This window comes from Caretta caretta, chromosome 3 (assembly GCF_965140235.1).
Source record: "Caretta caretta isolate rCarCar2 chromosome 3, rCarCar1.hap1, whole genome shotgun sequence".
NCBI classification, from domain to species: domain Eukaryota; kingdom Metazoa; phylum Chordata; order Testudines; family Cheloniidae; genus Caretta; species Caretta caretta.
This window is the reverse complement of record NC_134208.1, coordinates 149,227,869-149,299,158: the sequence shown is the minus strand read 5'-3', so window position 1 is coordinate 149,299,158 and position 71,290 is coordinate 149,227,869. Positions and strand designations below refer to the sequence as shown.

The following is a 71,290-nucleotide window of genomic DNA, read 5'->3' as shown; positions in this document are numbered from 1 at the left end:
AAGACAAATCAGCCTCCTGAAAGGGGTCCAGTAGTCTGGAAAGGTTGAGAGCCATTGATGTAGAGTTCGATCTGCTTTGCTACCTGGTCCCAGTTCTGAGACATCTGTGGACTGCTTTGGTCATTAACATTCTTGATGTTGTAATTTGAATGAGAATGAAGGATGCACTTCAGTCTGTGGGTGTACATGAACATATGTCCCAGAGCGAGTCTGAGCATCTCGGCAGATATATGGTGTGTGATTCCATGGACGTGGAGGCAAGAAGTATTCGTACATTCAAGAACAATATCATTTGGTAGTGATCAAATAACTTGACATTTCACACAGTGAGCTCACAGGGGACAATGCAATTAGTCTGGGAAATGTTTCGACACTGGATCTTGTGATACAGCCTATTAGCAGAGTGACTAACGTTAGGTTTATAGCTGCTTTATGTCACTGAAGAGGCACAAAACAGCCAGAGTGTGTACCTGTGAATTCTGCCTTGAATTATTTAGAGTAGAAAAATCTTGGTTCTGGTTTTCTTCTTACAGGCAATTAAAACTAACAATCAATAAAAACAAAAACACTCTTTGTCCCTACTCTGCCTGAAGGAGTAATGAAATAGCTGTAATATTAATATGAGGTATATACACACACACATTTCCTTTTAATTAACATAACAAAAAACAGCTGTGTAGATTTTTGCTGCCACACTTGCACCCAGCTGCCCCCTCTTTAAAGTGCTAATCTTACTGAAAAGACTGAATTGGCAGCCCTAAATCAGTTCCTGATTCAGCATGGTGACATGAAGCAGCCCAGTTGGCTGAAGTAAGCCGCAGTTTCTCTCTGATGCATCATCTCCTGCGCTTCTCTAGAAACAACCCACCGCTTCCTCTGCAGCCAAAACTCCAGCTCTCAGTAGTGCTAGATGTAGCCGGGCTGCTTAACTACGCCAGCCTGAATAAGAAAGCACTTCAAGGCTTCTGATTCACCTCTTCAGCTGAGATTAATAACACATTATAGGAGCCTGTCTGTTTGCAACAAGGGCAGCTGGGCATTCCATTGGCTAGCAGCCCATGCTGGTCATGTGACAGGATATTGACCTTTGTGACTGGGGCCAGGTTATAAAGTTTAGTCTCTTAGCAGTGTTTACATGTGCCCCACCTTTAGAATCATAGAATATCAGGGTTGGAAGGGACCTCAGGAGGTCATCTAGTCCAACCCCCTGCTGAAAGCAGGACCAATCCCCAACTAAATCATCCCAGCCAGGGCTTTGTCAAGCCTGACCTTGAAGGAGATTCCACCACCTCCCTAGGTAACCCATTCCAGTGCTTCACCACCCTCCTCGTGAAAAAATTTTTCCTAACATCCAACCTAAACCTCCCCCACTGCACAGTCTAGATCCGTCCTCTTTGGAACCCCCTTTCAGGTAGTTGAAAGCAGCTATCAAATGCCCCCTCATTCTTCTCTTCTGCAGACTAAACAATCCCAGTTCCCTCTGCCTCTCCTTTTAAGTCATGTGTTCCAGCCCCTTAATCATTTTTGTTGCCCTCCACTGGACTCTTTCCAATTTTTCCACATCCTTCTTGTAGTGTGGGGCCCAAAACTGGACACAGTACTCCAGATGAGGCCTCACCAATGTCAAATAGAGAGAGGGGAATGATCACGTCCCTCGATCTGCTGGCAATGCCCCTACTTATACAGCCCAAAATGCCATTTGCCTTCTTGGCAACAAGGGCACACAGTTGACTCATATCCAGCTTCTCGTCCACTGTAACCCCTACGTCCTTTTCTGCAGAACTGCTGCCTAGCCATTTGGTCCCTAGTCTGTAGCAGTGCATGGGATTCTTCCGTCCTAAGTGCAGGACTCTGCACTTGTCATCAGATTTCTTTTGGCCCAATCCTCTAATTTGTCTAGGTCCCTCTGTATCCTATCCCTACCCTCCAGTGTATCTACCACTCCTCCCAGTTTAGTGTCATCTGCGAACTTGCTGAGGGTGCAGTCCATACCATCCTCCAGATCATTAATGAAGATATTGAACAAAACCAGCCCCAGGACCGACCCTTGGGGCACTCTGCTTGATACTGGCTGCCAACTAGACAAGGAGCCATTGATCACTACCCATTGAGCCTGATGATCTAGCCAGCTTTCTATCCACCTTATAGTCCATTCGTCCAGCCCATACTTCTTTAACTTGCTGGCAAGAATACTGTGGGAGACCATATCAAAAGCTTTGCTAAAGTCAAGGAATAACACGTCCACTGCTTTCCCCTCATCCACAGAGCCAGTTATCTCACCATAGAAGGCAATTAAGTTAGTCAGGCATGACTTGCCCTTGGTGAATCCATGCTGACTGTTCTGGATCCTGATCACTTTCCTCTCCTCTAGGTGTTTCATAATTGATTTCTTGAGGACCTGCTCTATGATTTTTCCAGGGGATTAGTATGTGGAATTATAGATTTTGGCTTCTTTCTCAGCTTTAAAGCCTATATAACACTGTAAATAGCTAAGATTCGGGGAGGGAGATGCAAACTTTTTTATCTCCTCTTTCCTCCTAAGCTTTCCACACACATGATCATTAAGCATTAACCCCACTGAAATCAGTGGCAGTTTTGCCCTTGACTTCCGTGGGGCCAGGATTTCACCGGTGTGTGTAGGGATTGATTGGAAAGTATCCAGATCTGTTGAGAGTTAATTGTGCCCTGCTGTGAATGCTCCTCTCCTGTAAAGAAGAAAAGGCTGTCTAATCTTCAAGGCCCTTTGTTGGAAAAAGTTAGTCAGATAGTAAATAAAACTAACCTGATGGATGTGATTCGTTTGCATTTTCAAAAGCTTTTTTATAAGACTTGTCACAAAAGGCTGTTAAGGCTAATTAATAGCCTCTGTATGAGGGGCAAAGTCTTGTTGTACATTAAAAGCTGGCAAAGTGATTAAAGAGTCCTAGTCAAAGGCTGGTCCTCAGAGCAGACAGAGCCAAACAGTCAGGTGCCCCAGAAGTCTGATGGTGCCCCAGGACTGGAGTGTGATGACGGTTATTTAAAGTTTTTATTAACGCTCTTGCGAAGGAAGGGGCAGAATCTCAAGTAGGAGCAGAGAGGTTATTGTACCTTTGGATTTGGCACTGGTGCGACTGCTGCTGGAATGCTGTGTCCCATTCTGGTGCCCACCATTCAAGAAGGATGTTGATAAATCCAAGAGGGCTGGGGGAAGAGCCACAAGAATGATTGAAAGATTAGAAAACATTATTTATAGTGATAGACTCAAGGAGCTTAAGCTATTTCACTTAACAGAGACGTTACGGGGAGACTTGATTCCATAAGAACCTACATGGGGAAAAAACATTTGATAATTGGCTCTTCGGCCTGAGCAGAAAAAGGTACAACACGCTACAATGGCTGGAAGTCAACACTCGACAAATTCAGACTAGAAATTAGATGTACATTTTTTGATAATGAGAGTAATTAACCACTGGAACTATTTACCAAGGGGTTGTGGTGGATCCTCCAGCACTGACAATCTTTAAACCAAGACTGGGTGTTTTTCTAACAGATCGGCTCTGGGAATTATTCTGGGGCCATTCTCTGGCCTGTGCTATACAGGAGGGCAGACTAGATGGTCACAATGGTCCCTTCTGGCCCGGGAATCTCTGAATCTGGGAACTTTATTGTTGGGATTCAGTGGTCTGAGCAGTTTGAAATGGACTGAAAAGCATGGGGGACAAAGCAACCTGATGCGCTTTGAAATGCACCACAGCTAGGTGCAAGGGGACATTCCCTGGCACAAAATAACCTATTTTTTTCCTATCCGTCAAAGTACAGTGAATCTCCTCTGAGGAAAAAATTGGTGCCTGCCCTGAGTATAGAGTCCATCCAAAAAACAAAGTAGGGGCTTGAGTGCATTAAAAACAGGACAGGAAATAAGCAAGAAATGTTTCTGATGGCACTAGGGTACATTGAACAACCCTCTTTTGTCCTTCAGAAAGCTCGAAGCGTGACGAAAGGCAAGACAGATGGTTAGAAGTGGAGCGAGATTACACATGAAGGGACACAACAGAAAAACTAGGATTTCATAGCCTGAAAAGGGTTGGATAGGATTTAGAGGAGGAATTTAAGAGTGTGACGGAAGCTAAGGATTGCGAACCCAAGCATTCAAAGAGCATGTACCAGGCCTCAAAATATTGTGGGCTTGGCTTAATCATAAAAGTTGGGTTTTTTGTTTTGGTTTTTGCCTCCTTGCTGCTGAGCCTCCAGGGCACCCTGTGGTCACATTGTCAAGCTTTTCTCTGCAACCATGAGGGCTACACACTCCCCCCCTCCACCTCAACATCTAAGATGTTCATCTAATCACATGACTCCAGGAGTCAAAGCTTTCAGAAGAACACCAAATAGCACGAGACTCACAGTAAAGTCATGAGAGTTGGCAACACTGGAAGCAGATTAGTGCCTGCTTTTATAAGTAGTACCATGAGTTAAGAACATGGGGTGACTCAGTGAAATCAATACCCAGGAGTGTGTCAGTGGAGAATCTGAGCGCATGTGGGACCTTTCCTTTGAGGACCAGGTCTTGCAGATTTTGACCCAAGATATGGTGTGCTGAGACTTCAAGGCAACTGCCCCGTGCGAGCTCAGAGGCTGGTAAATGTCACTGAGTGCCTGGGAGTTCAAACATTCCTGCAAAACCTAACTGGCAGTTTCCAGCTCTCAGAGCAATTTACTCAAATGATAGATCTCTCCATGAGACTGGAAGAGATTTCATAACTGCACATGGGGTGGGGTTCCTTGTGCCCCATGGCGGACAGATTATCTCACGATCGCCACACCCTGCTTCTGAGACAGTCACCCTACGCCGTCTCCTCTCAACATCACAGGTCACCTCTCTCTCCCTTCACCTGCCCTCTTATTGTTTCTTCTGCCACCGCCCTCCCTAGCCAGGCCAGAATGGACTCTCCTGAACTGTGCGTCACACAGAGGGGTTTGTCTCCCCTGACATTTCCTCCCCTCCCTCTCCCTTTCCTGTCACCCACACTTCATTCTATCCAGGAAACCGGAGTGCAAGCGTTACCCCTGGACTCACAGTGATCACGCTAGTGGAGATTGCCCTGGCAATCATGTCTCCCCTCCCACACCTGAGTCAGGCAGCAGAGCATCACCAGATCAGGGCTCAATAGCAATACTGTACAATTCCAAGGAATCACAATGTGCTTTACAAACAAAGGCCCTAATCTGGCAAGTTACAAGACCCAGGCAGCCTGCTGCTCCTTGCGTTTCCCATCCACACATGTGCATTGCAGGATCCACTTTGCCCACCACAGCCTCATACGGGGTGGAATGTGTAGACATTTGAAAGTGGAGCAGTTGAGGACTGAAAGTGCAAGCACATCCTCTCTGCAGCATGGAATTACCTGAGCTGGACTGTGGCCACGCAATGGGAATTAACTAGTGTGAAAAGTGCTGTGGCATCTTCAGTGATTACAACTGGCCAGGAGGGCATCTCTCTTGAAATATAATAAAACCAAGAATAAGCAACACAGAGCCTTTCATCGGCACATCGAAGTGCTCGACCGAGGTGAGGATTATTCTTATTTTAAGAAAAGAGCTTCCCACAGCTAACATGCTCCAGATTTATCACACCCTTTTCCTGGTGTCAGCAGGTTCCCACAACTTTTTACTTCCCGTGTGACCCTGGATTGGTGGATTCCCAGTCACTTCTGAGTTTTCAGTCAAGACTGGTTGTCTGTCTAAAAGCTATTCTGTAACTCGCCCAGAAGTGACGGGTTTGGTGCAGAGATTACTGGGGGAGGTTCTTTGACCTGTGTTATACAGTAGGCCAGATTAGACTATCACAATGATCTCTTCAGGTCTTAACACTTATGAATCTATTAAGAGTTGATGGAACCATAACGTTTGTTGACCCAGGGACCATTGCAGGGTACAGCGTACAACTACTGAGAGGAGGGAACCTCTGCGGCCTCACGCTGCCTCTCCTGAGCTGTTCTACAGGGACTGCAGCTAAGGGGGCAGGAGCCTGCCCTTTGATTTGCATGTGCACCTTACACTCACCTTTGAGTGAGTTCTGTCAGGAGTGTGGGGAACTGCACCTTTAAGGGACTTCTGTTGTGTAATGTAGAGGCAGTTGGTGCTGGGACACTGAATGAAGCAGACCTCTGTCAAACACTTTGTCTCTGAGTACTTACTGCACACTGCAGAGGGGTAAAGGCCCCAAGGGATGTTTCTGAGACAGTCCCTTTATGCTCTATCAACCAGTTTGGCTGAGTCTTTGTGATGATGCCGTCTGTGTCCATGTTTCTCAGCTGCATAGGTGCAGAGTGCCCCAGAGGCAGGATTTCAACGTGTCATCATCCATAGTCCCAGAATGTTTTAAGGAAGCCCCTGCAATGTTTTAGGTGTCTCCCAAATGGTGGGAGAGCTGAATGCTCAGTCAACATCAGGTCCTGGCACCAGTTTTATGTCACTCTCTCAGCTTGGCAAATCAAGGGACCTTTGCCAAACTGGACCTTCTGTCCTCACCAAGAGGCCCAAAGCAGGTGAGGGAACTTTTCCAGTGCACATGGAAATAGTGCCAGGAAGAGCTGGGGGAGAAAGGCTTGAAATAGCAGAGCTGAGCCCTTTCCGTGTGGTCATCAGCCCTGTGCCTCAACACCTGGTATCTGCAGTATGAAAAGCACAGGTTTTGCCATCCGCCCAACCCGGAGTGCGGTTGGAGTGCACCTTCCCCTGCACTGTATGCTGTATGCTGGGCGCGCACCTTCAGACCGAAATCCTTGAGGCGTCTGTCTATAGCTTGTTGCACCAGGCCACTTCTGGAGTTTGCGTGTGATCTGGATGCCTGAGGAGTCATTCGAATCTTGTGTTTCTGATGTCACATCCAAAAGGGCAGGGTTCACATTGTCAAAATAGACTCTTAAAGAGTTTCAACCAATAAGATTACATCATGCAGGTAGAGTTGTGTAACTCAACCCAAGAGCACAGGTACTTCATAGTAAGTCCCCATGTGATGCAGGTGTGTTATGTACCCGGAACTACATATACACCACAATCATCAATCAGAACTGAACACTTCTGCTACCACTCTGTTAGCTGTAAGTGGTAGGCTTTTATAATCCCTGGAGCAAGCCCCTAGCAGTGACATGTGCTAAGGCAGTATATTAGCCAGTTTTGCCTGCATAACCTCATAAGCAGTACAGGTATCCTTACATAGGTGGGCCGCAGCTTGAGAAGGTGTCATAGCATCCACCATGCCAATGCGTGAACCCTGCAATATTGACAAAGCATCAGAGGGGCCATTAGCACACAGCCTCAGAGTGCATGAAAATCCCTGAGGAACCTCAGTATCCACACAAAAAGAAAAGGAGTACTTGTGGCACCTTAGAGACTAACCAATATATTTGAGCATAAGCTTTCTTGAGCTACAGCTCACTTCATCGGATGCATACTGTGGAAAGTGTAGAAGATCTTTTTATATACACACAAAGCATGAAAAAATACCTCCTCCCACCCCACTCTCCTGCTGGTAATAGCTTATCTAAAGTGATCACTCTCCTTACAATGTGTATGATAATCAAGTTGGGCCATTTCCAGCACAAATCCAGGTTTTCTCACACACCCCCCTCCCAACACACACACACACAAACCCACTCTCCTGCTGGTAATAGCTTATCTAAAGTGACCACTCTCCTTACAATGTGTATGATAATCAAGGTGGGCCATTTCCAGCACAAATCCAGGGTTTAACAAGAACATCTGAGGAGGTGGGGGGTAGGAAAAAACAAGGGGAAATAGGTTACCTTGCATCATACACATTGTAAGGAGAGAGATCACTTTACATAAGCTATTACCAGCAGGAGAGTGGGGTGGGAGGAGGTATTTTTTCATGCTTTGTGTGTATATAAAAAGATCTTCTACATTTTCCACAGGATGCATCCGATGAAGTGAGCTGTAGCTCACAAAAGCTTATGCTCAAATAAATTGGTTAGTCTCTAAGGTGCCACAAGTACTCCTTTTCTTTTTGCGAATACAGACTAACACGGCTGCTACTCTGAAACCTGTCAGTATCCACACACAGTTCCTTAGTCCTACAGCATAGCATCAGATCCCGATCCATGTCCCCTCCATGGTGCAAAGCCCTCAGGACCCTCTCAGTCGAACCAAGGTCCATGCTCATTGAACAGGAAGCAAATTCTGAAGGAGGGTCATTCAAAATACTACTGCTAGGGTCACCATCACTCTGACCTCATCCTCTGCCCCTCTGAGGATCCCTCCCTCATCTCTTCACCGTTCTCTGCATCGTACACCAACTTCTTGTTCTTATCTTCTAGGCCTTTCACATTTTAGCCCATCATGTCTATTTCTCCTATTACCTTATGGTAAGGCACTGGACTGGGACACTGGGCAGGCATTCAGTCCTGAAAACTCCCTCTGTGACCTCAGGAAAATCACTCATCTCTTCACCTCAGTTCCCAATTCTTTGTCTGGCTTGTTTATTTAGACTGTAAGATCTTCAGAGCCTGGACTGTCTCTTCCTCTGGGTTTGTACAGTGCTTAGTGCAATGGGATCCTGAATTCGGGGGGAGGGTCTAGGTGCTACTCTAAGACAAATAAATAGTAATAATAAATTTATTACCATGCAGAGGGCCAGCATAACGCCTATGAACTACTTAAATCCTAATGCTTACATGGGACTGTAGTGCATAGGTCTTGTGCCTATGCACTAAATTTACCCACAGTGAATAGGAATTTGCCCATGGGCCTGATCCCTTTCTCAGCAGCACAGTGGAGGGGCAGGGATCACTTGTGCTATAACATCCATCCTAAATCTGGTAGCATGGTCCTAGCTGAGCTCGGTTCAAGGTCATCCCAATCTAACCTTTCACCAACACACCAAAGCTCTCTCCTTCCTTCCATTCATGGGTGGGCAAGCTGCCCCCAAAGCGCCAGGTGTTAGCAAAGTCTAGTAACTGTCCAGTGGTTAAAGCAGCTGCAGGGTGGTAACCAAAGGAAGATTGTGAATGAGTTTAAAACATCTCGGCATGAGCTTGATTTTTATCACAAGTCCTATGCTGGATGTGCCTTTCCTACCTTCTTCAGGTACCTCAGCTCATTTAATACTGCCGCGTAAATGAAAGGGGCGTCAAATGCATAGACGAGCTCCATGATGCTGCACAAAGGCAGCCTTTAATTTACTAGTGAGCACCATACGGAGTCCTCACGCCAAAATCCCATTGTGGGGAATGAAATATTGTACTCCTAAATTTGAGTGCAAACTCTCAAATCCAGCCTCCCAATCATAGTCTTTACTTAGGGAGTCACCTGATTGAGCTGCGTGGGATCAGGCTTGTACCGATGGGGATAAGCCATCCCAGGGAACGGGGACTTTAGCTGCCCTCCGAAGGGCGCTCTGATGGCACCATTCCCTCAGGGGTCTCTTATCTCGTGAAGGGATCATTCCTCAGCCACACTATGGCTGCGGCATAGTCTCTGAACATGTGTGCATCTGAGGCAGCGGCAAAAGTTCTTTTGCACCCAGACTCGGAGAAGACGCAAAGGAGACCTCCAATGATCAGAAAACCTTGGTGGGAAGACATGGGATCTTGCCAAACAGAGCCGGTTCGCTCAAAGAGCAGCAGGACACCAGCATTCCCTAGCTTTGTAAATGTGCTAGTTCTCCAGTCTCCTAGTGAAGTTTAACATTAGGGGCACGTTCCCATTCCCCTCCTCACCAAGCCCCGCACACAGCCAATGGCTAATGAAGAGCAGAGTGGGTAATAGTCTGGGTTTGTCATGCAGCTTCCCTAAGCAGGGCTTTGGTTCTTCATCTTGGAGAAAGCCAGTTGGGTTCCTTCATGCTGAGATTTCACTTTCCGAAGTGCCCCTAGAAGCAGCGTGGAAGCATGGCAGAGGGCACCTTCTTGGTAGCCAGGTGGGCAGTCTCTGCATCTTACACATATGGGAGCATCCACCCCATTGCTGAACGTACAAGATGCTTGTGAATGAAATCAGTGCAGCCTCCTAAAATACTTGCTCCCCTTCCCCTCCCCATCTGCAGCCCAATTTATGTTCAGTGAGCTCCGTTAATACCCTCAGTGCTAGCACGTCATGTCAAATATGCCCACACTCATGGGTGACAACCCACATCCGATACACTCACCTCCAGGACAACCAGAGGATTAAGTTCATCTGATACGCCCACCTCCATGGCTGAGGAAGAATGGAAGAAGGACGCTGGTGGTTTAGCACATTACTTGGCATGTGCTAAGTGCTTTTAATCGGTGGATACCAAAGGTGTGTCAGTATCATTCTCCCATTTTACAAAGGGATAAAGTGAGACACTGAGAGGTGCCAGAACATCACGACCATGGCTTGGCTGAGCCATTGCTGATAGTGTTGTGTTGATGTAATACAATAAAACGTTTATTAAAATGTGCACAATGATCGTCTCCCTCTCTCCTCATCTTCTTAAATAGTAAGTTCATTGAGGACCATTAGGATCACATCTGCCTCTGTGTTTCTACTCCACCAGTACAATGGGGCTTCAATCCTGATACTAGTGGCAGAGTTAGAAGTAGACTGCTGGTCTCCTGACTCCCAGTCCTGTGCTCTAACCATTTAGACAACACTCCTCTACCAGAGCCCGGAAGAGAATCCAAGAGTCCTGACCCCTAGTCTCCTTTGCTCAAACCCACCAGACAACAGTCTCCTCTTAAAGCTGGGAACAAAATCACAGAATCCAACCATTGAATCCCAGGTGCTCTCTCACCTCGAGGCAACACGAGAGGGTCTGTTTACACACTAGAAGAACAATAGGATGCAAAGCAGAAGGAGAAGCCAAAGAAAATCAAGATCAGAATTAAATTCTTTAATACAAAAAAAAGTTTGTTTATCATCGTTGTAGCTGTTTTTTAAGATATATCTGTACTTTTGTGTTGGTTTGTTTAAAAATAAATATGTACTACGGAATATCTTGAAAAAATTCACTAGACACAATATGTATTGTTAATATCTTTTTCCCCGCAATTATTACAGATAAACAGTAGCACCAATAAATAAAATGATAACAAATATTAAAATTAAAAAAGGAGAAATTCAGGATGTAGAATTTTCTATTGTTCCTTTTTTTTTTTTACATATATAAAAAAAATCGTAGCGTCTATTTAATCCGAATCACACATATACATAGACATATATATATATATACACACACACACAGCCAAATATATATATAGTATGTAGATGTATATCTAACCCTTGTCTCAATAGGAATGTGTAGGGGTGTCTGTTAGAGAAACTCAATTAAATAACTACCTAGAACATGCTACTGAGTCTGCCAACAATTGGGGAGATGGGTTGGGGCATAGAAGGGTTAAACTTATACACAATCAGTTAAAAAAAAAGGAGGTATGGTTTATAAATAGTTGAAATTAAATATTAACAAGAAATACTGAAAAATCCCTACTCTTTAATTAAATTATGTTTAATTTCTAATTTAAAAAGGGATATTAAATAAGTATATAAAACACTTTCTCTTCCCGCCTCAGAAACTTCTGTCTTGAGCACGACGCAGCGTGACTATATACATGATGGATGCAGGCACACCCGCGTGTCTTCCTCCTCCTGAAAGCCATCAGCGGGCTGGGGAATTCCTAGTGGTTAGTAGTCACTTGTGGGGAGTCTGTTTTTATACCGCCTTGTCTCTTGGGACGCTTTCATTTGGTACATTATTAGGCGTTGAAAGTTCAATTGCAGGTGGTGGCTGGCAGCATTCTAACACAAACCAAGTATCCTTTTGATTATTGTTTTTTTAATCACAGAACTGGATTATATATATCCACATAGACATACAAACACTCATTGGTGTGCGGGGGGGTGTGTGTGTGTGCGCATACTGGTGCATATTACAGATATAGAGAGAGATGGCCAAGATTTCAAAAGAGACTAGTGATTTGAGGTGATGGGTACCCAACATGAGCCTCCTTAAAGAGGCCTGGTGTTTTGAGAAGAGGTGAAAAATCAGGCCTCAGATGAAGCACCCAAAAAATGAAAGCACCCCAAATCACTAGGCACTTTTGAAAATCTTTACTGTATATATATAATAAGTACAGATAATTAGATATACAGACACACACACACACACACACACACCCCTACTGTGTATATACTTTTGATTAATATCCCTTTCCAGAAATGTTCCATCCGCATCTTGGACGCTCTTCAGTGGCAGCACTGTGCATGAGGAGAGCAGACCGTGCTGTCTGGCTATGCACGGGTCCCCATTCTTGCTTCAGCGCCCTGCAGGCCCATCTGTCGTTTTGCAGCCATCAGGGTGAGAAATCTAGTTTCTTGGGATACTTCCTCAAGGGGAACGGTTCGTGCGTCAGCTGCCCACCATCCTTAAGGCCAGGCTCTACCCTCGGCAGAGTTCCTACAGCAAGTCAAATCAACGCAAAACGTACACTGACATCCCGTGTCCCAGCAAGGCAGGTCGTGAGACGAGTAGGGGCGAAGGTTGGAGGGAAGGAGGGGGAAAAGAATCCTCAACCACGTAGAGGGCCCAGCGTGCCAATCCGTTTCCTTGACCTTTGACCCATAAAACCCCAAGGCACCGCTCTCTGGAATCCCCTGCCCCTCCTCTCTGGCTCTTCTCCTCCTCGGCACAAGGGAAGAGAAGGGGCTTTGTGGAACGGCCCACGCAACACAGAAACAGCGGCGGCCGCACGAGTCAGTCAGAGTTAAGAAGGCTACACCCAGCGCTTTCGTTAAAGTCCCGTCTCAGCTTGTTTCTTATGCCCCAAGTAGCCCGCTTGTGTCCACAGCAGTCGAGTATATCCAGTGAAGACACCAATAACATTAGCAATGTTAAAAAAATTCAGTGTGTGTACGTACACACACACACGCACACACACACATACAGATGTGGTTAAAATATATATACATATATAGATGTATGTATGTATGTATATATATATTTATACCTACATATACGTCTGTATGGGAATCCCATAAAATACACCCCTATAGTCTTCCTGGCTCTGTTATTTAGCAGCATGAAAAGAAAAAAAAAATAAAATAAAACAGGTCAAAACCCAAAGGTGAATCCTGTGCGGCGGGTGCCTCGGGGAATGTTCCTTCCGGAGTCCATCGTCCGTACTGAAAGTGCTGTGCTCTACCGATCCTTCATTTTAGGGTGCATTTGGATTAGGGTTTTTGTTTTTTTCTTTCTTTCTTTTCCCATCCAGGCAAGAAATCAAGCTCCAGAAACAGGGCTGCTCCCCCCTTCTTCTCCGCTGCTCACCGTCTCGGCTTTTCACATCTGCTGGGCAGGAGAGGGAGAAAAGAGGTTACATTTGTGTGGCAGGGAGGGCAGTGACAAGTTCAAGACCGCACTGCAGCTCTGCGGGGATAAGCCAAAGGCACCGCAGGGACCCAGGTAGTGATTCGTCCCATACTGGAAGAGGGAGAAAATCACTGAGAATATCAACCCAGCCGAATCACAGTCCCCTGGGTTCTTAGGTTGGGGGTGAGTTAGGAACAGAATTACAGCTGAAAAGCACCTTCTCCCTCCTCAGCCTTAAAACCCACCCTGCTTCCCATCTGCCCCTTCTCACACTCCCACACCAACTCATGTGCACAGAGACTGGCCGACCCATGCAGAGACACTCCCCACAGCCCAGCTCCCAACTTCGCCTGTGGTTCCCGTTGGAAGCAGTGCAGCCAAAACAGCCTCATGCAGGCAAGAAGATGAAAGGAAAGCGCGTCTCATTCCACTAGCTGCTGCGAGCAGGGGTTAGTGCCAGAGAACAGTGGCAGCCACTTGTGGAAGCAGCAGGAGAAACGAGAGCTGGCCCTGCCCCGTAGGGCCCAACTTCAGAAACTCCAGCGGGGAGAGAGGGAGGAACTTCAGCTTAACCAGCTTTAAATCCGGAAACAGCTAAATCACCCGCTCCCATGGCTCCATCCTGCGCTCCCGGCCAATGCACTGGCTCTGGAAACCTCTAACCATGCCACTCACCCCACCACAGGGAGGGCTTGGCAAGAAAGACTAATAATCCCTCAAGCCAGGAAGGGTTTTTTGTTTTGTTTTTTTCACTTGGGAATATTTCCCACCCTTGAATTCTGAGGGGATGATTTCCAGCTGCTCCTGGGAGGGGGAGAGAGGTGGTGGGAGATAAAGGTCAAGGGCAGGGAGCTGTCTGGTCTCACTCTCTGTAACTCAAGAAGAGCTGGCTCAGCTCTGCCCATAGCACCAGTCACTCTCCCGCTCAGGTTACACCTCCCCCCTCAAAAAAAAATTTCCTCTGCATTCACAAGCCCTGGCAGCACCAGAAGCCTGGGCTTCCCGGGGTTTGGCACAAAGCAGGATGGCACGATGGTTTCGGGGTGTAAGCACCTCACTCCCAGGGATGGCTGTAATACACGGACGCTGGTCAACCACAAAACTACCACCAGGCAGGGGACAAGATGCCTCAGCTTCCAGCCTCTAGCCACACAGGACCCTCGTTTTCATAGCCCCTTGCCCTCTTCACCCCCAACAGAAACAGCCTGACACCCTCTTATGGGAACCGAATCTTTGTGAATCGAGGCTGGAGTTTATAGCCACAGGCTGGTCCTTAGCAGTTCCTTTTACACATCTATACAAAGATTCTCTCACACACACCAGCAGGATCCTCAGCTGGTGTCAATCAGCATCGCTCCACTGAAGTCAATGAGGCGACACTGATTTGCACCAGCTGAGGATCTGGCCCACAGTTTCTATGCAGGTCTGTCTCCAGCTATAGCTATGACTGATAGAGAAGACGTAAGTAGGCTGAAGACACGCACGCAGCATAGACAGCTGGATGGACCCAGACCACACTGTCTCTCTGTAGTCCTATCATACATGCAGCCAGAAACAGTGACCCTGCCTTGTGTACACTATAGACAGGTACTCCTTTTCTTTTTGCAACTATAGACAGACACACCCACAGACACACCATGTCTCGTGGCACAGCCTCACATGCTCTCATCTCATTGTTAGGGCAGGTAGGGAGCTGTATGCACACCACAGGCCAAGAGTTCTCTCCCTGGCATTTAGGAGCATGAGGGTCAGGAGAACTGCCGGCTCTAGGGGTGCGTGGGGGAGGGCTCAGGGGAAGGGAGGACTTCCTGGACTGTTTCCAGTCTCTCCAGAGGGGTGTGAAAGAGTCACCCTCCAGATATACCAAGGGATACATTGTCTATGCAAAAGGGGGAGTCTAATCAAAGTGCGAAAGAGGAGCCATGTGCCTTCCCTAAACCAACCAATGGGCAGTATGTACACTGGGATGTATGTGGGGTTACAGGCTCGTTCTCTGCTTAACACAGCAACACAAAATCCACCAGGGTGTCCTGCTAGTGGGTACGCTGGCCCCAAACGCCCCGTCTGTGGGAGCGTCCCATCCGATCCCTGCCAGCACATTCGAAGCTCACAGCAGGCCTGTGACGAACGGTAAACGCTGTCCCCTTTCCATTGCAAGGTGGCCCTTAGTACAGAGGAAAGGAGTGATCACAGAGCATTGGTGCCAGAAGCCAGCAGGAAGCAAGCTCCCTCTCTCTCTCTTTCTCTCTCTTTGGGTGTTTCTCTTTCATCCTTCAGGACACAAACCTGCAAGTGCGCTCGTTTAACTCAAGCTGCCTCGACTTGCAACGTGAGTCTGTGAATTTGCAGGAACATTTACAGGTCTGGGGATCTTGTACAAACAAGTGCTTTCTCCTCTCTGAGCAAGGCTCACAGTGACTGCAAAAAGGCAAAAGGAAAGAAGTCTAAGCTACAGCGCTTCAGCAGGAAGAAAATACACATGCAACACCCTACACATCCAAGCAATCCCCTGCCCCCTCCCCGCAGCTCCCACACGGCCCCATTGGAGCGTCGCTGGCTGACGGATTCGCACGGCAGCGCTCTGACAGGCCCGGAACCTAGTTGCGACAACACCCACTTGCGTTAGTGTAAAGAGACAGAAAACAGGCTCTCAGCACGGTATTCACCAATCCCGCATTGGGTCCAATCCGCACGGGGGACAGGGAGGTGAGAGAACCTCCCTGACCACGGCTGTGTTAGCAACGGGCCCCTGAAATGGAATGTCCATGCTACAAAGAGGCCAGCAGCTAGTCGGTTAAACCCCTGTGGTCTCTCCTCCCCTGGAGAGGCAGGCAGGGCTCAACTGTGCAGTGAGGGGAGAGAAGACCCCAGCCCCTTGCTGCTACAGTCGAGTTTTGTCTTGTCCTTCCTTGGGGACTGGGGGATTTAATTCATTCTTTAAGCCCCCAGCCCACTCCAGACCTGCCACCTGAGAGACTATCAAGAGAAAGGGTGTGAATTTACAATGCAGAATTGTGTGAATCAGAGTGAGAGAGAGAGAGCAAGAGAGAGAGAGAAGCCACCAAATCCAGCAGATGCAGAGAGCCCCCCTAAGTTACCCAGTGCTTCCACTGCTCCCCTAGGCTTGTGTTTTCATCAGACACACACGCACATGCACACACGCATGCACAGCTGAGGCCAGTCTCCTGTTGCCCGCCTTGCCGCAGGGACTGGCGGAGGACAGAAGCCAAGGTGGGAAGGGGGATCACACAGGCGCATTATAAGAAGCGATTGCAGTGCAACGAGCCCGCCCAGCCACCACGTTCCTGTGCCCTCGGAAACGACCACAGCTGCTCGTCAAAGAGAGGAGGTGCCAAGCAAGCAAAAGCCACCTGCCCTGAGCTGTGCTACCCCTGCCCAGTGCCACCACCAGCGCTTCCCTGCAGGACTAGGAGCCCACCAGTGATTCGGAGGGGAAGGGGGGAGATTTTGAGTGTGCTGCAAGCGGGCTGATTGGTTTGGGACAGAGTCTACGAGCACATGACACAAACGTACAAGCTGAGCGGTTTGTACCGGCTTTTCTTGCGCTTTCTCTTTTGCCCCTTCCCCATTCCTCGCTTTGATTTTCTGGAAGAAAAACCAAAAAAAAAAAAAAAACCAGAAGAGAGAGAGAGAGAGAGAGAGAGAGAGAACGGAAGAAAACCGAAAGGAAAAAATACAGCCATGTGTGTCCATTGGGGGGAGGGGGAAACACCCAGGGCAGGGCCGGAGAACTGGTCTCTGGGATGATGTGCTCCTCACACCACTCGCACTGGCTTTCTCACGCTCCCCACCACAACCACAGGGGCAAAGAGCCCTTCAAATCAAAGGCAGCCTGGACCAGTCCCAGCATCCTATTGCCCTGCTGCTACCGCCTCAAGGGTAGGAGGGCTTTCCGGGCGGAGGAGGGGCACAGAGAGACTCAGTAAGTGTGGCCCAAACTTTGGGAGGGCCGGCAACAGAGCGTCCATCACTGACTGACAAGAAGAAATCAGAACAGAGCAACTCCCCTCCTCCTTGATAAACTAAAGCGCTGGGTCCAGACATGCCCAGATGTGCAGGGCAAGCTGCAACACCAGCATCGCCAGTATTCCAAAGGGAACGTCGGTGCGGCAGAGAATTCCACCGCGGTGACCAGCCGGGTCAGGGTTAATACGTGCTGGGACAGGGTGCGGAAGCTGCCCCGTGAGGGCAGGGGGGTTTCCCTGAGGGAAGGGGCCCTGTGTTAAAGCTTTGCCATGCGAGCCTCGCTACTGAGGGGTAACGAGTTGGAAGTGTTTGGTCAAAGCTCTCCCAGCCCTTCGCCCCGCACCCACTGCCCTCATGGCAGCCAGGGGCAGCCTGGCATAGGCAGTAGCCTGCTTACTTGCGGGGGCAGGACCCTGCAGCACTAAGCACGTCGGGCACCCAACCCGTTTCCCTTTGCTGCGGCAGCTGCATGGGCAGATCGAGTGCGTGATTCCTGCAGGCAGGTGAGCAGCGGGGCAGGAGGAGTCAGAACCTGAGTCACTCACTTGCTCATCCTTGCTGCTGGCTGGCTCCTGACTGTCAGCCCATGGCTGGGAGCTCCAGGGCTCCCACCCACTGGCAGCTTCCTACCGGCTCTGCATGAAGGAGGAAGAGGCCTACCCTAGTTCTGACACCTGGGAGGGGAAAGAGACCTCTCTTTGCCAGCCAAGCAGTTTCCAAACCTCCCCCTCCCCATTTCACCTGGCGCTGCCCAAGAGAGGAGCGGACGGAGCCAAGAGACTGACTCATTTTACACCTTCTTCTTCCAAATCCATCCATCACTTGTGGTTGGCAGGCGGGTCTGGGAGGAGCCGGCACCGATCGGGCTGCCGACGGCAGAGCAGGGGGACAGCCTGCTCTGCCCCTCCAGCTGCACTAGCACCAGTGCAAGGGACACATGTGACACGGAGACACTAGACAAAGTCCCAGGGTTTGTCAGTCGAGTGAGTCCATGCACCGAAGCCCTCCTCCTCCCCAGCTCTGCCTCCTCCCTCCCTTCCCCAGCTCAGTCCACCTTGGCTGGGTGGAGAAGGGCGAGGAGAGGGGGTGGGAGGACCCTGAGGGTAACTGGCAGGGCGTTTCTTGGGCCCTGTTCAAGCCTGTTTGCTGGCACCAGCAACTGAGTGTTCATTTCCTTCCAAACTCTCTCCTAGCTGCGAGCAAAGAGAGCGTCCCAGGAACACAAGGAGAGTCGTGGGGTGGGGTGGGGGGGGGGGGGGAGGGAAATGTCCTTTGGGGGAGATTTCCATGCCTTGCAGACTACAGAGAGACATTAAGGACAAATGTACTCGGGGGGTGGGGGGAGGGATGGAAGCATCAAGCACAACAGAGACTTCAGTCCGATCCAAACCAAACTGTCGCTAGCATGCAGGAATGGCATAGAGAAGGGGAGGTGCTGCGGGTCAGGTTAGCGGAGAGGGAACGCTGCACAAACACAGGGGAGCAGGCCGGCTGCTTCGCCCACCCCGTACGGCACCAGCGCTCACACGGCCCCAGCTCTCTCACACCTTCAAAGCACAAAGTCACTCGGACTGAACCACCACTGCACACACTAGTCCAGAGAGAAGGAACCTCGGGAACGTCGGCCCGATGGAACCATGAGCCGAACTCCAGGGAAGGAGGGAAGCAACTCTGGCTGCACAGCTGACCAGGAGGGTGTTCTCTCTCGTTCTCTCTCTTTCTGCCTCACCTCCCCAAGCCCCAGCTCCATCACTTCCCTCGCTGGTACTGTGCAGAGCTGCTACCCCAGCCACGTGCAGTCCAGCTCTCCCGCTCCCAGGGAGGGGTCGTGCTTTCCTCTTTATGTATTGATTTGTGCTGGGTGAGCGCAGGATCGTTCATTCCTCCCTGTCTGTTATCGTCGCTGAGAGCAGACGGCGTCAGGGTAATTTTCGTGACCGTTTTTGGAAAGGTTCTACCCTGACCCCTTCTGTGCAAATCACCTGCCCAAGCAAATCCATAAGTTTGACCGAGATTCTACCTCTCGCTAAAGCCTCTGCCAGGAACATTCCCACATGCTGCTAGGCAAGCTAAAGTGGCTCCTTTCCTTCTCCCACCCGCCTTTCAATGAGCAGTGTCCAACCCCATATAGTGTTCGCCTTCCCTCCACCAGGCCTCGAGTGCAATCTCTTCCTGAGGCCAAGCGCAGCTCTTGTTCAGAGAGAGAGAGAGGCCCTGCCAGGAACCAAAGCTGAGATGGATAGTCTGGCTGCTGAAAGAGTCTCTATGCAAGCTGATGCGAAAGAAGCCAGCAAGCTCTCACCAAAACAGCGGGAAAAAGAAAGGCAGCGATTGCCAGTGACCACAGCAACACCCGGGTGCTGCACCAGAATCCATTCCTGAATGGCACTTAACTCCATTCCAGGATTTCTCTGATGCTCTATGTAATGTGTCAGGGAGCCACTGTCATGGGGGGTCAGGCAAGGAGCAGACTCCTGCAGTCTAGAATAAGGAAGAACCACCACAACTGGATTTCTGTGCCCTCCTGGAATGGATTCAGGGTACAACCCCCTAACAGCACCACTTGTTTATTAAAGAAACAGTGCCTAAATCTGAGCATCTCCTGCTGTCAAAGGAGCAAAGAGGGGGAAATAAACCACCAGCCAACCACCAAAAAAGAAAAAGGAGGAAAAGGCTCGTCACTTACTTTTCTTGTTTAGCTTTGACGTCTTTCTTTGGTCTGCAGGGCAAGAGAGAACAAATGCTGGCTTAGAAGGGAGCCAGTGGCAGGCCCTTACTGTACTGTCCTCCCCTTCACCATCCCAGCCCCGCCTTATCCCCCCAAGGACAGCAGTCCCACCACTGTGCCCTCGGCACATAGGCCCCATCTATCCTGACTGGCTGAGTGGCCTCCCTGGAGGGGTTTGTCCTCCATTTGCAACCCGTTGGCAGCCACGGGGCTCCATGGGACACGGGTGAGTTCAATCCTTGAGGGGGCCATTTAGGGATTGGGGGCAAAAATTGAGGATTGGTCCTGCTTCGAGCAGGGGGTTGGACAAGATGATCTCCTGAGGTCCCTTCCAACCCTGATATTCTATGATGATGATGGCTATTATCAGCCCTCCCCCGTACTCTCCTCCAGCCCCCAGCAGTCTCTAGAAAGGTGGTGACATCATTAGCGAAGGACCCTTTCCTCCCCAGCCCAGCTGCCCCTCTGCGAACCAGCTTGGAGCAGACCTGCAGCCCCAGGCCAGTAAAAAAGAAAGGCCGGCTCCCCGCGGGCAGGTGCATTCTGAGGGCAGCTGGTGCTCTGGAGATCCCCAGCGTGGCTCCATCCTCACCTGCATTCACATTTACCGTGCTGTAAGAAGGTCATGTGCACTATGTGCTGACTCTGATGGGGTTTAATTCTCATTATCTGGAAGGAAAGACACAGAGAGTCACAATCATGGGGCCAATCGAGGCGGATCGGCATCTCTGCCAGAAGAAACATTCCCAGCCCCCCCCCCCCCCCCCCGCTGTCTCTCTGAGGAGGGCACCAGAGCTCCTAGTGGTGCTTCCAGGCGCATCCCCCTGGTCAGTGGAGCCCTTTGCTTGCCTGGCAGGAAGCAGCACCAAGCTCAGCCTAGGGCTTTATTTTTTCAGATGTGAAGTGGAGCTGGAGCTGGTGCTGGTGAAAAGTGCAGAGTGACAGCCCTGGATGCTGGTACAGGAGCAAGGGCAGCTGTGCAAGCTTCCCCCATGCTGCCCTGTCCATAGATTTCTCCCCTAGTGACACTTCTAAAGGCCGACACTTGCTTTGTCAGTACCAGGCCCCTCTAAGACCGACAAGAAAACAGCCGATTTCACAGCAGCCACAAAACTGCCCTCAGCTGGAGACAAACTTCAGTCCCTACCAACAAGAGAGGCATTTAAACCAAGATGCCACAGCCCACTCCTGAGCTCCTGCCCCATCCTGGATTCAAACTGGTGCCTTCCAGGTGTAAGGCCCTGGGAGCAAACTCTTGATCCCCTGAGTCGCCCACTCCACCCAGGCTGCTCGCGCAGAATAAAAGCCACTGCGTATCAAGACGTGAACCATTCAGTGCTGCAGAGCCAGGATTCCTGCACTCAGCACTAGAATCATCCCTGCAGGGCCAGCTTTTGAGCTGGTGTCAATCAGTGCAGCTCCAGCGAAGTCACTTAAGCCACGGATCTGACCCTCTGTATTTATACTGCACTCATCATGGTGGTATCTGAGCCCAGAACCCAGCTGGGACGCTAGCACTGGTGCTTCCGGCAGAGATCTGCTGATGTGCTCCTGCCCTCAATGCATGTGCACATCGGTCAGCTCTGGTGAGTCCAGTGTGAAGGGGCAGGAAGAAACATGCATCCCTATTTACAGCACCCAGCATAACGGGTCATCGATCCCGACTGGAGCCTGAGCTGCTGCGCCAATATAAATAATAATGCAAGGTTCTCAACACACAATGTCAAATTTGGCTCAGGTCATGAGCATAATGAGTGTGTTTGGTGTCAACATAGTCCCGTGTGGTCTCTTGTCCATACCACAAAGCCACTGCAATATTTACAGTCTCTGCTTGAGGGGTCCAGGGCTGGAACGGGGGTGGGGGAAGGCTGCAGGTCAGGAGTGAGGAGCTGTGTATGGGGAGCCCAGGACTGGAAGAGCAGAGGCAGTGCTGGTCAGGCTCAGGGCCTCAGCGTTGCTGCGGGGGGGAGAGGCGGGAACCCGGCCAGTGCGGAGCTGCAGTGGCTGATCGATATGGGGAATGCTTTCACAGAGAGCTTCCTGCCGGTACGCCTGGCCTTCACCCACACGGCCAGCCTCTGACCTTCCTGAGCACTAAATTCAGCAGCTTCAGAACAAAAGCACAGAGACTTTTCCACTTGACACTGCATCAGTATTTCTTAGAGCCCCTTCCCACCCCTGCTGGGCCATTGGCGCTAACGGCCCAAATCCCCAGCTCCTTGGGTAAAGGCTGGCCTGACACACTCTCCAGGGGAGAGAGATCAGAGAGGGCATCCTCTTTCACACTACACGCAGCTGCCTTATGAGCAAGTGCTGCCTGATACAAATACCAAAGCAAGAGTTAATGTGACACAAGGGGCTGGGAAGATTCCCTACCCGGCCTCCGAGATCACACCAGGAAGTCATTCGAAGCGCTCCCTTTATAATGCAGCTTCTCTGTCTGTGGCTAGCAAGTTAACTCCACTGACCCAGAAAATGGATTCTCCCCTTAACCTTAAATGGAAGCAACTCCTGTTAAATCTGCTTGGTGCGGCCATGGGAGATCAGACCCCCGAAGCAATGTCTCATCACACCAGCCTTTGGCTAAAAGTGAGACTGACCACCCCCCTTTCCCCTCCCCAAGACTCCAGGGGAGGCCCATCTGCCTTCTTTGTAGAGGCCTCCCTCCCAGACAAGGCTTCTCCTCCTCGGCTGCCTCAGAGCGAGCAAGTTACAGTGACTCAGGGGATGCCCAAGGGCAGGAGGCGTCCTCCCCTCTGCTACCCCCATTCTCCAGCCATGCCCTCACCTCCATGGTGACGTTGTGCACTTCCACGGGGACACATTCTAGGCCCTCATCACCACAGCAGCCCGCACACCTCAGCAGGGGTACGCAGGACGGCTTGAAGATGTACTCCACCTCATCAGGGTACTCCTGGAAAATGTCCACCAGGGTCTCAATTGTCCTGCAGAAGCTGCGCTCATAGACCTCCAGGAACTTGATAACTATGAGGCGGGAGGGAGGGAAGGAGAGAGAGAGAGAGAGGGAATGAATTAACAGCAGCTCGGCCTGGGAACACTCACACCTTCCCCTTAAAATGAGACAAGCAGTTGCAATTACTGATCCCTCTGCCCTTTGCTGGGGCCCCTGCTGCCCTGATCTGCCTCTGCAGTACAGAGTCCCTCATCTTCACCCCACCAAGCTGAGGGGGCCCCACACTGGTGCAAATTAACTTCCCAGATAACCTGTTAACTCAGTAGGGGAAGGGGGGCTCTTGCCTGAATTAGACACTGCTTCTGAGTAGAAGTGGGAAGATAACTGTCTAGGCTGATCTAAGTCACCTGGCCCCGATGCCTCCTCTACCTGCCTCCCCCGTTATCTGACACACTCCATCGGACGCCCTGCCACTAAATGCCTTAGCTCAGCCAAAAAGCATCTGACGCTGAAACAGATGGTTTTGGGTAGGGGTGAGTCATTGGTAGGATTTATCTTTCACCCCGTTCAAAGTGTCAAATTCTCATCCAATGGACACTGGGAATGCCATAAGCTAACGTGGGAAGTGACTCCCAAAAGGTCAGAAGAGAGGGGACAGACTCCACCCCTGACGATCTTTGGGAACAGAAGCTCCCTTGGGGTGAAGGAGAATGGGTGTGAATCATTAAAAGTGCATTCCCACTCCTCCGTGCTGTCCCTCCCCCAGTCTACCCTCCTGTCCACCCACCCAGAGTGTGCCTGTCAGATCCAGAGCATCCGTTCCAATATGCCACCTTCTGCAGCACTACACTGCCTGTTAACGACATTTGCCAGAGTGTCAGTCCCTAATTCCCCGGAACCTCTCAGCAATGCCACAGTTTCTCAGTCCAGGAAATCCAGGGTCGGCCGTGGAGTGGAGGAATCAATGACTCTCAGCATCCAGGGTAATAACTGGGCCACATACCAGAATGAGGTGGAGTGTGGTGCAGATCTGCCTTTACTTCCTCCCTTTCACTCTCAGTACCCAAGCGAACTAATCATCAGGTGCTGGGACCCTCTCTGATTTCACAAGTGTTTCCCAGTGCTCCCCTATCGGGTGCCAAAGACTGATCTCATCGCTTGGTCAAGGAGTGGAGAGATTTAAAGAGATGATAGATGAATACACGTACAAAGCCCTGTTCTGCGGATAGCAAATGCACGGCACCCTATAGTCCAGCATGCATTCTAGAGAGGAAGTTTCAAAGAGCAGAGGGAGAGTGTATGCATAGGAAGACAGTGGCTGGCCTGTGCTGTTCTCCATTAGAATGATACGCCTGCACTGTATGCACACAGTCCTGTAATGGTGAGGTCAATAACCCCATGTGATAAGCACAAACTGCTTGCATCATGGAAAAAATGGTCTCTACTAAGCATTTCTGGAGTGGCCTGAACCTGTGACAAACTAGCATAAAGGTTATTTTGCCACAAAAATATAAAAGCTGCAGGGCTCTGAGCTCAGGGCCCACAGTTAATTGTTGAAAGTTAATTCTAGGTCATGCAGAGCTGAGAGTGTCACAGTACTGCTGGCAGCGGGTGCGAGTGGGAGGAGTATCTGTTTAGGAATTGAACATGTCAGAGAGCACAAGCACCTATTAAAAGGGAAAGTGGCTCAGGGAAGGGAAATGTGACCGGCAAGACAGGGACTGGTTGCTAGCATTCTTCCTCCAGAAGAGTCATTTCCCCCTCTCCTTGGCAAGCCTGCCTCTCATCTCCTTCCCTGTCTTGTCTCTGTCACTTCCTTCTTCTTGTTCCCTTTCAGGGTGACCTTAACCTTAAAAAGAGACTACCTCTATATGGTAGGTTTAAACAATTTAGCCCCTGGGAAATTACGCAGGCCCAGAGACAGGCATGGAGGCGCACTGCTGATTATTCACACCCTCCGAACGTTAAGGATCTGGGAACTGTCGCAATACAAATAAGTCCAGGATAAAAATGCGGATGGATCCGTGCGGGGGTGGGGGAGGGATTGGCTACATGTGCCAACCAAACACTACTGCATGTGCTAGTCTAGTCATGACAGGCAGAAACTGAAACTGACTGGAAACTAAAGTGAAACTGACCAGCCTGCTTCCATTGTCCAAACTGAGTGTGTCAGAAGGGAAAACCAACAGCATAAATGGTGAAAAAATACACTTGGCTTTTAAAAATTCATTTGGTTTTTTTATAACCTAAGGGGTTATTAGCAACATAAGGAAGGCGATTCCATTTCTAAGGCCAGGTTTATTGGTGGACTCCAAATACACTGCTTTGCCAGAACAGCACCAAGCAGCTGGATCATGCCAGTGACTGTGGTCTATAATTTGGTTTCAGAACTGCATGTGTAGTTTCCTTTGCAGAGTCTTTTGTTTCATTTGTAAAGTCTCCAGTCCTTACATGTTCAGCAGTGCCCTGACCATAGTGCTGGGGATTCAGGGTGCTGCCAAACCCAGAATGTTCGCAGAAGAAATCTCCAATAGAAGCCGCAGCCTTTACTTGCTGCTGTTTTGGGTATTTGAATATGAAAGATTATTTTCAGGAGCATGTGTCAGCTTCTGAAGAGGGGGAGGGGAATCTGTACCCAAATTTAAATCAGAATATCCTGCCCACAAAGGGGCTGATCTCGCTAGATGCATTGATTTATTTGAGTTTAAGGTGCTCAATACTTAGCAGGATCAAGCCCAAATTTGGAGCTGAGTGGTGGAGAGAAACATGCTAAAAAGAGGGTGGTGCTCAAAGAATGGGTCTATGATTGGTTCACTGCTGTGCCCATCGCTGGCTGAGCAGCTATATATACACATACTGTTCTTTTAAAAATAAAAAGCGCAGCCACAAGAGCTGGTGGCTTCCTTTATTTATACCAGAAAAATCTTTTCTCGTGGAGCAAACAAAGAGTGTTTGTCTGGCTTCTCTACAATGGCCTGTGCCACAAAATCATGTGGAAGGATAGCGGAGCAGCAGAGGGCTAGGTCTACCATTACGGATAGTCCCCAAATTGGATCAGGTCCCCAGATGTAATCCTGGCTGAAGTGGGTGGGTCAGTGAAGAAGCCAAAGAAACAAAATGACCTTTCGTCCCAGGACCTTTATGAAATATGAAGCTGTATGACTCCCCTTGTAGAGTAGCTGAGTATTATCACCCCATTGCACAGAGGGGGAAACAGAGGCACAAGGAGGGAGCAAGGGGGAAGGAATGGGAACTGACTTCCCAAGGTGTCGGAGCAAATCAGAAGCAGAGCTAGGAAGATAACATACGACTCATGATTTCTAGTACCCTGAGCTAACCATAGACATATTTGCATCACAGAACTAGGAATAGAACCTATGAGTCCTGATTCCTAGTCCCCCTGCTCCAATCAATAGACCAATCTCTCTTCCCTTCCCATCACCATTCTTGTGATGTGGAACCAGGAGTGGGTGGAAAGTAAGAACCCTCCAGGACAACAGGCACCGTTGAACTCCTCCTCTCACCAGTAAGATGGATGGGAGCACAAAGGGGGCACAGACCAGGGTATTAGCTGCCACTCATTTCTACTACTAGCAGAGGGTCTGGGTACGAAAATGAGCCTTGCAGTGGGCTCAATCCTGCTTCCTCTGAAGTCAATGAGCCTTTCACTGTTCACGGGGCAGTCTGCCAGCAAACCAGAAATGGATGACAATGCAAAATGGACACCTTGTGCCAAATCCAGCCTGCTGGAAATCTCTGGCAACTCTCCTATGGCTTGTCATGCCAATAAAGTTATTGAAATTGAAACTGAGTGTGGCAGGGAGGGGTTCAGTCCCTAGGTGCACTGCTAGAGCCCCCTGCTGCCCTTCTGTGGGAATAACACCAAGGGTCACAACCTGCCAGGCCATGCCAATCAAGATGAGGATAAAGACAAACTAGGGCCGTGGATGACCATTGCCAGCGTGACAGTGGCTTTCTCCAGCATGAAGGTGGAAAAGAATGGTAACCCTGTCTGAGATGTGGCACAGAAGGTCACCTCACCCTACTGCTCCAAAGTCCACAGCACTGTAATCCCCAGTCTGAATCAAGAACTACAGAGAGAAAGCTGAGCCATTAAAATATAAGGGGTCCCACAAGTCAGAAGTGGGCTACCAAAGCTTGCCATCTGATAGCTTGGTGCCTACTGCAGTTCTAGTCTATACCCAGATTTATTCAGCCCTCCGTCCAAACACCTGATTTACTGCCCATTATAGTCTTCGAGCAGCTGGAGTTATCTGAGATAGCAATGACTTGAGAAGCACCAAGGTCTCACTTCCTTTTATCTAGTACCCCCACAGGTACTAGACTGCTAGCAATGAACCCAATTGAATTAACTGGGCTATGGTACCACTAATACACTCTCTAGGCCTGCTAGCTCAAACAGAGCAAAAGGGAATGTGTTTTAGGTTTGTCACTATATAGTGCAACCCTCTCCTCCTTCCAAGAGATCTGGCTGAGAGTCTGGAAAATTAGCCCTCGCTTCTTCTTCTTCTTTTTTAAGATGAGCTATCTTACTGGCTCAGGAAGATCCAGGTGCTGATTGGTCCTTTGTCTGATGATCAGATCTTATCACTGAGCAGGGCACAGTGAGTGCGCATGGGAAAGAGAAGAGGGAGACAGGCAGCAAAGATGACAAACTCCTTCCTGTGACATTAGGGAACTATTCATAGCCACTCAGCTTTTGGTAAATTGTGGTTTTTTTGTTTGTTTGTTTGTTTGTTTTTTTGGGGGCATTCTGGGAAATTTGCAACGGGTTCATAAGGATCTCCGCAATATGTTCCATTGGACTGATACAGCCAGTGTCCCTCTATGTCTCCAGAAAAGATGAAGGAAGGGAAAAGTCTGCTCTTCAGACAGGCCCACCTGTTTCGCAAAAGGGCTTTCCAAATTAAAGAGCAGTTCTGACTAGTATGAAGCCACAAAAGGGTTAAATCTGGTGTCTCACATTTCAAGTCCTATTCTCTCCCCCCCCCCCCATATGCACACGTTGCTCCTGCTTTCCAGAAGGTGGCAGTATTGGTCCTCAGGATCTTCCCAGCAGCTTGGCTCAATGTCTCCCCCAAAGCACCCCATTCCCCACCTCCCAGAGCTTCTGCTCTTCCTAATTGCTTGTAAGCCCTGTAGCTGTTGAGAAGAAAGAGGCAAGCCACTTACCTTCATTGGGTTTCCTCTCCCCATCCCCAAGGGTCGGAGCGGCCTGCGACAACTGCAAAGATAATAGAAAATTAGTCAAAACCCAAAGTAATTATCCTGTCCCCAGGGGCGGTTAGGGAGCTGAACCGCTTCCCAGGGTTCTACCCTCCAGCTCCAGAATGATGCGGTAACAATGCCACTGGAAGCAACAGTGTTTCGGAGCATTAGTGTAGCCTTTGGATGCATTCCAGCCCCCCTAGTTCCATCCCAACCCTCTTCTCCCCTCGGAAAATAAAGCAGCCACAAAGGAGCATGTCTGACTTCCCTGTTACAACCTTACAGGGAGAAGTGTTGCATGCGGAGAGAAGTTATTAGTAAAGGCTTTTGCCGGCTTTGAGGGGAAGTGTTCCCCCCCTCCCCCCACCCCATGTGACCGCAAGACAAGCACAGAGAAACCTTTGTCTTCTCTTTCCTCCAGAGCAGAAGAAAATGAAATAAAAATAACACCTTGGGCCTGGGCTTAAAAAGGAGTGTGGGGGGCAGAGACACAGCATCCAGGCAAAGGCAATTCACCCCAGCATGTGTATGCGTGAGAAAGCCAGAGAGGGCACTTGGGAGTGGAGTGGGTGGAGATCTGGTTTAGTGCAACATCACTTTAAAAAAGAACACAGAGAAATTAACTGCTCAAAGGCATTTCGAATTATTAAGGTCAAAAAACAGAGCGGGAATCTGGGCGGGGGAGAAAAACAACATTGGTGACCTTCTAACGCTGACATGACAAATACGCTAGGAGATTTGTCCACGTTCATGTTCCAAGGAAAGTTAGTGGAAGGTATTTCAAAAAGGGGCCTAGGTTACAAAGCAGGCTAGCAAGTGCAGACGGATTGGGTACTGCTTTTAAAGGGACAACAGCCCTATTTTTTCTACCTCCCCTCTCGCTCCTAAATTAGTCTCTGTTATAAAGGTAAATCATTTGAGCTGGCATTATGTGGCGGGGAGAACGAGGGTGAGAAAAGTCTCATGGTTTGAAAGGTCATCTCTGCTCTTACCATGTTTGCCGCTGAGTGGTGGCGATGGTTGGCTGTCGATATTTGGCTTTCTGCCAGAGTGATTAACTGTTACATCACTCTCTCACATAGTAACTGCCCAAAACTACCCTTGCGCACTCCCACTCCCGCTGGCATGAAGGACATTGCGCACCACAGCACAGTGGGGCCACAGATCTGGGCCATAGCCTCCGTGCTACAGAACCAAGACTAGGCCCCTGAGCTCCCTCTGTCACATTTTCCTAATCAAAAAAACCCCCCTCCTACTGTTTTTGTAGTGACAAGAGACACTTCTGAGTAGCTGACACAGGCACTAATGGAATTAACTAACCTGCCCCCCAACCAGAGGGAGAGCTGGAGAGAAAGCATTACAGTGTTTTATTAGAAAATCGTTTTACATTTCAGGTGAGACCTTAAAAACCCAGCTCCTGTCTGCTCCGTGTGAGCATTATAACTCTGATGGCATTTTCCATAAGGCAGACTTCACCCTGCTGTCCTTGACCAAAAACACCCACTCACTCACTATTTGTGCAATGTGCTGCCATCTACATGTCCTCCACTCCAGAGACAGCTGCATTTCAGTGGAGCTGTATTAAAGTGCTTTGGGATGAGTGGTGGTATAGAAACGCAATATATTATTTATCACTGATCGTATTAGGCTTTTAAAAAAAATAATCACTGTCATCTCACAAATGACCAGGTACGGGACTGGAGCCAGCCAGCCCAGGACAATGTCAGGCCTGCCAAACAGATCAGCTACCTATATGCTTCCACACAGACCCACACACAACCTAGCACCACCAGCTTTAAGAGGAGGGAAGAGATGGAGCTTCCAAAGCAGGAGAAGAAGCCCCTCTGCCAATTATTCCCTAGGGCCTATGTATAGTTCCCTCTAGCTAAGGTTCTGCTGATCTGCCTCCCAACGCCATTGAAGCACATAAGCTCCTGGCCCTAGGTATAATATGCAAATCCAGCCTTCAGTCATCCAGTTAAGGGTCTATTCCCCACTGGGGAAGAGACGCTATCTGCCCTCGCTCGGTGTTAGGGCTGTGATATCAGCTTTAAAAGAGGACTCCCAGGAACACTGTCATTCCTGAAGGGTGAAGGTCACTGCAACAGTACAAACAAAATGGAGGAGGCAGAGGCTGCAGCAGCCCTCCAGAACCAGCCCATGCCTGAAGACCAAGGGCCAAAAGGGACAGAAAAGCATCAGCTGTGCCCTAGCAAAGGAAGGAAATCACCAGCCAGATCAGTCTGTTCAATCTACAAGGCACAGAAGTACTGTTAGGGTAGGGTTTGGAGTCAGGCAGAACATGACCATTGGCTGCTACTGAGAACTGCCTTGGAAACACCTTTACAGCTCAGCTGTGCCTACTCGCTTTCTGGGGCCACTGGCTTCCCCTGCCACATGCCCCCCACGTCACTGGCAGGTGTCAGGAAACAGGTGTAAGCAGCACATTTTCACTCTTCACCTGCAACACAGCCCACAGCTCGTTCTTCAGCAGAACCCACCATCCCACAACCAGCACCTGGAGCAGCAGCTATTCTACCCATTCTAGGAAGTAACCAAACTCTAACCCATGATTTTACTGTGATCAAGGTGTGGGAGCGCATGTGCAAACTGCTAGCTAACGAAGTCTGCAAGCATGTTAAAAGTCATACAACAGTCTGGGAATTCACCTGAACTGGATTGCTGTGCCTGCCTGAAATCAACCCCAGATGCCACTCCTGACTACCAACTGGCCCGGAAAGAAGGTGATTTCACAGCAGGCCCTCCACTCCTTGCCTTTGGATCAAGGAGGGCTTCTGGAATTATTAATAATACAATGTCTCCCTAGAGGCCCTGCTCCACTCTCACGTATTTCTCTCACTCCTTTTCCCTTTCCAATCACTGCTACCCATGGAGACTGTCTGTTGAGGCAACATTGCTTGGATGGAAGGCAGCTTGCCTCATATTAGACCAGGTGGCTATGTATCACAGAAGGGGCAACTGGAAAACAAAAGCAGAAGAGCCCTTCAGGGGACAACAAGGCCCAGTGCCCTTCGGTGGGAGCCTGAAGGTCATGCTGCCTGGGCTCTCTCTCCTCTACTGGCTTTTGGAACTACTCATCATTTCCGTAATATGATTGCTTTCCATGTTTTTCTGTGGCATGGATGCAGTCCCTGAGTTAGTGGCAGGTATATCGCCTTGAGGTAGGGGTTGTATAAGAAGAAGCTTCTTTTGTGCCCTGTGCTATTTGCAGGTTGTTGAGAACTTGTGGTCTGAAATCAGAGAAACACTCCCCAACACAGAGTCAGCTCCTGACTCACCCTGTCTGTATTTGCACCTTCTCTGTCTCCTGTCTGCTTTGCTGAGGGATCCAGTTCTAATGCGAAGCAAGTTATTCTCTTGAGGAAGAGAAAAGGTTAATTCAATCGTTCCCCCCACCACAACCCTTTCTCTTCCTTCCCCTCCCCCTAATCTCTGCAGGCTCATTAAAAGAGCTTTGTAACTGTTTGGGGCTGGAACAAACAATCCAGCCACTTTGGGAGGGACTCTGGGACGGGAGTTAAGGCACTTTCAGTCTTAGGCGCTAGAAATTCTTCTCAGAGGTTTCTACGCAAGGGGGAGGCTTTACTGCAACCTTTCCCCATTGTACATGCAGAGAGAGGTCAGTAATCCTGCAAGCTGCCGGCAGACAGCATGAGGACCTCTGAAACAGAGCAGAATGGGGCAAGAGAATCTGGGTTTGTCCAAGAATTAGAGATCCGCTGGGATGGCAGTGCGGAATCCCCCTTTTTGCTCCCAAGACTTGCTCCTGTTAGTTTGTTCTCAGAGCAAGAGCGAAAAGCAGCTTTGGGGAAGATGACCCGCTGTGGCCCGTCTACTCAGGGTGGAAGGGGCTGGGGAAGTTAGTTCTCCTGGTGTTTCCAGTGTGGCCTGGCTCATAGACACACCAAAAGCAGGAGCCTGGTCAGTGTGAGATCATTAACAGTCTAGTCACAGGCTCTCTTTCCCTCCCTCCCTCAGTGTCTGATCACTGCCGGACCCCTATGGCAACACAGCTGGTGTACCCAAGGCTCTCCACATTCCAGGACAGGAAGGGAAGAGCTCGGGCTCCCAGGATATTCTCTCCCTGGGGTCACTCCTAGGAGGCTGCAGTTTAGAATCAAACCCATCGAACAAAGAAATGATGGGGCCGGTCTGTGCTTCCCTGTTTTCAAGGGGAAAGGGGCTGTGGGGAAGTCAGTGTACCCTCTCCCCAAACCCACTGGCCACACCTGACCCTGAGAGCAGTGGGGACAGGGTGGCAGGGACAGGGCTGGCTAACGTTTGAGGAGGGTGGTATTCTAACTGCATTCCCCCTCCCCCCCCCCCCACCGTCATTACAAAGGATACTCCCCGCAAGTAAAGCAGGACACCTGCAGCAGCACCGCCCATCCCAAGCCACCAACTCACAATTTCCCACTGTCCCAGCCTCCCTGCAAGTCGTGATAATATTACTAACAGCCTCAAGAATGAGTAATTATAACTCTGCCTTTACTAAAGCAGCACTGGAATACCAGCCTCTCTCCTCTGCATTTATTAAAGCAGCACTGCATTACCTGTACCTTGCTTTTCCTGGGAGCCGGGGCCAAGGCTTTATTTAATTCTCCCCAGCATGCCTGGCTAGGTAGATAAGTTTATTCAGCACCACTGCCTGATAAACAGTGGAGATAAAATATTATCATCAAAGCGCGAACCTCGGGTCCTGACACAGAGTAATGCTTTATGCCAGGCCCACGATCATCGCAATGCTGCCTACGTGAGATCTGCCTAGCACCAGTATTTCTAATGTTCCCACCACCGTAGTATGTAGGCGACCGACATACAAATAAGGGCAGAACTCACATCTGTCTGCAGGAACCTGGCGGTCTGTCTGTCTAGGCACTTATCTGGCTCCCACGTCTGTGCTATCACAGGAGCATCTCACAATCTTTAATGCCTTAATCCTCACAACACTCCGTGAGGCAGGGATGCCTCTTCCCTGCCACTCTGCTATTCCTCCTTATTTGTTCCCACCTTTCCCCTCTGTCTCTTTCGTTCCTTGTCATTATTCTCCTCTGGTGAGGGGAGACTTTTGCGGAAGGCTTTTCGCACTGTGTTCTGAAAATGGCCAGACTTGGGTTCTGTCTGATCTGCCGGCCTCAAAGTTTTTTTGGTTTTGTTTTTTTTTAAAACCAGCTTAACATGAGACTAGCCAAGGACAGGACGGTGATATCACCATAACTTAGCACATGACACTCTCCAATAGGAGGGAAGCCTGGTTTCCTATCAAGTGCAGGCTAATCTGCTGCTGTCACCTAGAAAGTAGCACTATAACAGGCTAGCAACAAAGCATGTGATGCCTGCCAGACTTCAGTTACATCTGAAATGGCTTCTAATTGAGGAGTTACCTTCTAGTGCCAGTGCTGAGCAAACAATGTGAACAGCAGGTTAGTTTACAAATGGTATTTCTTCTCACACTGGAGGGCCTGGCCCTCAGTGAGGGCCTCCCCAAATTCCTGAAGACAAATGGTAGAAGAAAACTAACTTCTTCTTATCCCTCCAATTATAATATATGCCTACCTAGCCAACCTATACCATATCACCTGGAGGCTCAATCTAACCCGTTTAAAAACTTGGCAACACATCCCACTTGACTCCCTTAAAAAGAGACAGGGTTTGTACAAAGAGGTGTATTTTTTTTAAGGAGGCCAAACCGATTTCTGATCCTTGGGAATGCCATGGAGGCTGGGGTAAAAGTAGGGAGAGAAGGGGGAAATCGGAGTTTTGAAATCTCAACGGGGACATGTATTTTGCAAATCAGTCTGGATGAAATACAGAATCCATTCTGTCCCCTTTGATCTCTATTTGTTTTTCCAGCAGCGAGGTGTTCTCGGAGCGCCGGGCAGTAACATGCCCGAGAGATCTAACTAAAGACAAATAGGGCAAAACAGCCTTTTGCAATGTCAGGAGACAGAGGACGAGGCTTACAGCCCAGGCACGGTGCTTCCAGAAGCTGATGCAAGAAGTCAGCGTGCCGCTTACATGCCCGGGGAGGGATGACGGGGCCAAGCACGGGGATCATGTCCGCCTGTGAATTTCAAATAAAGCTCCCAACTTCTACGAAACTCCACAGGCAACAAATCCGTCCCATTCCCAGGAGGAAGAGGAGAGTGGGCACGGGCTGAGCAGCGAGTGGGAACCGGGACTCCTTCAGGAACTCATAAAATCCCGGACCTCCCCCCGCAAGTACAAGGGTGCCTGATGGCCACTACACTCAAAGTGCATGTGTGTGTTCACGGTAGCTCACACACCTTTCTCTAAAAAAAGAAAAGGAGGACTTGTGGCACCTTAGAGACTAACAAATGTATTTGAGCATAAGCTCTCCTGAGCTACAGCTCACTTCATCGGATGCCTGTCTGTCTGTGTCTGAGGGCGTGCGGCGTCTAGGGATACTTCTGCAGGAGACACACGGCACTGCACACACACTCGTGCCCTTGCACACGCACGCGGAGACAGCTGCACACGTGAATTCCATACACCTAGCCTGGGCGCGGAGCAGGCGAGGGGTGCTCGCTCTGCCACCGGCATCCCTGAGTTCCCAGCCTCGAGGCACGGTCGGTGGCAGCCGCAGGCGGGGGGAAAGACCACGCCGGGCAGGGGGAAGGCGCCCCCTACACACACACAAAGCCCCCCACTCACCCCCCCTTACCTTGGCGTTGTGGAGATAGAGCAGCGCCGCCAGCCCCCAGTGGATCCAAGTGAGCAGAAAGTTCATGATTCCTGGAGCAGGTCGGGGGAGGGGGGTGGCTTGCTGAGCTTTTGCTGTGTCTCTCTCTGGCCTCCTGTCTCCTTCCCTTTCTCTCTACCCCTCCGTGCCCTCGTCCTCCCTCTCCTGGAGCCGCTCTCCTGGGTGATTTCTGCAAAGCTTGCGGCCAGGGGGAACTCTTCAGTCTCGGGTTTCACCCCTCCATGAGCCCGGCTCTCTAACCGCCAAAGAAACAGACACCCTCCCCGCTTTTTTTTTTTCCTCTCTCTCTCTCTCTCGTTCCCTGCACAAAGCTCAGCCTCCTCCGTCCGGCCCGGTTCCGATCCGACCCCCGGAGGGACAATCCAAGCTCCAAACGGCACCGATTTGTAACAGATTTCCCCTCGGAGAGGTAAGAAAAACCCACGCGCGCGCACACAAAAAAAGTTTGCCCGAAAGTTTTCAATGCATTTTCCAGTCTTCGGGTTGGTTTCCTGCGGCTGCTCCCAAGCTGGAGTTTCCTTTCAGGGGAGGGGGGCTGATCCCCGCTTTGGATCCCTGGCTCGGCCCGGTTCGGTTCTCCCTGCAACTGGGAGGGATCGGGGGGTGGGGATTGGATCCCTTTCCTTCTTTCCACCGCTTTCAAAATCCAAAGTGGCCGGGGAGTGGAGGGAAAATCCAAGCCGGTAAGAGTGGGGGCGGGGGGAATAAATTAATGAGTGGGTAAAAATAATAATTAATACCAATAGCAAATCCCAGCGCACAGGGAGAGCTGCTCCTCCTAGTCTGCTCTGCTCCCTCCTGTGCTGATCTGGCTCGCTCGCTCTCCTTTCTTGGCGGAGAGTCTGGCTGCACTTTGCTGTCGCTCGCTCGTGAACGTCAGGCAAGAGCCACAGCCCAGCGCTCTCTTTCTCTCCCTGCCTCGCTTCGCCCTCCCTCTGCAACTGGAACTGCACTGCTCGGCTAGCTCCGCTCCTGACTCAGAAGAGCTTACTAAGCCCCGCCCAGCTCCACCCTCCTCCCCTCCCTCCTCGGCCAGGGGGCCCAATTCTGCAGCCGGGGGGGAGGACAACGTTGCGATTGGCACACATCCTGCTCCTTCCGAAAGCCCGCTGCAGAGTCGTGTGGTGCTGGCAATCGCTTGCAGCCAGAGGAACTGGGGATCCGTTCCAGGGCCCCCAGCCGCTTTCATTTTCCCTCCCCCCCGAGCCCCAAGTCACGATTGCGTTCCCCCTTTTGTCAGCCCCTGTGGGAACGTGTTCAAAAAATCAGAATTCACCTTGTGAACGGGGCTTGCTCCAAACCAAAGCCAAATGCATGGGGGCGTGGGGGGGGCGCTATCTCCTCCTTGCTAATCCCCAAAGGGCCTCTGACCCCAACATCCTATGATCTCTTAGCACCTAGGTAAGGGAGCATTCTCTCCTCGCCGGTAGGTTTGACTTCCCTCCGGCCTGTGTGATTTCGTGTCAGCTCAAAGGACCTGTGGGTGCACACTGGTGTGCTGTGGGGACCCTTCTGACAGACAAACCTCAATCTGCTTCCTGGGGGTTAAAAATCTGTGTAGACTAAATGTGGACACCACACACATTCCCCAGTCAAGATCCTTCACTCCTGCCACCCACAATATTTCATCCTTTGGAGAATACTGTTTTTATCCTTCCTTTTTCTTGCAACAATTTGCATGTGTTAAACTATAGAGAGCTAGATCTCCTGCCTCCTGGCACTGGGGTAGATTGCATGTTCAACCTGGGCAAATTCCTTGACTTCACCACAGAGTGCAGAAAGGGGAAGGGGGTGGAAATCGGGAAGGACATATTAGAAAGCAGTTTATTTCCAGCACTGTGCCACTAGGCCTGCAATGATACAGAGAAGCATTGACTCTATAGAGGCACCTGCTGGTGGAGGAAAACACACACAAAAAATCATTTTATTTCCCTTTGTGGTTCTTCGATTTACACACACACAAAAATCATTTTATTTCCCTTTGTAGTTCTTCGATTTGCTCTTCCTTTTGTTGTTTTATCTTGGAATCCCTTTTGTGTTGCTGTCTCATGCAGCATTCACCAATTGGGGGCTCAGTCTTGCTGATCCGGTCTAAGACTTGTCTGAGTAAGGACTGACTCACCTCTAGCAACTGCAGTGGTGGGCTCCTTGTGTGCACTGCAGGATTTGCAGCAGAGGGGGAGAGGTCAGAGCTCTGTAGAAGCCTGAGGAGGGTCCGTGGTCCTGCTTGCAACAGGGCGGGAGGGTTGTTCAAACATTGCAAAAGACTCCCTCCTTTTTTCTAATTGTTACAAAGACCCCTTCCGAGTCAGCAAATTGCTAATGACTGGACTTTCCCTTAAATGTCGCTGCCAAAAATTGCCTCAGGGAGCACAGAGGCTGACAAGCCCACAGGAAGGGGGTAGGATATTTCTCTAAATAAAGCTAAAATGAAAGGTCCCGCATTCTGGACCTTTTCCAACAATGTTTTGTGCAGATTCCTATATGCAGTCCCATCCTCCTGTCCTGGCCCCTGCATCGCTCTTCATGGACATCAGACAGCTGGGCCTATGGGGAGGGAGACCTGCACAGTTTTCCTTATTCTGTGTAAAGTTCAACAGACTTTTTTTAATTAGCTTTTTTATGGATGAATGTTGTTGTGAATCAAACAATCCATAACTTTAACAATCCTGGGTTTGGGTGAAATTGACAAAGCCTATGCATCACAGTAATCTATCAAAATAATTTTCAATCCACCAATGGGTCATATCCCCATAAAGCTACAATGTACTGTAAATAATGTACAGCATCCTCACTTCTAAAATTATCCCTATAACATTGCTCACCTGGTCTTACATTTCACCTGGATTTTTATACTGGCCAACATCCTTTTACCAAAAAAGCAGCCAAATTGAAATCTGACTAAATGTTCATGTATCTGCATGAATTCAGGCACAAGCGAGAAGACTCACGTGCCTTCCCATGTTAAGGTTCTACTGCAACTAATGTGAGGCAATAGCTGTAAGGATTTCTATGGTGCCTAGAATGTTTATTAGAGGTGCCATACATCAACAAAGAAACTAAACAAACGTTCATGCCATATTTCCTGTATGGTTCTTATTCTTTTACTCATGATAACAAGTCATACGTAGCTAGAGGATGGGAGGAAGAAATTAATGGCCAAGATGTTAAATAATGGATACCTAAAAATCCTAAATCCATATTTAGGCTCTTAAGTTAGTGGCCTGGTTTTTAAAATGGCTGAGCCGTGACTTATTTGGTAGCTGCTAGGTGCTGAGTACTTTTATAACCAGGCCATTTAGGACTTATTCTTGCACCATTGAAGTCAATGGGAGATTTGCTCTTGACTTCAATGGGCACAAAATCAAGCCCATAGGTGCTTAAATATTAATTTAAAGTGGTCTGAAAAAACAGGGGTGTCTATCATAATCTGGGAGCAGGAGGTTCGCTAAGACAGTGATCCCTCAGTGATCTGGCACAAATTTTAAATATTTATTTTTGCCAGATCTGCGACTCCCTCCTTCACACACACACACACATACTGTAAGCATAACTTTGGGCCTCCATGCTAGTATTCCCTTCAGTTAATCACTCGATTAACCCTGAAAACATGCAGAAATATCAAGCCATTTTCAGTTGCATTTCACATTGCACTGATGTGTTTGGAAGAGCTGGCAGTTTGTAGGCTGGAAAGTCAGGTTTCCAAGAACTGCATTCTCATTGTCGTGTCCGTCCCCCCCGTCCCCCCGCTTTCTAATTCCTGAAGGAACAAACGGAACAATTCTAAGGGATCCCTAAGCAAATTTAAAAATGGAATGGGAAGTCTGAGAAAAGTGGACATTAAAAAACAAACAAAAGAGTGTTTTCTTAGAATTCCATCTCATGGGCAAGTCTGATGGAATCTGGATTTGGATAATCTAAATTGGGAGAGAAGTCAGGGAAACAAAGAATAATTTTAAACATTTTAGTGCCAGAGCTATTTCTTAATACACAAATCATTCTCTGATTTCATGTGAAGTCCCCCAATGCCAAGCCTGGAGCATAGCACCAGAAAAAGAAGTCCGTTGGTCAGTTCTCCCAGCAGGTCTGAAAAAAGAGCCAAAAAACAGTATTGTACCATACTGGGAAAAGCTGTGAATTGACAGTTCTGAATCCTAATGATTCAAATATGTTTCAGTTGATCATTTTTCCTAAAGAAATCACAGCTATGCAATATATAGTATCTTAACTATGGTATAGTCAATTGCTAAACAGTGCGTGGGTGGATAGATAGATCAGTAAATCATTCAATCCTTTTTTTTTTTTTTTTTTAATTTCTTCACTTGCACGAACAGAAGCAACTCTAGGTGTAACAAAAGGTTTTCTCTCTGTGATGCTTTGCCAACGCTCCCTCTGGTGTGGTATAAATAGAATACATGCAGCGGGCAACGTTAATACAGTTTGTATTTGCAGTCATTAGAGATGCCCATGCACCACCCACTGGCAGCTTCACTTGCCTCTGCCATTCAGGAATGTATGTGGAAATGCTCAGTTTCTGGAAATAAAAAATGCAGGGTACACTGTGCACCATAGAATCATAGAATATCAGGGTTGGAAGGGACCCCAAAAGGTCATCTAGTCCAACCCCCTGCTCGAAGCAGGACCGATCCCCAGTTAAATCATCCCAGCCAGGGCTTTGTCAAGCCTGACATTCTGTCACTATATATTACTTCTACATCTCAGGTGGCTTCTTCCACTGTCAGATGCTAAATCAGGCACATCTGGAGACCTGAAGAAGAGCTCTGAGTAGCTCAAAAGCTTGTCTCGCCGATAGACATGGATCCAAAGAAAGTTATGACCTCACCTGCCTTGTCTCTCTTGTGCACTGGGACCAACACGGCTGCAGCAACACTGCAAACAACATTTACAGATGTCAGCTTTAAGGTTCTTAGGGCTTTTAACCACAGAATACTGCACACACTCCAACGAGTATCTTAGTGAAACTATGTTTAGGACTGTTTAAATCTAGGGAGCTTTCTTAATGATGCCTTCTCCATGTGAACTTGATGGGTGCTCATACACACATGCATATACACAGCCACACTGTAAAACCCTCCGATTAGGAATTAAATGTTGGGATGCTTCCCAGTTAATAAAAACAAAAGATACAAGCAGAAAAAAGGAAAAATGAGACACATAAGGTAACAGGGGGTTGTCAACTATTCAGCTCTCAGCATCTTCTGGACAGGCACTGACTTTTGTTTTTACTGGTGGATGCTCCTTTCCACCTCTTCCCCCCTTACGAGTAGTGGGCAGGGCCTCAAGGAGAAAAGGCTGAGCGGGGGTGGGGCTTTGGGCCTCAGGAAAACCCCAGGTGGGGGCGGGGCCTCAGAGCAGAGCACAGGCAGAGTGGGGGGCGAGGCCCACAAAAGATTAATCTGGGCCTGCGGGTGCTGAGCACCCCCTTTTTTTTCCCGGTGGGCGCTTGAGCCCTGGAACACTCATGGAGTCACTGCCTATGGTCTTCTGGACTCTCAGGGTACGTCTACACAGCAATTAAACACGTGTGACTAGCCCATGCCGGTTAACTTGGGCTTGCCCATCGCGGGCTGTGTGGCTGTGAAACTGCTGTGTAGAGGTTCGGACTCAGGCTGCAGCCCGAGCTCTGGAACCCTGCAAGGAGGGAGGGTCCCAGAGCCCAGGCTCCAGCCCAAGCCTACACTGCTATTTTTAACCCTGCATCCCAAGCCCTGGGAACCCGAGTCAGCTGACAACGGCCAGCCGTGGCCATGCCACAGGGCTTTTATTCCAGGATAGACATACCCTCATAAAGTAGCAGCCTGAAATTGTCGTCAACATGGTTTTCTGCTGCCACAGTGGAACTTTAGTGGAACTTCAGGTGCAAGGAGAAACTGATCAAAGGCTGGCGTAGCCTGTTTGTTGATGTTGTGACTTCCTCTTCCCGCGGCGGCCGGACTTGGAGATTCTGGAAGGTCAGTCTTCCCTCAGATGGCTCATTGACCCAAAAGCTGAGCTTCTGGGCCTTTCTGATGATCCTTATAGTATGCATATTCCAATCACTCTGTCTTTTAGCTCCTCTCTTCAATGTCTTCAGATTAATGAGGTTCAAATGAGGTCATCTTTAGCTAGCATCAGTTCTGGAAAAGTCCACTTTAAATCAGTAATTCAAAAGGATATTTGGGCGTTTGCCTGCCGGCTGCCACAAAAGCTGAAAGTCCAAGTCTCATAAAAAAAAAAAAAATGCAGACATGCCACTTTTGAGGAAGTTGGCATAGTCTTCTCTGGGGAAAATATTTTAAGATGTCATGCCACCAGTTTTACAGGAAGGTCAATGTAAAGAAACGCTATAAAAACAGCTGAATGAAAAAACCATCCAGGCAACAGCTATTCACCCAACAGTCATCTATCAGCAACATTAAAAATAAATTCAGACTTATGATCCAGTTCATCTTTTCCCTTTGTTTTCTACTAGTCTAAAAATAGAGTAATCTTCTTTCTGGAACTAGGCTATAGGTCAAACAGCTTTACCTTCCAAAATCTACATCTTGATAGAGAAAACTTACTTTAAAGCTTACCCGGTGAACACCCATTTAAAAATATAAAATGTTATATTTATATCAGGTCTGTATTCCCATATACACAGTATTTCACACACAGAGACTACAATGACTCTTCCAAAACTAGAAGGATAAGAGGAAAGGGACCATAGAGTTACAAGGGACCACAAGGATCATCTTGTCTAACCCCCTGCCGCGATGCAGGATTTGTTGTGTTCACAGTGTGTACATCATGTTAAATTCTACCTGGGAATAAAAATGAATGAAGTTTTGCCCTGTTCCCTTGCTGCACGTTTCATGATGGTTACAGTGTGGGTGAGCTAACATTTTAACTACCCAAATCCCATATATAGTGCAGTGTGTAAATGCACATGCACACAGAGATTCTGGTGGCAATCAAGATCCCCTGAGAGAGCAATGGCAATGGCCTGTTGTTGTTGTTATTATTTATTGTGCTAGTCACCCAAATGGGCTACGTGCTTTCCAACCACAGAGGAGGACACAGTCCCTGCCCTAAAGAATCAATCACATTCTGACAGAATATTTCAATAAACATCTGTCTGTCTGCTTCACTCTCTAGTGAGTTGTACACTACACTTCCACTGACGCATGTTATGCCTCTGATTGTTTGCCTTCCTCCCCAGGAGAGTTTATCCAGTTTGTAAATGCAACAGAGAGAACATTGGGTAAGATGTAATGAACCTGCCTTCACAATTTTGAAATGAAAGTGCCCAATTTTCATTGAATCATAAACACCATTCTGCCCTCTTTCACACAAAACAGTTTTCAAAGGTGCTCAACATACCATCTCAACCAGAGTTTAGGTTCGTAGGCTACTCCGCCACTTAATGTTCTTAAACTTGAAGATTTGGATCCTGAAGTCTATTCCTGTCCCTTTAAACGTCATTACTCTGTTTTATGCTTTGTTAAAGTTTCACTAGTCGCAGAATGATTTTTGCTGGTGGTGTTGATGCTGGGATAATACAGAATTCTAGATGTAGGCTCTGAGTTTGTCCCTATTATTGGGTGAATCAGATTTTCACAAAGAAGTTAACTTGGTTTTTCTGCAAAATCACATCTTAAAATCATAGGGACTTGTCTGCCAAAAAAAGCTGTATTTTACCTTATGGAAAGGGGAATAAGCTACACTGGTATAAGGCAGGTTTGAACCAGTTTAATTGTGCCCACACTATGGGTTGTATCAGTATAACTATATTGGTAGAAGATCAGCCCCCAACTGAAATAGTTAAATTGATACAAAAACCATGGTGTAGACCAGATATAAGATTCCCTTTTATTTTAATCCCTTTCAAATGTTTGGCTCTGTGCTGTGGTGTACTCCCCACACCAGCCTTGAAAGCCATGAATTAGGCTAGGTGGGCCCAGTCAACCAATTAAGCTACAAATGGAGGAGATTTAGGCACTAATTAGGAGGAAGCTAGGGTTGCCAGGCATCCAGTTTTTGACCATTAAAAGTCCAGTTGGCGGCGCAGCGGGGGTCCGGGGCTAAGGCAGGCTCCCTATCTGCCCTGGCTCCACGCTGCTCCTGGAAGTGGCCCCCAGGTCCCTGCAGCCCCTAGGTACCACCCCCACCCCAAGTACCGGCTCTGCACCTCCCATTGGCTAGGAACTGCGACCAGTGGGAGCTACAAGGGGTGATGCCTGCAGGTGCGAAGGCAGCATGCACCAAGCAGAGCTGCCTGGCTGTGCCTCCGGATAGAGGCCGCAGGGACCTGGCAGCTGCTTCCTCGCAGCCGTGGTAAGCGCTACTGGGACCCCGCATTCCCCCTTCCCGCACTCCAATTCCTTGGCTCAGCCCAGAGTCCGCTCCTGCACCCCAAACCCCTTATCCCCAGCCCCACCCCAGAGCGTGCATCCCCAGCCCAGAGCCCTCACCCTGCCACACCCCAACCCCCTACCCCAGCCCAGAGCCCATACTCCATCCTGCACCCCAACCCCCTGCCCCAGCCTGATGAAAGTGAGTGAGGGTGGGGAAGAGTGAGCAACGGAGGGAGGGGGTAATGGAGCAAGTGGGGGTGGGGCCTTGGAGAAGGGGCAGGGCATGGGCAGGGTAGGGGTGTTCAGTTTTGTGCTATTAGAAAGTTGGCAAACCTAGAGGAAGTTCACCTGTGAGGGAACAGGCAGGGGCTGGCAACAGAGTGGGAGGCTGCAGGAAGGAAGTCTGCAGTATCTCTCCCTGAGGTAAGGGAGAAGGAAGGGGGGAGAGGAAGAGTTTACCTAGTAGGCCCAGGAGAGAGGGGCTGTCTAGGAAAGCTGGAGAATGAAAAGCTTGGAGCAGCATGGTAGGAAGTAGTCCAGGGATGAGAGCAGTAAGGTTGGTGTAGCCACAGCCCTTAACTGCTCAGTACAGAGCCCTGGACTGGAACCCACAGGGTAGGCCTGGGTTCCCTTGTCATCCACTGCACAGTGCTATTGCATGGAGCAGCGAATGGGAAGACAGCCTGAGTCACTGCGGGAGTGACATAGTCAGGGCAGTGGGCATGAGGACTGCCTGACCCTGCTTGTGGAGAGAGACCTTGAAAGACTCCCCTGGAAGGTGAAATCACAGTGGGACCTGACCAGAGGGCCGAGTCACAAAGTGGCCGTACTGTGACTACATGAGCAGGAGGTGGAAGAGAAGAAAGAGGGTGCTGAACTGGGTGGAGCTAATCACCAGAAGGAGGCACCACCCAGCAGTGAGTAGAGCATTGCACGATGGGCTCATATTCATGCATGTCCCCAGTTTAGTCTCCACTGACTAAAATAGTAGCAATCAAATATGGGCTGAAGTGGGGGGTTGCCAACCTTCCAGGATTGTCCTGAAGTCTCTAGGAATTAAAGATTAATGTTTAATTAAAGATTATGTCATGTGATGAAACCTCCAGGAATACGTCCAACCTATACTGGCAACCCTAGAGTTGGGGCAGGATCATTTTCTCCGCCCCACCGTCGAGATTTATGTCATTGATTTGTATTGGGCTTATTTTTATGTGTCTCAGTTGCAAGGCATTACACCCTGCTCCGGCCTGGACAGCATTGCCATAGGAACAGTCTAGAGTCAGAGGCAGGACCAAAACGCTCCTAGAGAACATTGTGTGCTCGTTTCAACTGCTAGGTACCATCAGATACACGACTTTCACCTCACACATGATGGGCACAGTGGCAAAATAATCCAGGCAGGCTTTTGTTCCCGGCTAAAGTGAATTTCACAATCTAGTGCTATCTAAAAAAAACCTGAAGCCAGCCTTGTGTCTCTCATTGCACGTACCTGTGAGTGTATGTCACATAGAGGCATCCTCATATCAATCACATTGCATAGGGGATTGGGAAGCCTACTCAGTCTGCACCACGAGGTACTGTTTCTAATTCCCTGTTAACATGTCAGGCTGCCTGTACTTTCCCTGCTGTTTTGCCTTACCACTCTCTGGAGATTTCTCTCCTGGCTCTGGGTGGATGGATATTGTGACAGCTGCAACGGACAAAAGCCTCTCCTGAGATGGAGTTTTTCTTTATGTTTTTTAAAAAACAGATTTAAGAGCAGCCTCTAATTTTGGAGGTCAGCATTAATTGTCTGGAAGGAAAACATCTTTGTGGTGACTGGGAGGTTTATTTTGTACCTTATCAGTTCATTTATTGGTTACCATATAGCTAGGTCTCTCTCCAACAGTCCCTGCTGGGTTAATGTTCATGTACTGTGTAGCACCAGATCTGCCCTGGGTAATTATGGGTATACCATGGGGACAGAGCTACCAGTCAGCTTGAGTGTGTAGCGTTTCACTCTGCCACATCACGCCAGTGACCCTTGGAAGCCACTGAGTGCTGAGTGGATTCTGCTGTGCAGGTGCTTTTGACTGATATTTGAACCATACAGACTCTCTGTGGTATTTTTGAAAGGCCTACCTAGCACTGAAGGGACCCTCTGAAGAGCAGGGTGTATTCCTGGAAGATTTGGGGGCCTTTACGGGCTCTCCCTTGTTTAGTGACGTATGCTAGGTCCAAGAGGAACCGCTAAAGTGCATGCAGTTTGCAGTTCTGCTTTGTTGTTGGATTGCATCCTCCGGTACATGGAAGTTGGGACTAGTGGCACGTTTATTCCTTCCTGCAGGGTTTCGCTTGAGGAAGCTGCCTTTTATTTCTTTATGGAGTGGGTGGTAAGACTGGAGTTGACAAGACTCTGGGATGCAAGTTATTTGGGCCTGCTGACAAAGGGACTGTCAACTGGTAAGCAAAGAAACACAAAGTATATGATGCTTATTCCTGGCTGCTCCAGTGTCTCTCAGCTGCAGTCAAACAAAACCAGAGAAGAAGAAAGAACTCAAAGGAGAAGGGGTCTAACAGCGTACAATCCCTTTCCCCAAAACTCAACAGCATGCAAACAAGCCAAGCCAAAGTCCATCCAACCAGGAAAAAGCAGACCCTTCTGCCAGCGCTGCTGATAAAATGAGATTCTTAACACCAGCATTTGCAGCAGACCCATAGACTTCCTGACATCCGCAATACTTCAGCACTGAGATACCCTTCTCTACAGAGCAGCAGGTTATATGACAGGAGGAGTGTTGCTGCTGCATATTGTACTTTGACTTGCTTTGGCAACACCTAGGTTGAGCTAGAAGTAAATGCCACAACAGTTATTACATCACAGTTGCAAAAACGTGTGGCATGCAGGCCTCGTCAGAAAGGGGTGATGAGGGGATACAATGAGTGCACAGTCTCAGTGTCCCAGGAGAGGCAGCTCTCGCAGCAGAAATCTATTCTATAGTAGACCTCATCTTGGCAGATAGAGGAATTGGTCACAGAACTAAAAATTAGTGATTGCTTAGGTGCAAAGGCTCAACCTGGGTGTTGCCAAAGCAAGTCACAGTACTTATATATAGACTTTATTCTATATAGATATAGATGACATTTGGTGCTTTAAAAAGGCCAATTGCACAAAGCTGAAAACAAGCCTGAGCCAAATCAGGGGGAAGAAAGATAGAATAGAACAAAATAGAAAAATGTGACTGATATTTGGGAACTGTTTAAAATCACTTTACTAGATGTTCAAAAAGCCATAATCTCAAAATTTGAGAAAGAACTGCACACTCATAAAAAAAATAGTCTGGCTTAGAGGGGAAGCAAAAGGAGTTAGAAAGAAAATGGGGAAAGGGGAAAGTTTAATAGCAATGAATATAAATTAGAAGCTAGGAATTTTAGAAAGTTTGTAAGGAAAGCAAAAGGACACATGGAGAAACCCATAGCCAATAGAGTTAAGGACAATTGGAAGGAGGGTTTTTTGAGCATATTAGGAACAGAAGGAATCCTAACAATGGTATTGGTCCATTCTGAGATGGAAATGTTAGAATTGTCAATAATAATGCAGAAAAGGCAAAAGTGTTCAATAAATATTTCTATACTGTCTTCGGGAAAAAGTCAGATGAGGTATTTATATCATATGATGATGAAATACTTTCTATTCCTACAGGAACTAAGGAGAATGTTAAATAGTAGCTACTAAAGTCAGACATTTTTAAATCAGCAGGCCCAGATAACTTGCATCCCAAAGTTTTAAAAGAGCTGGCTGAGCAGCTTTCCAGACCATTGATATTGTGTTTTCAATAAGACTTAGAACACTGGGGAAGTTACAGAGGACTGGAAGAAAGCTAATGTGGTGCCACTATTTAAAAAGGGTGAACAGGCTATGAGCCAGGTAGTTGTAACCCTGACAGCTTGACATCGATCCTGGGCAAAATAACAAAACAGTTCATTTGGGACTTGATTAATAGAGAATTAAAACGAGGATAAAAAAATAATGCAAATCAACATGGGTTTATGGAAAATTGATCTTGTCAAACTAACTTGATATCTTTTTTTTATGGGATTACAAGTTTGGATGATAAAAGTAATAGTGTTGATATAAAATAGTAAGACTTCTGTAAGGTATTTGAATTGGTACCGCATGGCATTTTGATTAAGAAACAAGAACAATACAGAATCCCCATGTGCATATTAAATTGATTAAAAATTGGCTAAGTGATAGGTCTCAAAATATAACTGCAAATGGGAAATCATCATCAAGGGTATGTGTTTCTAGGGGTGTCCCATAGGGATCACTTCTTGGCCCTACACTATTTATCAGTAATTTTATGTATCCTTCCAGGTCATTAATAAACATGTTAAAGTTTGCAGATGACACAAAGATTGGGAGAATGGTAAACAATGAAGAGGGCAGGTCACTGATGCAGAGTGAGGTGGATCTCTTAGTAAGCAGTGTGTTTTAATAGGGCCAAATATGAACTTATACATCAAGAAACAAAGAATGTAGGCCATACTTACAGGATGGGTGAGTCTGTTCTGGGAAGCAGTGATTATGAAGGACAAACCAATGTCTTCAGCCCAATGCTTATCCATCTTATGTATATCGAAGGTACTGATCACCTTCATAAAGTATACTTAGCCAATGTTCCCCGTCCAGTGCAACAAACTACTGGTTGGGGTGGGTATGGGATTTCAATAGGGAAATCAGACTTCAGTATTAGGGTTTTTATTAACTATAGGTACAAAAAAGTATTGGTAAGTGGAACAGGATACCATCCTAAAGGAGCTTTAACTGCCATTCCGACTGACACAAACTAACAGCAGGCAGAGAATCCAAAGTTGGGGCTGAAACTGATTCATCTCACAATGACACTGTGAAGCATAGCATGCTGCTCTGATAGTGAATTCCCTGGCTGGTCTCAGGCTGTGTGACAGCCTTAGCGGATTTTTGTGCCCATGGTGTGATAGGAATTCTCATAATTCTATCTAGGTACTTATATCCTCCCTCCTCCCCCATCATCCCCTCCTTGCAATAGTATTTGAGTACCTCACGGTCTTTAAGATAGGGAAGTACTACTATCCCCATGTTATAGATAGGAATCAGAGGCACAAAGAAAGTAAATGACTTTCCCAAGGGAACCTGTGGCAGAATAGGGAATTAAACCCAGATCTCAGTCTCCTAAGTCCCAGACTAGTATTCAGACCACTGGAGCACCTCTTGACTATGGTGCTAGCTCACACTTTCATGCTGTCTATATTTCCTTCCGCCAGGGGAGCAGAGGTTGAGACAAGAGATACTCAACATATGATCATATCTACACTAGGGCATTCCCCATGGGACTATCCATTTGTGATTCTGTTAGTTTTTCTCGTTATCTTTATTTATAGAAGCTAGATATGGAAAAGGCCCATGAGATCAGCTGACACCCCTTCCCACCCCCAAGACTGCAGGAGTAAAATAGCCTTCACACCCACAGTTAGACTGAGTGTGAATTTCAGCCTTGATGAGGATAACTATTAGGATTGGCTGCTTGTTTGGTCAATGCCGTGAGAAAATAGGGACTCTTTGAACATTGCCTTCCAAACCATGTAAGCTGCTGCCTGAAAACTCAATCATAAGACAGGCCCAATGGGCAGAGAACTATACCATCTACCTGCTTCTCGCAACAGGGTAGCTATAGAATGCCATCAAGTAGGGATGTAGACTGGAAATGTCATTAACTTACTGGGAATCAGGGATGTGAGCAATGTTCCCTCTAATTTTTGACAGGTTGTGTGCACAAAAAATATCTTGTGTGCAAATTGTGGTGGTTCTGTGCAAATTTTCGTGCATGCGGTGTTTCGCCTTGTGCGCGGGGTTTAGGATCTGTGTCCACGTGCACACGTGCACAGCTTAGAGGGAACAGTGGATGTGAGTGTTCTTTGGAATGTTTACTCACACTTTGCAATGGCACGTGTCTGGAAGACGGGTGTGATTCCATGACTCGAGTGCCCTGATACCATGCTGATGGGTGCTGCAGAAATGCATCAAGAAGAAGCCAAATCCTGACATTCTTACCTGAAGTCGAAGGGAGTTGTTTGCTTGAAATATGGACTGAGAACAAATGAGTGAGGATTTCAGGATCTGGGAGAGTTATTAAAACTTCATACTTAAGGGCATGTTATTTGACTTTTCAAGGGAGTGTGTACTAGCTGCTGTGGATGGAAACACGCCCATGTGAAATGTACCTCATATTTCCTATACCCCCCAAATCACACTGTGCGACCTGTTCTGTTAAAACCTGTATAGGGCCTTATCCAAAGCCCAGGGTAGTCAATGGGATCATTCACATTAACTTCAAGGGGCTTTGGATTAAGCTTATACAGGGCTGCTAAGCACCCTATCAGAAAAAAGGTACCACTCCCTCAATTCCTGTCGTAGACAGCAGGGAACATAATAAGTCTGAAAACGCTCTTGAATCCCATATCTTTAATGCAGTACTTTGTGCCAAAACAACCCTGCCATGTATGGCTAAACTCCCCACACCTCTGCTCTCTCTTTCAGCAGAACTTGGTACAATTGCCTCAGTAGCATTCTCAGCCTTTCATCCAGAAGTGTCCCACAGTGCTTCAAAAACTGTATATACTGTGAGAAATCCAGCACCCACTACTGACATCCTCTGGGGTGGAGCTGCACTTCTGTCACACTCAGCCAGCAATGCCACACAAACAGAGGAGGCAAAGTGCAACAACCTACAACTGAGAGTTTGACATGTTTATATACAAATAATAAAAAAGGCAGGGACTTTCGCTATCGTTGTTTACTATTGTGTATGCTACAGGTATATCTATAGATAATGTAAGCAAAATAGGGGAGGTCATACAGGCATACAGATTCGGGGGTATTTATATGGGAAGAGATAGTGCAGTGAGGAAGGATAGATAAGGCAGTGTAGGAGGAAAAGAGACAGAGGAATTTTGAGCAGTATATTTGAGAAGACCTTAGGATTGAAGTTAGAACCTTTCAAGACAATATTTTAAATAGCCCTGAAAATGAGAACAGATTTTTCTGCCGATCAGTTGTCTTTTTTTTTCCATGTAAACATAGACAAAGAAAGGATAAATTGACAAAAACTCAATCACATTAACAAATACAGATATCAAGCCAACAAATCCTAACTGAACATCACATTCCAGACCCTCTCTGCAGCCCTCAACAGCCTGAAATGCACAGGGGTAAAGAGAGTAAAGAGCCACTAGTAATTCCAAAACCCAGTCGCCTGTGATTACCGGCCAACCTTTAAACAAAATACCTTCACACACTGTCAACCGTAACTGTAATTCCATTGTCTTTACATTCTGGCCAATGAGCTCCCAGTTGAGAGAACAGTCAAGCAGAACACAGTGTGTAATACAGAAATCGAGAGGACACAAAGAGAAAGTCCATCAGGGAAAGATAAATATTGTTCAGTACAGATCACCAAGCAAAATCTACACAAATTCCAGAAGATAAGAATTGTTAATAATTTCCTCCTCTGAGTGGTCGGCCCTGGCCCCTTCTGCAACCTCTTGTTCCCATGAAGATAACATTTTTGAATTAAAAAAATCTTGGCACCATTCATGTATATCCATATCTATATGACATAAACTAATGCAGAGTTCCCCTGGATAAAACACTAGAACATTTCTGTCCCTTTGCTAGAAATTTTTGACTTTAGACAATCGAATCTCTGTTCTCTCTGATGGATTGTATGGGACGTTTGAGGAAATACGGACATGTCTGAAAAGTTAAACTTTCTGCATTTTCTTTCAAGCAAACTCCAAGCTCTGTCTCCAACAGACATACATACAGTACTAAGTGTTCTTGGGATCAGAAAGTGAACCATTAACGCCACCACACAGCGAACACCTGCAGCTGCTCCTGTAATCCAAAATACTGGTTAAGGTCCATCACGTTTTTTTCTTTTGCTTTTCTAAATCAAGCCCTAAAATACTATCTGGATCTTCCAGAGCATTCTATGTCATTTAAACTTTTTGCACATTCCACTACTCAAAGGTTTGTAGTCCCAGTGTTATTTTCCAGTGTTTCCAAGATTGTGTGTGTTTTGGTTTTGGTAACAATGTATTTTCTTAAATAAATTGCTTTTCAGGGACTGGTTTGTGGCTCTCCACCTCTGACTGCAATGTCCTGGATCTGTACTCACTGTTTGTAGACTTTTCGATGCACAGTTCAACAAATCATCCTTCATGTGCTCAGTAATCCTGGAGTAAAAGCATCCGTTCCACTTTTGTCAATTCTTTCCATGGCCTGGTGCCGGAAGTCTCATCCTCAGAGACAGCCCCTAGCCAAATCGCCAATTTCAGAAGTGGACTTGCCTGATATGAAGGAATATGGTAAACAGCTTGCATCTCCAGATATGGGAAATGTGACCAATACAATGTACAGAATAATATCATAATTACACAGAGTGTTTGGCTTGTGGGTTGCAAAGTAACTGTAAAAATGGGCATTTCTTCCTGTGCAGCTCTGGTCCCTTTGCATATTTAGACTCATAGATACTTTACTAACTAAAACACATGTGTATTGCTTTTTGCCTGAGTTAGTTGTCCAAGAGCCATACAACTCTGAGAGAGCAAGCTGGAGTCTGTTCACAAAATCATCAACTTCATTCCAGCTTTATTACTGACTGTCATGAATCATAAAGAATCCAGCTTGACAATCAGATCCCAGACTGAGATTGCGGGGCTGACACTTACTGTAAATAAACCATTGTTTCACTTGTAAACGGAGCAAATTTCATCTGGAGTCAATGGTAACATGGTGTCCCATGGTACCATTTTTACAGGCACCTTTAAAAAGCAATATAAACAGCTTATCCTCTCTTGGAAGGGAAATAGGAAAAGAACATAATCATCATAACTTTGCATATCTACAGCTCCTTCAATTCCAGGATCTTTACAAATATTAATGAATTAAGCTTTATAAGCACCCTCTATAAAAGGTATCATTATCTTCATTTTGCAGATAGGGAAACTCAAGAATATAGAGAAATGATTTTCCTAAAGTCATCCACAGAGTTTGTCACAGGGCTGAGAGCAGAACACCGATCTTCTTGCTCCAAGTCATTTGGTTTTTAACTGTAAGAGCATCCTTCCTCTCATATTTTATACTGTATTTTATAATTCATATATAAAACATATAGCTAGAACAATTCTTTCTCTCTGTCTGTCTATCTATCACATTTATATTGTTTCTCCTTACAATAGCTGAATAGCTAATTACTGCAGCAAAAATCAATAAGAAATATATGGCTATATATAAGCAGTCTCTAGTGATGTTCTGTTTGGGGCAAGTGCCACTAAAACTAAAGTTTGAAGAGGTGAAAAGAATGTGGTATCTGTGTGATGGCAGAACAGAGGAAGGTGAGGTTGTGGGGAAAAAAGGAATAAAAAATTTTTAAAGTACTCAGAAAGCACATAAGAAAGCCAAATCTCTCATGGAGTAATAGCACATGGCTCCTTTATTGGTATGAGCTGACAAAGGAAGTGTGTTCTTTGCTTGCACACCACCTAGTACTGTCTCTATCTAGGAATGCCATTTGTTCATAAATCCCAAGCCTCTAGCCCCTTGGCCATGTTTATTCTAGAGGATTTTGCTTCTCTTGTGTGTTTATTCTAGAGGATTTTGCTTCTCTTGTGAATGAGGAGAGAGAGTCTTCACTGGAGCCATGATTTGCTTTTCTTTTGGAATGCCATGTTATTTTCTTCTTATTATTTTTGACAGCATCCAAAAGTATGCTAGGTACGTCACACGTAACAGTTCGTGCTGTAGTTTCAGAAAACTGGAATTTTTAAGTACATAATGTGGTGAACTAATTTGCATATGATTCTTTAGAGACAATAAAAAAAACCTCCACCTTAGATGCAACAAGCCATTTGTGCAAAATTATACAACTGAGGCACAGTGGATTTCATTCCTGATCCCCACATACACGATCAGTTTAAGCCTTGAAACATGAGGATGATAATCTGTGCCCCTGAGAGAGAAACACATATAACTTTTATATGAAATATCACCTCACCACATTGCTGATAAATGCCTACAATGATCATCATAAGTGTGTTATTGTCACCTACCTCATATATATATATATTGTGTGTACACCCACACACACCCATTCACCCGGGAAGTACTGTATGCTATGCTTTGTACCTCCCTCCCTCTCCCATGAGAAGGAAACCCAAGACTTACTCCTAACACATTGGACCAGATCCAATCTTTCCATTGACCTCAGTGGAGCTGAGTAGCAGAAGGAGGATGGTTTCACAGAAATCTCACCTTAATAGGAAATATCACACTTTTTAAAAAGGTTGCTTCTGATTGTTCTTTACATGACAAATCTAGGTCTGCTCTTGTCTTGTCTGGCACTCTATGGATGGCTGTAAATCTACTGGCATTATTACCTCACAAGAAAGTGAAAAATGCAGAGAGAGTAGGGATCTTTTTAGTCACAGTGTTTAAAATTTTTTGGGTTTTGTTTGTTTTTGTTAACACCTAGAGACAGTAAAAAAAAAAAGCCCTAATAAACACTTGGGGGAAAGGCCTGAGATCCCCACTTCAGTTAAGGCATAAGAAAACTCACAAAACACAACTGAGACATCAATGAGGTTTTCCTCCAAGGAAGACCAGACTTGAAATCCCTGCTATTTCTAAGGTCAGAAACAAGCCTCAAACACTTCTGCCTCCTGTTTTGTTTTTTTGTTTTTGTTTTTTTAAGCCCAATTTTCAGGCCTTTTTTATGCAACAAAAACAAACAAAAAGGCTACAAACCCAATTTTATTTTTCCTTTGCAGGGTACCTGTAACATGTTTGTTATTACACCTATGTACAGTATACATACAAACCCCATGTCATGGAGCACTTCTGGGAGTTCATTGGGTCATGGGGAATTCGTAGTCAAATTTGTTGCTCTTTTTTTTATTCCCTGCAGTTTGATGACATCTTTCTGATATCAGGATGCCCAAAGCTGTACACAATATTCTAGACCTCATCTTCCAAGTGCTTCTGAGGGTGCTATGCTGCCAGGGAGATCATTGCAGAGGGGAAGGCTCTCCCTGTGGAGGCTGAGGGAGCAGTGAGCTGAGGGGCAAAGTTTCCCGCAGATCCGCAGTCTACATGAGTTTAAGTGCTCACATGTCTCTTACATGGCCCCCAGTGTTCTCTGCCCCATGAGGGGAGAATTTGAGGAGACTTTGTATGATAAATGTCATAGAGTTTCCTGGAACCCATGGGAGAATTCAGAATGGCCTTTTGTAATCTGAGCATTGTCTAGAAGGATGTGTTCTTTATAACGCCCCCCATGCTGCTTACACTGAAGAGTCCTGTCTGTGGTAGCATAATTCCTGATGACTGAGAAAGGGTGCAGCTGAACCTCCTCTGAACACAGCCGAATTGCAAGAGCAGCCCAAGATGAACCATGTTCAGTACTGTTTCAGGAACCACAGCTATCCTTTTGCTGCAGGATAGCACTTTGTTCTCATTATTCCAGTTGGAAGCATAGGCCAGATTTTTTTTTGACTCAAGCAAAACTTCTCTCTTTTCTTGCTACCTGTTCAAAGCTCTAACAAGCCCTGCTGGTTTGGTACCTCGTTTAACTAGAGACTGTTTCATCCAGACATTTGCCTGTTACTGCAGAAAGCTCTGATGCTCCATGAATCCCAAACCTCTCGGCACCTTCCCTACATCCATTCGTTGGTCTCTGTCATGTACTTCTAGTACACTCTAGGTTGCAGGGCTGCTAATAGCAGGTCATGCTCTTGTACCAGATATGTACTGGCTACAGATATTCCTTTATAGAGAGAGATACTAGAGATTTGTCCCTGAGATCTTTTAATGCACTGCTAGGAATAGCTGCTGTGTGCTTAAGTATACTATAATAGTATAATATATTATAATTAACAATATAGTACAGTTTAACATTTTATTACATCTCCCTCATTACATTTTAAATTCCTAGCATTTACAAAAATTGACACTATCATGCTATCTTTAAAGTTCAGTACAGATCAGTCTGCTAAGTGTCTCTGAATCACACTGGTTTTCTAATCACCCAAAGCAGCCCAAATATGTAACAGCTTGGTCATCTAGCTGTCCATTAGTTGCAACCACTGCCTGTAGTCAGTTTCAAATCTTTGAGTCTTTGTCTTCTTCTGCACCAGCCATCTGTAGTGTTTGCTCTGTTGATTGTTCTTTCTGAGGAAAAAAATGTAGGTATTGATGGTTTCTGTGAACTCTCCACTGTCAGTCTTGATCACATATGATCTGGGCACTGAATTATTTTTCTTTATGACAGCTGGCATTCTCCATCCCTTTTCCCCATCCAGTTTGACACAAACATGGTCACCAGGTTCTAGACCCTGAACTATATTCAGTAGCTGTTAGTGTTAATCTGTAGTTCAGAAGAGCAAGGAAAGGAACTTCCTGCTGTAGGATTTTCTTGGCTGTCTGTACAACTCTCTCAGCCTCTCCATTTACTTGTGGGTAATGTAAGCTGCTAGTAACATGATCAAAATCATATTTTGTTCAGAATGATTTAAATTCTGCTGCAGTGAATTGTGGTCCGTTTTCCATCACTAGTTGTTCTGGAATACCAAGATGAGCAAAATAACACTTCAGTTTCTCAATAATACTGCAAAATGTTATGTCTTTCAAGTACCTTACTTCTATATACACAGAAAAATAGTCCACTATGATCCGGGCATGATGTCCTCTGAATTTGCATAAATCTGCAGCTAGTCTCTTCCAAGGTCTGTCTTGTATGGTTCATCATTGTCTCTTGATGATCTCTTGTACTAGATCTCCTTTCAAAAGTCCAATGTCACCAAATTCTCCATGGAGTTCTTCCATTTTTCTCACTAGGCCCATCATGGCTTCCATGCTGCAGCTGAGAAGGATGTTGGCATTTGAGCTTTTGATCACATGTACTCTGAATGCAAAGCTTTTGTCTTTGTAAATTGTTTCTGTGGTGAACTGGTCCATACAGATCAGAATACCCCCAGGGCTAACCAGGGCTGTGTCAGGTGATTTCACTTCTGGGAGGGTTGAAGGTAATTGTCAATCCCTCCTGAGATGACTGTCATTTTTGTTCCTGAGTCAATTTTAAAGACAACAATCTTTCCATGAATACTCAGTTTCACTCTCCTGGCAGGCGCTGTGTCATTATATGTGATAGATACCAGAAACAATGGCCCTTGATTGTCTGTAATATTTGTCAACTTCCTGACTGCCTTGATATGGCAAACAGCTGCAAAATGTCCATATTTTGTGCATTTATTACACCTTGTGCCTTTGGCTAAATATTCATCTGTTGGGCTATGAATTTTTCCACATCTTGTATATTTAGAATTGAAGGCTTTGTAATTTGCCTTGGACTCCCTCACGGATTCAGGGCTTTTATGGTAATGACTTTTAGCTCTCATGCTGTGTCTATTTACAACTTCTAAGTTAGTTTCAGGTTTTTCAAGCTGCTCCTGTCTTTTGTTCTGCTGTTTGACTAGTTCAGACTGCTTTCCTATCTGTATAGTTGTGAGCAGATGTAAGTTTGTCTTTAATTGTAGTTGCTGTTGGAGGTTCTTGTCTGATAACCCAATAACCACTCTATCTCTAACATTTTCACTTTTTGCAGAGCAAAAATCACAGTTTTCAGCCAATGTATGCAGAGCTCTTACAAAAGATTAAACATTTTCTCTTGGTTCTTAAATTCTCTGATGAAACCATTCTCTTTCATAAACCACATTTCTCTGAGGTATAAAGTGTGCATCAAACATAGCCAGAACCCTTTCATAGTCATCTTTGTGACTGTCTTCAGTAACGGCAAAAGATTTAAAGACATGTTCTACCTGCTTCCCCATAACACAAATTAAAGAAGTTACCTGAATATCTCCAGTTTCAAGGTGCGAGTTTTGTAACAATGTAAAATCTTGCAAAATACTTCTTCCAGTCTGTCCATTCTGAAGGTGTATCAAAGCTGAAGTTCTCTAGGGCATTGAAGAGTGGCATGTTGATGAGATCTGCATCCTTTGTTACTTTGTTCCTGCTGTTCCTGCTCTCCATTGGCAACAGTTAGGTTGCCCTTACTTCTGACACCATGTCATGTACTCCTTGTACACAGTAGGTTCCATGGCTGCTGCTAGCAGACATGGACTAGCTACAGAGCTTCTTTCCCAGAGAGAGCTATACCAGATGTCTTCAGTCTAAGATCCTTGAATGCACTGCCAAGAATGCATTTGTTGATGGAAGGATCTCAGACAGTATCCCTTGCAGTCCATCTCCAATTCTCTTCCCAGGTCTTTGATTTTATCCCTTCACCCATTCCCCTGAATCTGTACCTCTGGCCTTGGCTCCTAGGAAACATCATACAATCCTCTTTGGATTACAGGGTATCTCTCTTCTGTAGAATGGTTGGCTTGGTTGGGTCAGCATAAAGAGGCTTCTTTGGAGTAGAATGTAGAGAGGGCTTTTATTAGTGGAAAAGTGGGTGTGGACAGATCAGCATAGGCTGTGCACTTGTGGCTTGGCTAATGTGGTGTATCAAGAGACAGAGCAAGAGTTATGCCCCTGGAAAGTGGCATGTGGTTTCATCACAGAAAGCAGCACCATTAGAATATCACTCTGAACTCATTTTTTTACACAATCACAATGCTTCCCCTAAACCCAGTGTTCCTGTTGTGTGCTTATGAGCACAAATCTATTACTTCCTCTTCCTTAGACTATTATGTAAGCATGAATAATCATTTTCAGAAGTTACAGTTGAGCACATCATTACTGAGAGACTGAATCAGACAGGGCCCAAATTAACTTCAATCACGTCTTCAGCTTCCACACGTGCACAACCACATTCTCTCTCTTCCTCCATTCTCTCCACCTCCCATCTCTCCCTCCTCCTTGCTTTCCCTCTCAGCCTTCTCCTCTCTCTCTTTCGCAGTTTCTCTTCAGATCCCATTTCATTTTCTGCCCTATTCTATGTCCCTCAACTCTTACCAGCCTCTCCCCTATCAGGCTCAGCAGTTCAGGGCATTGTCACTCTTCCCTCCACTGATTTTTAAATATACCTGAACAACAGAAAAGAACGAGGAGTCCTTGTGGCACCTTAGAGACTAACAAATTTATTTGAGCTTAAGCTTTCGTAGGCTAAAACCCACTTCATCGGATGCATGCAGTGGAAAATACAGTAGGAAGATATATATATATACACAGAAAACATGAAACAATGGGTGTTATCATACACACTGTAATGAGAGTGATCAGTTAAGGTGAGCTATTACCAGCAGGAGAGAAAAAAAACCTTTTGTAGTGATAATCAAGATGCGCCATTTCCAGCAGTTGACAAGAACGTGTGAGGAACAGTGGGGGGGAATAAACATGAGGAAATAGTTTTACTTTGTGTAAAGAAAAGGAATACTTGTGGCACCTTAATTTATTTGAGCATAAGCTTTCGTGAGCTATAGCTCACTTCATCAGATGCATTACTTTGTGTAATGACACATCCACTCCCAGTCTTTATTCAACAACACCTTGTCTAAATCATACCAGAGCTACAGTAGAGACAGCGGGGGTTGCTCAGGGGAAAGAAATGGCCGCACAAACTCAAAAGCCACTACAATAGATCCTGAAGCCCTACTCTCTTTGATGGGTGAAAACCAAGCAAGGACCTCAGGATTTACCTCAAAAGGCCTGTAGCTCGCTGATAGAGAAACTGAACCTGTGCCATTGAGCAAGCTAAACTAGGACTGTTAAGTGGGACATTTTCCTATCAATCTACCATGTAAAACCCTCCTTCTAAGTTTGTGGGTGACCTTGAAGTAGATTGTTAGAGTTCCCTTTGGAGAATAAGAGGATCAGCTGGGTCAGGGGAGGGCAGGGAAGACCCGTAGCTGGTGGCTCCTTGTTTGCCTGCCTCACTGAGCTTTGTGATGACCACTTTAATCACAGCTGCACTGACCCAAGTGTCTGGTTCATCAAAAGAAACCCGAGCTCAGTGTCTATTCTGGGAAATTCAGTGAGAAGGGAAGGGGGTGGAGGTGGGGTGGGGGGTGGGAGTTTGATAGGAAGATACCGTTTCCATGGTTTCAGGCCTCTTTCTTTCTCAGTGCTCCCTCCCTCTTCTTCAGCAGCTAATTCCTCCTGCCCAGGGCTCAGGCCCAGCTCTCTGCCTCCTCACTGGGATTCACCTTTCCAGGCTAGGCACTGGCTCACAACACGATTCATCAAATCCTTCACTGTTGGAACAAGGGGGCAAATTCATCCCTGGCATTGACGTCAATTCATTTGCATTTGCTTACACCATGGCTGATTGTGACCCCGCCCCCTCCCGGTGTCTATTATTTGTTGTTCTTCCCACTGAGCTTTCAGGTTGTGCTGCCTGCTGCCAGCCTCCTCTTTCCCTCCAAATTGTGCTGCCCTCTCACATGGGTGAGGCCTGGCTAGATACACAAATTCACTGTTCAGAGACTTGCAAGAACACGGGGGAAAACCACTCCGTCACTAGCAAGGACAAAGCCTTCTCTCTCCTGTTCTTTCTCTTGGGGCAGGGAGTTCTCCAAGTTCACTCCATTTCCCTCTCTGAGCTCCCCCTTCAAAGCCCCCCTCCCCAACCCCCACTGCAGCAACCTTCTATCTGTTTTGGAGGAGAAGTGGACATGGACCCAGCTCTGCTCCAGGTCAGACGCAGAACGGGGTCACTGTGGTGGAAATTCCTTCCCAAGGGACTGAACACAGTCACAGCAGAGCTCCCAGCCCCTGTCAGCCTGGAGAGCAAGCGGCCAGGTGCAGGTCATTCTCTCTCACTCTCTTTCTCTCCTTCCCTAACTCGTTCCCCCCCCCGCCCTCCCCCCAGCTCCCATTCCAAGCAGGCCCTTTCCACAGAACACAAGAAGCAGCAGAATTCCCGGCCGGAGTCTGTTACGGCAAAGAGTCCATTCAGAGGTCTAGCCTCTTTTCACTGGGAACACCCCGGCCCCTTTTCCCGTGAAGGAGTGAGCGCAGCAGAGCTTAGAAACAGGCTCATGGATACAAGTCCCAACACAAGAGAGGGGGAAATGGGCCTGTAAAGCAGGCTACCCTGTCATTAAAATATGAAAAGGATTAAGCTTATCATCTGCTTAGGAAACAGAGGAGAAGTGGGAAGTGGCAGTGTAAGGGGCCTAAAGCTTAGCTAGCTTTGTTTGCTTTTTATCCCTGGCGGGGAGAACTAAGCAGTGTTTACAAATATGCTGACAGCCCAGCACGGATCATGCTCCAAAAACACAACATCTCTGCTCCAGGCCTGTCTTCAAGCCTCGGCATCGCCTCCCTACAGCCAGCAAGGACTAATAAATAAGAGCAGCGATCCAAAACATGACACAACTTTTGAGTGACAGTTTGCTGTGCCTGGTGGCACAGAGCGGGCTGGTGTCCACACATCCCACTGGCAATTGCTCTGGTAAAAAAATATTATTGTCTGTTCTGCAGTGGGATATTAAAGACCGCAAGGCACTTTGTGTAACAGTTGGGATTTAGCCAGAGCTCTGTGTTCCCCGTCTCTAAATGCTGTGATGCAATAGCTCTGCCATGGCCTGGGCACCCATTAGCTCCCATCCAGTAGGTATTTAGACCCTGTAAATGAGCATGATGCATGAGCTGGCCCCTCTGCACAGGAATGAATTACACCCAGAGAGCGTTTTGAAGTCCTTTGGGATGAAAGGCGCTATATAAAGAATTACAATTTGTTATGATTAAAGATAACCTTGCCCTCTCCTCTCCTTCCCATGTACTCAGCCTGACTCGTACTTACTGGAAATTCACTCCTCCCACTGCCACTAGTTCCTAAGACCTGTTTATTTTGATCTCTAGAGGGTGCTAGAGAGCAATGTTTAACTTCCCTGACTAACAGACTATTTACTTGTGGTCCCTGTTGAGCGTCTTTGTTAAACTAAGAAGTACCTTGGGGTAAGGGTCCCATTACACAGGTGGCTCTCCCATTCCTCATCACTCTCAAACTGAACACAAGTGGGGATTAGCCAGGGGCAGAGAGAGTGCTAGGGTACTCTTTGCCAGTCAGAGGCTATGGGGATCTGGGATGAGAGTGGAGGGGCCTTAGCACGGACACCTGTCAGCAACATCCACACTCTACATGCTGCTAGTCGACCCTTTAGTATTGCCCACTTCAATACCTCTGCAACACATATGCCTGGAAATTAGGTGCTCAGGTGCCAGGATGATGGGCATAGTATAAGAACCAGAATACAACAGCGGACAAGAAACTATTTTCTGTAATTGTGTTCTTCCAAGCCTTGGAGCAATGAACTGCTGTATCCAGTCAGGCAGGGTAGCACGGAGTGAGCCTTCGGCTACATCTACACTGGGACCTGGGGGTGCAATTCCCAGCGAATGTAGACATATCTGTACTCACTCTCATTGAGCTAAGGTGCTGAAAATAGTAGTGTAGTTGCAGTAGCATGGGCAGCAGTGAGCAGCAGCATGGTCGAGCCACCCCAAGAGGAAACTCACCTGGATCCCATGGGCGGCTAGCCGGTGCCACCACTCACCACTGCCCATGCTACCATGGCTATGCTACTGTTTTTAGCCTGCTAGCTCAACGGCTACATGAGCTGGGAGTCACACCCCCAGCTCCAAGTGTAGATGTAGCCCTAGCATGAACACGCGCGCACACACACACACACACACACACACACACAGCCTGTAATCTTTTCCAAAAATTGGATCATCCTGAACCTACCCAACTAGGAATTTATGCAAACTTCAGGCACTCTGCATGTTCAAACATAAAAGAAACATTTTTGCCCTTTACGCTTCCCCCGGGATGAGAATGAACAGCTGAGACCAGGCAGAAATGCCGGCCAGATTGATTATCTGAAAAATGACCAGCCCTGGTGGTGTTCGTTCTCCTTTCTGTGTCAGGACCCAGGTAGAGTCGTGAAGCTTAGGAAAACCCTTCTGCTTCCAGCGAGAGGTGTTCCTCATTTTATTCCTTGACACGTTTTTCCTGAAGGTCACGGGTGCCCAATATTGTCAATGCTAAGGGGATGCGTTGGCATTTTGCCAAGTCTTCGAGGCCTGCATATTAACTAATATAAATGTACATAAGGTTTTAATCAGAGCTAAATGTTCATAGTTATTATTTTTTCTTTGGACAGTAAAAGCACACTGCCCCTTCCAAAATACAGAGGAGAACAAACTTTGAGAATGGCAAGGGAAGTAACAAGAGAAACTGGCCCAGCTTCTTTGCAACCAGCTTCATCCCCACTTTCACCTTGGGTGTGGTGACATGCACTATGCACTTCACAGTCAGTCAGGTAGACAGGAAAAGGCCCGCGAACTTTTGAATTTCAATTTCCTGTTTGGCCAGGGTGGCAAGCTGCAGGTGACCATGCAGAGCTCATCAGCAGAGGTGATCATGCAGAGCTCATCAGCAGAGGTGACCATGATGGAGTCCCAGAATTGCAAAAGAGCTCCAGCATGGACCAAACGGGAGGTACGGGATCTGATCGCTGTATGGGGAGATGAATCCGTGCTTTCAGAACTCCATTCCAGTTTTCGAAATGCCAAAACATTTGTCAAAATCTCCCAGGGCATGAAGGACAGAGGCCATAACAGGGACCCGAAGCAGTGCCGCGTGAAACTTAAGGAGCTGAGGCAAGCCTACCAGAAAACCAGAGGTGAACAGCCGTTCCGGGTCAGAGCCCAAAATATGCCACTTCTATGATGAGCTGCATGCCATTTTAGGGTGTTCAGCCACCACTACCCCAGCCAGGTTGTTTGACTCCTTCAATGGAGATAGAAGCAACACAGAAGCAGGTTTTGGGGATGAGGAAGATGATGATGATGGGATTGTAGATAGCTCACAGCAAGGAAGCGGAGAAACTGGTTTTCCCAACAGCCAGGAACTGTTTCTCACCCTGGACCTGGAGCCAGTACCCTCCAAACCCACCCAAGGCTGCCTCCCGGACCCACCAGGCGAAGAAGGAACCTCTGGTAGTGGACCTTTTAAAATACTATACATGGTTTAAAAGCAAGCATGTTTAATGATTAATTTGCCCTGGCATTCGCGGCTCTCCTGGATGTACTCCCGAAGCCTTTGCAAAAGGGGAGGGCAGCCTTATTCCATCCACCATCATAGGACACTTTACCACTCCAGGCCAGTAGCACGTACTCGGGAATCACTGTAGAACAAAGCATTGCAGTGTATGATTGCTGGCGTTCAAACAACATCCGTTCTTTATGTCTCTGTGTTATCCTCAGGAGAGTGATATCATTCATGGTCACCTGGTTGAAATAGGGTGCTTTTCTTAAGGGGACATTCAGAGGTGCCCATTCCTGCTGGGCTGTTTGCCTGTAGCTGAACAGAAATGTTCCCCGCTGTTAGCCATGGGGAGGGGGAAGGGTGGAGGAGCTAGCCACGCGCTGGGGGGGAGGCAAAATGAGACCTTGGAACGAAAGCACATGTGCTATGTATGTAATGTTAACAGTAAGGTTTACCGTGAAAGAGTGTACCCATTGTTCTATAAAATGTGTCTTTTTAAATACCACTGTCCCTTTTTTATTTCTCCACCAGCTGCATGTGTTTCAGGGATCACAGGATCTTCTCCTTCCCAGAGGCTAGCGAAGATTAGAAGGCAAAGAAAATGCACTCGCGAAGAAAATGCACTTGCGGTGAAATGTTCTCTGAGCTCATGCTGTCCTCCCACACTGAAAGAGCACAGACGAATGCATGGAGGCAGACAATGTCAGAGTTCAGAAAAGCACAAAATGACTGGGAGGATAGGTGGTGGGCTGAAGAGAGTAAGTGGTGGGCTGAAGAAAGGGCTGAAGCTGAAAGGTGGCGGCAGCATGATGAGAGGAGGCAGGATTCAATGCTGAGGCTGCTGGAGGATTAAACTAATAAGCTCCAGCCTATGGTTGAGCTGCAGGAAAGGCAGCAGGAGCACAGACCGCCGCTACAGCCACTGTGTAACCAACCACCCTCCTCCCCAAGTTCCATAGCCTCCTCACCCAGATGCCTGAGAACACGGTGCGGGGGCCTCCAGCCACCCAGCTCAGCCACTCCACTCCAGAGGGTTGCCCAAGCAACAGAAGGCTGGCATTCAATAAGTTTTAAAGTTTTAAACTTTTAAAGTGCTGTGTAGCCTTTTCCTTCTCTCCTCCACCACCCCTCCTGGGCTACCTTGGTAGTTATCCCCCTATTTGTGTGATGAATTAATAAAGAATGCATGAATGTGAGGCAACAATGACTTTATTGCCTCTGCAAGCGGTGATCGAAGGGAGGAGGGGAGGGTGGTTAGCTTACAGGGAAGTAGAGTGAACCAAGGGGCGGAGGGGGGGGTTTCATCAAGGAGAAACAAACAGAACTTTCACACCGTACCCTGTCCAGTCATGAAACTGCTTTTCAAAGCTTCTCTGATGCGCACCGCACTCTCCTGTGCTCTTCTAACTGCCCTGCTGTCTGGCTGTGAGTAACCAGCAGCCAGGCGATTTGCCTCAACCTCCCACCCCGCCATAAACGTCTCCCCCTTACTCTCACAGATATTGTGGAGCGCACAGCAAGCAGTAATAACAGTGGGAATACTGGTTTCGCTGAGGTCTAACCGAGTCAGTAAACTGCACCAGCGCACTTTTAAATGTCCAAATGCACATTCTACCACCATTCTGCACTTGCTCAGCCTGTAGTTAAACAGCTCCTGACTACTGTCCAGGCTGCCTGTGTATGGCTTCATAAGCCATGGCATTAACGGGTAGGCTGGGTCCCCAAGGATAACTATAGGCATTTCAACATTTTATTTATTTTCGGTTATTTTCTGGTCTGGGAATAAAGTCCCTTCCTGCAGCTCTTGAAACAGACCAGAGTTCCTGAAGATGCGAGCGTCATGTACCTTTCCCGGCCATCCCACACTGATGTTGGTGAAACATCCCTTGTGATCCACCAGTGCTTGCAGCACTATTAAAAAGTACCCCTTGTGGTTTATGTACTCGCCAGCTTGGTGCTCCAGTGCCAAGATAGGGATATGGGTTCCGTCTGTGGCCCCACCACAGTTAGGGAATCCCATTGCAGCAAAGCCATCCATTATGACCTCCACATTTCCCAGGGTCACTACCCTTGATAGCAGCAGATCTTTGATTGCGTGGGCTACTTGCATCACAGCAGCCCCCACAGTAGATTTGCCCACTCCAAATTGATTCCCAACTGACTGGTAGCTGTCTGGCATTGCAAGCTTCCACAGGACTATTGCCACTTACTTCTCAACTGTGAGGGCTGCTCTCATCTTGCTATTCTTGCACCTCAGGGCAGGGGAAAGCAAGTCACAAAGTTCCTTGAAAGTGCCCTTACGCATGCGAAAGTTTCACAGCCACTGGGAATTGTCTCAGACCTGCAACACTATGCGGTCCCACCAGTCTGTGCTTGTTTCCCGAGCCCAGAATCAGCGTTCCACCACATGAACCTGCCCCATTAGCACCATGATGCCCACATTGCCAGGGCCCATGCTTTGAGAGAAGTCTGTGTCCATGTCCTCATCACTCTCGTCACCACGCTGACGTAGCCTACTCGCCTGGTTTCGCTTTGCCAGGTTCTGGTGCTGCATATATTGCTGGATAATGCGTATGGTGTTTAATGTGCTCCTAATTGCCAAAGTGATCTGAGCGGGCTCCATGCTTGCCGTGGTATGGCGTCTGCACAGAAAAAAGGCACGGAACAATTGTCTGCCGTTGCCCTGACAGAGGGAGGGGCGACTGACGACATGGCTTACAGGGTTGGCTTACAGGGAATTAAAATCAACAAAGGGGGTGGCTTAGCAAGAAACAGAATGGCCCCCTCAAGGTTAGAACTCAAAACTGGGTTTAGCAGGCTGTTGGGAGGAGAAAATGAATACAAGACAAATCTGGTCTATTTCTTGTTTTGATCCACTTCATCTATCTTTATACATCTTGCTGGCAGCAGACTGTGCAGTATGACCGCTAGCCATCGTCATCTCCTGGGTGCTCGGCAGAAGACGGTGTAGTATGACTGCTGGCCATCATCTTCTGCTGGCTGCTGATTAAAAGACAGTGCACTGCCAGTAGGACTGAATCGTCATGAGACAAAACTTGAAAGGGAAATGACCTGGCTGAGTCACTCCCATGTTTGCCCAGGTGCCCCTGACCTCATCAAGGTCAGTTAAAAGAGCACCCAGGACTACGTCGACGACAGCTACCAGTCATACTGCACTGTCTGCTGCCAAAAGGCAATAAACTGCTGCTGTGCAGCAATGCAGTACCGCGTCTGCCAGCACCCAGGAGACATACAGTGATGGTTAGCTGAGCGGGCTCCATGGTTACCGTGGTATGGCGTCTGCACAGGTAACTCAAGAAAAAAGGCGCAAAATGCTTGTCTGCCCTTGCTTTCATGGAAGGAGGGAGGGAAGGGGGGCCTGACGACATGTACCCAGAACCACCCGCGACAATGTTTTAGCCCCATCAGGCACTGGGATTTCTACCCAGAATTCAAATGGGCGGCGGAGACTGCGGGAACTGTGGGTTAGCTACCAACAGTGCAACGCTCCGGAAGTCGATGGTTGCCTCAGTACTGTGGACACACTCCGCCGACTATATGCACTTAGAGCATTTGTGTGGGGACACACACAATCGACTGTATAAAAACGCTTTCTACAAAACCGACTTCTATAAATTTGACCTAATTTCATAGTATAGACATACCCTCAATTCATCATTGGGTAACTTTATTCAGGGCAACAGTTTTTACTTAGTCCTGGTCTACACTACGTGTTTAGGTCAAATTTAGCAGCATTAGGTCGATTTAACCCTGCACCCGTCCACATGACCAAGTCTGTTTTGTCAACTTAAAGGGCTCTTAAAATCGATTTCTGTACTTCTCCCCGGCAAGGGAAGTAGCACTAAAATTGACCTCACTGAGTCGAATTTGGGGTAGTGTGGACGCAATTCAATGGTATTGGCCTCCGGGAGCTATCCCAGAGTGCTCCATTGTGACCGCTTTGGACAGCACTCTCAGCTCGGATGCACTGGCCAGGTAGACAGAAAAAGCCCTGGGAACTTTTGAATTTCATTTCCTGTTTGGCCAGCGTGGTGAGCTGATCAGCATAGGTGACTATGCAGAGCTCATCAGCACAGGTGACCATGGAGTCCCAGAATTGCAAAAGAGCTCCAGCATGGACCGAACGGGAGGTACTGGATCTGATCGCTGTATGGGGAGAAGAATCCGTGCAGGCAGAACTCCATTCCAAAAGATGAAATGCCAATATATTTGCCAAAATCTCCAAGGGCATGATGGACAGAGGCTACAACAGGGACACACAGCAGTGCCATGTGAAAGTTAAGGAGCTGAGGCAAGCCTACCAAAAAACAAAGGATGCAAACAGTCGATCCAGGTCAGAGCCCCATACATGCCACTTCTATGATGAGCTGCATGCAATTCTAGGGGGAGCCCCACCACGGTCCGTGGACACCTGCAAGGGGGGAGTCTCACGCAACAGGGATGAGGATTTTGTGGATGAGGAAGATGATGAGGAGGAGGAGGTTGAGGATAGCACACAGCAGGCAAGTGGGGAATCCCTTCTCCCCGGCAGCCAGGAACTATTCATCGCCCTGGAGCCAATACCCTCCCAACCCTCCCAAGGCAGGCTCCTGGACCACGAAGCCGGAGAAGGCACCTCTGGTGATTGTACCTTTGTAAATATAATACAGGGGTTTAAAGCAAGCGTATTTAATGATTAATTTGCCCTGAAGACTTGGGATGCATTCGCGGCCAGTATAGTTACTGGAAAAGTCTGTTAATGTGTCTGGGGATGGAGCAGAAATCCTCCAGGGACATCTCCATGAAGCTGTCCTGGAGGTACTTTCTGTGTTAGCCTCAGGAGAGTGATATCATTCATGGTCACCTGGTTGAAATATGGGAAATTTGTTTAAGGGGACATTCAGAGATGCCCGTTCCTGCTGGGCTGTTTGCCTTTGGGTGAAAAGAAATCATCCCCGCTGTTAGCCACGTGGGGGGAGGCCCATTCATGCTGAGCTGTTCACATTTGGCTGACAGGGATCTTCCCTGATACTAGCCACATGGTGAGGGGCGGGGTGAAGCGATCATCCCAGAGAATTGAGTGGGGGGGGATTTGGGTTCTGCTGCACATTCACCCTAGAACCACAGCCCCTCCTTTTAAATGGCCAACCCAACGGGCTTTGCTTGGTATGGGAAAGGAAGGTGCTGCTGTTTGAAACCATTCCTACATATTATGAAGGTTGAAGAAGCTGAAACCCTTTGCCTGACCATGGCTGCCTGCAACCTGAATTCTCTTGCCCAGCCGAGTGTGCATGATGTCTCACACCAAACTGACAGGCACTCAATATAAGAGGCAAAATGCGACCTTGTACCCAAAGTACATGTGCTATATAATGTGAATCGCTTGATTCAGTGTGAAATAGTCTTTCCTTTGTTCTCTAAAATGTATCTTTTTAAATACTACTCTCCCTTTTTTTCCTCCTGCAGCTGAAAATGTTTCTACACTCCCCCTATCATCTCCATCACAGAGGCTAGCGCAGATTAGAAGGCGAAAAAAACACACTTGTAATGAAATGTTCTCAGAGCTCATGCAGTCCTCCCACACTGAAAGAGCTCAGCAGAATGCGTGAAGGCAAACAATGGCAGAGTCTAGAAAAGCATTAAATGAACGCAATGGGAGGAGGGAGGAGCGTGATGAAAGGAAGCAGGAGAGCAATGAAAGGAGGCAGGATGCAATGCTGAGTCTAACAGGGGAGCAAACTGACATGCTCAGGGGTCTGGTGGAGCTGCAGAAAAGGCAGCAGGAGCACAGACCACCGCTGTAGCCCCTGTATAACTGCCTGTCCTCCTCCCCAAGTTCCATATCCTCCTCACTCAGATACCCAAGAACGTGGCGGGGGGAGGCTACGGGCACCCAGCCACTCTATCCCAGAGGATTGCCCAAGCAACAGAAGGCTGGCATTCAATAAGTTTTGAACTGTAGTGTGGCCTTGTCCTTCCTGCCTCCCCTCATCCAACACCCCACCCGGTGCTTCCCTCCTCACCCACCCCTCTTGGGCTACCTTGCGAGTTTTCCCCCTATTAGTGTGATGAATTAATAAAGAGTGCCTGATTTTGAAACAATAATGACTTTATTGCCTCTGAAAGCAGTGATCGAAGGGGGGAGGTAGGTTGACTTACAGGGAAGTTGAGTCAACCAAGAGGGCGAGTTTTCATCAAGGAGAAACAAACAGAACTGTCACACTGTAGCTTGGCCAGTCATGAAACTGGTTTTCAAAGCTTCTCTGATGCACAGAGCACCCAGCTGTGCTCTTCTAATAGCCCTGGTGTCTGACTGTGTGTAATCAGCTGCCAGGCGATTTGCCTCAACCTGCCACCCAGCCATAAGTGTCTCCCCCTTACTCTCACAGATATTGTGGAGCACACAGCAAGCAGCAATAACAGTGGGAATATTGGTTTCACTGAGGTCTAACCTAGTCAGTAAACTGCACCAGCAAGCTTTTAAACATCCAAATGCACATTCTACCACCATTCTGCACTTGCTCAGCCTATAGTTGAACTGTCCAGGGTGCCTGTGTATGGCTTCATGAGCCATGGCATTAAGGAGTAGGTTGGGTCCCCAAGGATAACTACAGGCATTTCAACATCCCCAATGGTAATTTTCTGGTTTGTGAAGTAAGTTCCTTCCTGCAGCTGTTCAAACAGACCAGAGTTTCTGAAGATGTGAGCGTGATGCACCTTTCCCGTCCATCCCACATTTATGTCAGTGAAACATCCCTTGTGATCCACCAGTGCTTGCAGCACTATTGAGAAGTACCCCTTGCGGTTTATGTACTGGCTGCCAAGTTGGTCCAGTCCCAAGATAGGTATATGCGTTCCGTCTATCGCCTCACCACAGTTAGGGAACCCCATTGCAGCAAAGCCATCCACTATGACCTGCACATTTCCCAGGGTCACTACCCTTGATAGCAGCAGCTCAGTGATTACATTGGCTACTTGGATCACAGCAGCTCCCACAGTAGATTTACCCACTCCAAATTGATTCCCAACTGACCGGTAGCTGTCTGGCGTTGCAAGCTTCCAAAGGGCTATCGCCACTCGCTTCTCAACTGTGAGGGCTGCTCTCATCTTGGTATTCTTGCACTTCAGGGCAGGGGAAAGCAAGTCACAAAGTTCCATGGAAGTGCTCTTAAGCATGCGAAAGTTTCGCAGCCACTGGGAATCATCCCAGACCTGCAACACTATGCAGTCCCACCAGTCTGTGCTTGTTTCCCAGGCCCAGAATTAGCGTTCAACGGCATGAACCTGCCCCATTACCACCATGATGTCCAAATTGCCAGGGCCCATGCTTTGAGAGAAGTCTGTGTCCATGTCCCCATCACTATTGTGATCGCACTGTTGTCGTCTCCTCGACTGCTTTTACAGGTTCTGCACCTGCTGCAGGATAATGCGTGAGGTGTTTGCAATGCTCACAACAGCAGTGGTGAACTGAGCGGGCTCCATGCTTGCCGTGGTATGGCGTCTGCAGGAGAGCAGGAGAGCAGAGTTGCAGCGGAAGCGGTGGATGACGACGGATGCCATGAGAATAGATATTTATACAGAATGACAATAGGACCTGCGAGGTGAATTCATGGCACCAGGAGAGCAGAGTTGCAGCAGAAAGCTGATGTGGGGGGGTCACAGGATTGCCACCTTCATTTCTGTGCTGCCTTCAAAGCTGGGCTCCGGAGACAGCAGCCACAGAACCTACTGCAGCTGGGGGAGATTCCCAGAGGTGGGTCTGATCTCTCCCTGAGAGTATCCGTGCAAGGGAAGGAGAAGAGGAAGTCCTGTCCCTCCCCAGCCTGGTGGACTAGCAGCTGGAGCCCAGTGAATGGAGGGAGCCCCCAACTGGGGCACCCTTAGCCCTGCCAATCCCCCACCCCTCCAATAGCTAGATTGCACTGGGGAGATTTGATTTCACAGTC

General features: G+C 47.6%; 1 protein-coding gene across 4 annotated transcripts; it reads right to left on the bottom strand.

The window, feature by feature from the left end:
- Positions 1-10,840: 10,840 nt before the first annotated feature.
- VEGFA (vascular endothelial growth factor A) lies at positions 10,841-35,900 on the bottom strand. Of its 4 annotated transcripts, none has more exons than XM_048843540.2 (8): positions 34,895-35,899; positions 28,153-28,204; positions 22,834-23,030; positions 20,638-20,714; positions 20,004-20,036; positions 16,865-16,936; positions 15,617-15,748; positions 10,841-13,306 (listed from the first exon to the last, which is right to left on the bottom strand). In XM_048843540.2, exons 1-8 carry the CDS (start codon positions 34,958-34,960, stop codon positions 13,285-13,287), a joined length of 651 nt encoding a protein of 216 aa, XP_048699497.1. In that variant the 5' UTR covers positions 34,961-35,899; the 3' UTR covers positions 10,841-13,284. The 4 variants fall into 4 exon arrangements, with proteins under 4 accessions (XP_048699497.1, XP_048699498.1, XP_048699499.1 ...); XM_048843541.2 differs by having other exon boundaries at positions 16,883-16,936; XM_048843542.2 differs by lacking the exon at positions 16,865-16,936.
- Between the last annotated feature and the right edge of the window lie 35,390 nt (positions 35,901-71,290).

Coding starts and splice junctions, on each gene's coding strand:
- VEGFA (XM_048843540.2), bottom strand. CDS start 34,960: ATGAACTTTCTGCTCACTTGGATCCACTGGGGGCTGGCGGCGCTGCTC. Junction 28,205..34,894: donor TCTATCTCCACAACGCCAAG/GTAAGGGGGGGT, acceptor TTATCTTTGCAG/TTGTCGCAGGCCGCTCCGAC. Junction 13,307..15,616: donor TTAAACGAGCGCACTTGCAG/GTTTGTGTCCTG, acceptor CCTGCCCAGCAG/ATGTGAAAAGCCGAGACGGT.